This window comes from Chenopodium quinoa, unplaced genomic scaffold (assembly GCF_001683475.1).
Source record: "Chenopodium quinoa cultivar QQ74 unplaced genomic scaffold, ASM168347v1, whole genome shotgun sequence".
Lineage (NCBI taxonomy): Eukaryota > Viridiplantae > Streptophyta > Magnoliopsida > Caryophyllales > Amaranthaceae > Chenopodium > Chenopodium quinoa.
Window position 1 is genome coordinate 172,343 of NW_018742881.1, and position 53,763 is coordinate 226,105.

General features: G+C 36.4%; 3 protein-coding genes, 1 non-coding gene and 1 pseudogene across 4 annotated transcripts; all 5 read left to right on the top strand.

Moving 5' to 3' along the window:
• The first annotated feature begins 5,889 nt into the window (after positions 1-5,889).
• Positions 5,890-14,453, top strand: LOC110726679 (uncharacterized protein C630.12-like). The gene is given in 15 exon segments (XM_021906151.1): positions 5,890-6,294; positions 7,244-7,297; positions 7,371-7,549; positions 9,445-9,535; positions 9,537-9,581; positions 9,916-10,012; positions 10,824-10,883; positions 12,108-12,208; positions 12,355-12,389; positions 12,479-12,536; positions 12,622-12,696; positions 12,781-12,938; positions 13,061-13,187; positions 13,189-13,323; positions 13,739-14,453. Coding segments are annotated over 15 exon segments (1,389 nt in total). The 5' UTR covers positions 5,890-6,147; the 3' UTR covers positions 13,766-14,453.
• Positions 14,454-15,661: 1,208 nt separating this feature from the next.
• Positions 15,662-18,297, top strand: LOC110726680 (annotated as a pseudogene).
• A 4,847-nt stretch (positions 18,298-23,144) lies between these two features.
• TRNAL-CAA lies at positions 23,145-23,228 on the top strand. Its single transcript has one exon. It is a non-coding gene; the product is annotated as a tRNA-Leu (tRNA).
• Positions 23,229-38,416: 15,188 nt separating this feature from the next.
• LOC110726681 (sterol 14-demethylase-like) lies at positions 38,417-42,993 on the top strand. Its single transcript, XM_021906152.1, has 4 exons — positions 38,417-38,663; positions 39,685-40,185; positions 40,595-41,598; positions 41,874-42,993. The coding sequence occupies exons 2-3, from the start codon at positions 39,712-39,714 to the stop codon at positions 41,591-41,593; spliced, it is 1,473 nt and encodes a 490-aa protein (XP_021761844.1). The 5' UTR covers positions 38,417-38,663; positions 39,685-39,711; the 3' UTR covers positions 41,594-41,598; positions 41,874-42,993.
• Positions 42,994-50,323: 7,330 nt separating this feature from the next.
• LOC110726683 (PRA1 family protein F3-like) lies at positions 50,324-51,297 on the top strand. The gene has a single exon (XM_021906154.1). The coding sequence runs from the start codon at positions 50,537-50,539 to the stop codon at positions 51,038-51,040; it is 504 nt and encodes a 167-aa protein (XP_021761846.1). The 5' UTR covers positions 50,324-50,536; the 3' UTR covers positions 51,041-51,297.
• The last annotated feature ends 2,466 nt before the right edge of the window (positions 51,298-53,763 follow it).

The window sequence follows — 53,763 nt, forward strand, 5'->3', positions numbered from 1 at the left end:
TTCTACTCTGATCAAGCTCTTTACAATATTCAACGGCTAATAAATAAAATGCTAGACTGTTATGTTAATGACCTCATTTTTTTAATTTTCTTTTGTCCCCAAGAATTTTATGATTTTAGGGGCGTAATATATTTTTTTTTTCCTAAACTAGTGAAGTTTGACCCTTTTTTTGGATTTAATGGAGGTGGGTCAGCAAAAATATTGATTATGCACAAATCAGATTAATTCCGTTTGGTGGGAAATTTAATAAATTGGAAAATTTGTTAGATATTTAGTTAGTTGGGAAATTATAGGCTTATATGAGGAGATCTAATGATTATATATTTGTTTAGTGTCAATGCCAATTAGCTTAGGTTTGTTTAAGTTGTAGCATTGGATCAAATCCCGTCAGCATCTTAGGTTTGTTTAAGTTGTAGCATTTGATCAAATCCCGTCAGCATCATTATTGTAGAGCACCCTTAAAAACTTGTTTAGTAGAAGTAGTGAATTAGAAGATTAATTTTGGAGTGATAGTGAAAAAAGGCAGAGAAAAAGGGAAGAAAAAGGTGTCAATTTGGTGGGAGTTTTAATTTTAATTAATATAATATACTTTACTTGGTATGATTTTTCTGTTTAATGTTGTCCAAGTATTAATGTTTGTGATTTGGTGCTGTGTAAAATTAATGAGATTAGTAATAGCATATTCCGTAAATTAGGAGCTTAATTTAGGGGTAAGAATTAGGTCAAGGAGATGTGGGTTATTGTCTTATTGATTGATTGATTTTGTATTTTTGTAACGATTAAGGAAAAGAATGTTATTCATTGGTTGAATATTTAATTAATATGATGATTTTGCTGTTAATCAGTTGTTGGGTGGTCTTTGTTATGATACTCCACTGAAGGAAGCTACTGGTGATAGTAATACTTTTACTAGAAAAAACTACAAGTGGGATTAAAATGATACTAATTCGAGTTAATCGCGAATAATAATTAATCATTAGCTTCCATTGCATGCTTATGGTTGATAGTTGTATTTTTTATAAGTTAAGATGGGAATATGAACAATTTGTTGGTCACTCATGTTTGTTTAAAGATAGATCAGTGGGTTATATTGTTTATAGTTGAAAGAAAGTATGATTTCATGCCACTACTAAAGCTGACTTTGCTAAAAAAATTTCACTAATTAAGTTTCTGTGTATGCTGTATGTCTTGCTCTTCTGGGTTTTATATTGGTATTTGACTTGGTACGTTAGGTCTTCGAAAGCTCTTCAAGAAGAAACTTAGGTTTATAGTCTTTTTCAGAAAGAGGGTGAAGAAACGAATGAAAATGATGCCTTGGAATTGATAGAGCCGTCTATATTTGAGAAACACTTGCACAGCATCAGCACAAGTCCAGGGTCTCTAAATGAGGCTCTTGCTTAGGGCGAATAGGCGGGTAGGGGAGAAATGGGGGGATTCATTTGTGCACAACATGGTTTCTGCAATGATAGAGACTGTTTTTGTTAGACCCTTGATCTGAAAATGACAATCTTTATTACTGTACATGAAATAAGAAGTGTAAGACAATACTTTCCTGAATCATTGAACCTTAAGCTCTGTCGAAAATGAAAGGGTTTGAGAAGCTACCGTATCAGAAAATAATGGAGTAAGGGTGTCTGATTTTTAATGTTTTTCTCCAGATAGCTGAATTTCGTCAAGCCAACAAAGTTATCTTAATAAACTTCTGGTTCAATAATCATATAGAACTCAAAGGAGGAGATGCTTATATTTTCTCCTGAATTCTAAGATTGAAAGAATTACTTTTATTGGAGTGGGATTGGTTCATAAGATAATTAAATTGTTTGTATTATGATTTTATTGTGCAAATATCAGACGTTGCTGTGTTTCAGAATCTATGGCTTCACCTTCACAGCTTCACTTTAGTCTCTTTATAATTGTATAGGGATGAGGTTGCATACATCTGATCTCGTTCATCAGTTAATCTTCCTTTAGACCTTTATACATATGCTGAATGAGTCTTATTCTTGTCATAAATCCAATGTTTTCAAGATGAAAAGTATTATACAGGTGCACCAAATTCATCTCAGATTCGTAACATTATGTTGGTAGTGAGGTAAAGAGAGTTCTAGTGGAGACTTGCAGGCTGACGTTAGTTTGTAGTGGAGACTTGCATGTCCCATGTCTTTAGGTTTTTGATGAATCACTTGACCACTCTTGCTGTTGCGAAACTTTATGCTATTGGTCTTTTATGTATAGAAGAGCGAATCTCACACATTCACACTTTAAATAGCAACCAGTTTCGTACAATGTTCATAATCTTACCAATGATTATGCTGAAGACTAACACTACTTCAAAGATTATCCTTCTTTACTTCTGTTACCATCTGTCTTAATCCTCTCCGATTTTGAAAAATTTGAGGTGTGTACATTGTTTTTTTCTATTTTCTTATTCCCTGATTTTTAAGAGAATTGTTTTGAGCAATAACAGAAGAATTTGGAGGAGGGCAGAAACCTTTCTGCCTGAGTAGGTGGAAGCAAGTTTCGTGACAGTTACAGTAGAGTGTGAAAGAAACAGCTAATAAAAAAACATATCATGCAAGTCTTTCTCATTCGCTCACTGTGCAGTGTGCACCTTCACCAAACTCTACTACCAGTATCTATATTAATTGTTTCCGAGCATGGTTTGATGCTAGACAAAGATATAACAGATAAAAAAACGAGAACACACTATTAGTTGTTAACTTAATTGCATTGGTCAATGAGGCGTGCCTACTGCTGTCTTACTCTATGAGTCTATTCCAACCCCAATTCCTCTCTGTTCCTGTAGTTTCTATTTTTGTTAATATTCGATTGTTTGGTTGGTTTTATTGATTATGCCATCATATAGTGCTCGGCATGGCAACAACAGTAACAACTACCTAGATTTTATCCCTCTTTAGGCTGAAATAAAGAAGATCAAGATGTACGGAATCTTCAAAGGTTATGATGGAAGGAAACTACAGTGAAATTACTTTGAATGTGAGACTGAAAGTAATTAAGTAGTAGCAAAAGCACAGTAGCAGTTCTAGCACTAGTTGTAGTCATTATCGCGTTAATAGTAAAAAACATTAGTTGAGAGTGGAATACATGAGAGAGACAAGTGAAGAACACAGAAAAGCTAGACCAAAACAACAACAGCTAGAATTGTTACCAGAATTTTCAAGGGTCAGATATGCTTTCTGGTTACAGTACCTGCCTATGGAAAGAAATAATTTCGCTAAATCGTAGCTCATTACCTTCCTCCTAGGATTTTCCTCTATTCAAATCTCTGATCGTGATCCTTCATAGCTCGTCACTTTGGGAGCTGAGGCGCTTTCTATTGACATATTTAAAGCATCAAACATGAGCCTCACATATATTATCTCAAAGTTATGGATGTAGCGCAAGCCATACTTGAGTTCTACTAAAGTAAATGTGCTTTCATGCTATTATGGCCAATTATTTCCTTGATTCTTCTGGTGGAGATCCCACCTAGCTGAGGTGTGTTTGTCCGTTTGGAGGGGAGGGTTGAGGTTAGGTATGTGCAGCTAACCTGTAAATGTTGCAAAGAGACTATATGATCAGTATCCCTATGATTGTGAAATAGTTGCAACATATAGACTGTCAATTCAATAGGGGATTCACTAAACTTACATTATACTTCAGAAGTTCAGATAAGAAGTAAGGATCTTTCATTGGCGCATTTGATTTAGTTCATGATTTAACGTTAAAGGGTTGTCCACAGAATCTACTAACTTGGTTGAACTGGATGAGAACCATTGCTTTGTAGAAGTATAGGACATACAGAGTGATTTTTTTTTTTAATAGTTACTCTTACATTCTGAAAGTAATTTTATATTTAATCTTTTTTTGGAATCATTGTCTTTAGTTTACACAGGTTGACATTTGTAATAGGCTGATCATGTTGCACATAAAACAGCTTCATCAAAATGGTGAAATTTTTTCATGAGAATGTTTATCTACTTAAAGAAGTTAGGACAGTTGTTGCCTTTCTCGAGACTGTGAGAGTCTGTACTAATGAAATGTCAAACTGAATTACCATGGTTTGTGGTGCTTCGGATTAAACTTGGAGAAATTTTGACAGTATAGTGAGGCTCGATTGTGATTATGGAGGGTGAGATAAATAGCAGGTAAATAGCTAGATTACTTCGTTCTGTACTGCAGCAAAAATTACTGCCAAGTTCTATTAGACTGAGACCTTAACATAGGTGAACTGATGAAATCATATTAACTGTATCATCTGTCTGAGGATGTAAGTATCGGTAAAACAGGCTGCAGAGTGCAGAGTGCAGAGTGAAAAAGAAATCATACAGATTATTTGAATTAAAATTGGAGATTACAGTTTTAGTTAATGTGTGGTTTAGTTATTTGTAGTTGCCTGATCATATTTCCTATCTTTCTATGAGAATTTTTAGTCATTTTCTTCCATCCTGTTTAACCAATTGCGTAGTTGACTGTTTTAACTTTTGAATTCTAGGGAATAGTTTTGTTATACTTCGTATCATATATATATATGATCCTTAAACTACGGTTTTTATACATAATGTGCTTGATGTGCCTTTGCCTGGTTGCATAATGATTATTATCAATAGGTAAAGGCGGTAGTTTTCCATTGTTCAATACTTCAATCCAGATCTCGGTCTCCACTTGTGTGCTCTCTAGAGAGGAAATGTGTGATCCTGAGGTGGTGGATGCTTCAATGGTTTGGCATAAAAGTTGCCAATGAGGCTGGTCTAAGAAGGGTGATTGCGGAAACAGACAACCTCAAACTATACCATCATCTGAATAGAAGCAAGGAGATTATGGTGTTGGTGTGTTGTAGGCTGGCCTTCTTAATCTAGCTATTTCAGTTCTTTTTTTTCTCATGTTAAGAGAGTGTAATAACTAATAAGGTAGTTCATGAACAAGCTATAATTTGAGTCTTCCATTTGGACTTGGGAGTCAATCCTATTGTAAAGTAATCTTTGACCAGGAAAGTTTAATTGAATTCACCTTATAAGAAATGAAAAGGTTTGAGTTTTATTTTATTTTTTATTTTTTATTTATTATTATTTTTTTTTTGGAAAGGAATGAAGATTGAGATTAATATTTGTTGGAGATTCTCATTTTCGTTCCGTTTTTATCTTATGTCTCATTATCTATATAAAGTGTATTACATAATTATTTTGTGAATAAATTAATAAAATGATTCCAATTTGATGTTATATTACGTAATAAAGGGTGAGACACAAGATGAGACATATAATTGACTTGGTTTATATGAGCATATGTATTAAAAGAAGCATATTATGTCATTTTTTTTTGTTTGAGTGTGTTGTACACTTGTTATTATTTACTCGTATACATATATTGCTCAGATCATGCTTGTGTACTACTCTGTATATACGTAGTATAAGTTATTTTGTGAATTTGGTATAAAAATTGTATTAAAGCTAATTGATACAACCCTTTCTTTAAAATTTTGTTAAATATGAGCGTAACCTGGTAAAAATAAGGGCTTCGTTTAGCTTGTTATTGTGTTAAAGTCAATTGATACTAATTTTGAGGAAAAAAAAAAGAAAATATACATTTACTATAAGGATCTTCTAATGAGCGCCCGAAGCGTTAGATAAGGAATAATAATATTGGTTGAAATAATACTGAGTTAAGAATGTATGACAAAATCACACGCCGTTCGATATAATTAATGTTAGTTTTACTATAATATTTCTAGTTTCAATTCTCTTATCCAACGACCCAAGGACGTTTATTACCTTTTGCCATACTATAATAATACAATTAACATAAATTTATGTTTGGTCAAGGAAGAAAAACCTGAAATACAAGCCACAGTATGTTTTTTCATTCATGTTTAATTGCGAGCATTACCCAATAAAATAAGGGTGTTGTTTAATTTGTTATTGTTTATTTGTGTTAAAGTCAATTGATACAAATATTGAAAAAAAAAAACTAAAAAAAACGAGAAAAAAAAAAAGAAAAGAAAAAGGTTAGACTAAAGAGGAAGCAAATCAAAGCCAGCTTGAACGGAAGAAGCACTACAGTAGCAATTGTGAAGGTCAAGTAATGGTGTCTGTAAAGTGTAATCAGTAATATATGTAGTAGTACTGAACAATTTGTAGAGCTTCAAAAATGGCGATGATGAGAGGGAAAACATGGAAGTTGAGCTTATTCTTTTGCATGATCTGGGCAATCACTATACTCTATGGCGAGATGTTTGCTTACTGGGTTCCTTTTCTTTGGTCTTATTCTTGGCCTCATCAATCCTCTTCTTCTTTGGTTACTTCTCATCTTCCTCTTTTCTTCTTTGTATTGGTTATTTTTTAGCTTGTTTATTGTTGATTTTGGTTGCTTAATTATTGGGATTTGGAAGTCATGATTGTTTTTTTTTTTTTTTATTAAATTTTGTTAGTAGCTGGGTGTTTATTGATTAGCTTTTGATGTAAATTTGTGGGTTTTTCTTGTTAAATTCAATTTTGTTTTGGGGTTTGAAGAAGAAAGAGGGGAAAAAGGATTTTATTTGTGGGTCTTTTTTGTTTTGATTTTGTTTTTTGTCGTTTCAATTTTTTTTTGGTTTAATGTGCTGATTTGAGCTATAACTAGATGATTTGGCTGGTTTAATGAAGCTGCAACTTAATTGCAAATGTGATTCACAATCAATACATTACTTCTGGGAAGAATTAAGCTGAAAGAAATTTTAAGTGGGTTTCTCAATTAGCTTCTCAATCTTTGAATGACATTTGTAAATAAACAATGCAAAGATAAATTGATTCAGCACAAGTCACTTTTATAATGGCTTCAGATTTTAATGGATTTACAAGCATAAATGATAGTGTTTTGTTCTTTGAGGGAGAGAGGGGGGGGGGGGGTGACATTATAGGTGGTAGTTTATTCAATACATGAAAATGAATTCTCAAGCTTGTATGACCTAGGTCTTCCTTTAGCCAGTTTCTGTCACCTGAAGAGTTTGTACTTCCTGCCTAACTTTACATGGTATTAATAACACTAATCAATTGATGATGCTAATTGCAAAGTTTCTCAGTTTCTGATATAATAGAACACTACACAAACTAAGAAATAAGAACAATAATTGGCCTTTGATGAAAGGAACACAATGCGAATCATGAAAGGAAGCTGAAGTGGCAAATATTTAAAGCAGTAAATTGTGAAAATGCTTATTTGATGGAATGCTTCTGAATTTTTTTTTTTTTGTCAAATTTATTTATAGGGAAGTGATACATCGAGCGAATACATAAAAGTAGCTGTCATCACTGACCCTCAGGTGACTTTTGTCTACTGCTTGTATTTGTTCCTGGACCTACCCTTAATCCTAATTCATTATTAATGTGTAACAGCTGATGGACAGAACCTCCCATGATTTTGGTCCCAAATCAGTTGCTTTGGAGATTGCTACATTTTATTCTGATCTTTACATGCGCAGAGCATTTCTTTCTTCAATTTTGCCTTTCAAACCTGATGCAATCTTATTCTTGGGTGACTACTTTGATGGAGGTCCACGGCTGTCAAATAAAGAGTAAGGCCTGATTACATGCACTCATTTGTTACTCATATTTTAGCTGTATGTGTTGGGTGGAGTAGGATGTGCTACAAGTACAAAAATTAGCTGTTGTGTGCTTCGTTTCTTGTTGAAGATAAGGATTAAAATATTAATCAATAATATAATTGGTCGATTTTGGACCCTGGACGTAAAAATGGTGTTGGTTGTTGCAGTTATTGTCTTATTGCATGATGGTTTATATATATTCTGCTTATATATCCTTTGTATATATAGATACAGTGGCATAACTAGGAAGATTTATTCTGGTACTGGTGTAATACATGTACCATACAAGATGTCTTTATAGTTTAACTAATCATAGATTGGGTAATCAAAGAGATTTTCAAAACAGCGGAGCACACAGAAGAATTTTTAAAAAATTAACAGTAAAGTCCATTGGTGTTTCCTCAAAAAATACTTTGAGCATGTGATCTGAAATTAGTCACACGAACAGAGTGAATGTTGACGTATATGTATAGATCTTAACCTAGTTCTACTTGTAGAGGAAGTACATTAATGTCTGGATAAATTTTATGAGAAAAAAACATAGCTAGAATCCCATCATTCTAGATATTGTCAACATCTATTTTAAATACACATTATTGATTAAGAACTAAGTCTAAATTTATCTACTAGAGTAATGTCTGGCAAATGTGTCAAAGGCATTGCTCAAATTTAAACACATAAATTTGGATATCTGCTGCGGATGCCATTAGTTTGACACTGTTCCCTTCAAAAATTATACAATTTTTTAGTGGTGCTAGTGCACAGTCCAACCATTTAGTTTTATGCACTCTATTGGGCTTGCTTTCTTTGTTCAATCTTGCTCTCCATATTCCGAATTCTAATTTATTGTTAGGGGAGTTATAGAGAGCCTTTGGTAAAAGTTAGTAAATTTGATCAATCTTATGCTAAAATAGTCATGTCACATTCATCCAAAATTCTCCTACAACCAATATTCAAAATTAGCTTTTCATACGAGCACATAAACTTCTATTCCAACTCCCTCTTAACCAAGCATTCTCATTTGAGGTTTGGAATAGTCGAACCTCTCTCAACCAAACACCCCTTAACTTTCTAAACCTTTTGGATTCCATTCCTCTCTAGTCAGCCCCCTTGCTTTTGCTAATCTCTTGACTTTGCTATGTTGAATCTTCATTGAAAACTTGAAAATGCCTTCATCGTTGCCCTTTTTATTCCTTTTTTATAAGTTCACCCATGGGAGGAAACTGATTGTGGAGCATACCATTAGAAGACAACTAGAGGGAAGACAATTTGACATGGATGTTGATATGTGCTGTTTTATTTTTGGATCTTGAGTCTCATGATAGTGAGGATAGGCTACAGACTTACAGAGTGGCTAAGGGGAGATAATCAAGCAACTGTTCATTTGAGAAAATAATTGGGGAAAGTTGTACTAGATTTATTTTATTTTTGACTGAAAACAATTTTCAGCATTCTAAAGGCTTTTTTAGTCTTGGACTTTTATGATGTCAGTGTTCCATTAATAACGGACTCCTTGTGCAGCCTATGAATTTTGTATTCTGATCGATCACTACGGGATTTTATAAATGATTTACCTATGATCATTGTGGCTGAAACTTCTTTTGTGATACCATATTCTTATATTCTTTGAGAGAAATCTTGCATGGTCCTCAGAAGTTCTACATAAATTTTCATCCCTAGTGAATATCACTCTAATCACAGTCATAAATCATGAGTCATATGTAAATTTTCAACTAAAATGATGACAATTTCTCTATGTCGGACTCTAAGTAGTAGTGTAGATGAATCATCGCATTTAATATGTTGAAGTTTGCTCTACGTATGCATTCATGATCAGGAACCACTTACATTCTTTTAGCCAATAGATGGCAGGAATCTTTGAGCCGGTTCAAGCATATCTTTGATCTGGGTAAACAAGGAAAAACTAAAGATATTCCAGTTTACTACATTCCTGGAAAACCACGACATTGGCTATGCTGGCCATCTTTTCCATAAGCCAGAGGTATATAGTGTTTTTACCTTTTGATCTTGGGTGAATTTTTTCTTGATTAAAGTCTTCAAGGTTTCTAATAAATTTTCTATGTAATTACAACTTAAAAACTTGTTAGCAGAAGTTTTTTATTATTTCAAGTACTTTCAAAATGTATTATTTCACAAAGGGTCCCTTATGCAATACAATTTGATCACTTATTATACAATACCCTAAGAGTTGATTCTGATCATGTTTTATGGATCTTGCAACAAACTGGATAGGGAAACAGGCCTAATGTCTCTATATATGGATGTTCATCATTTCCATTTAACCTGCTGACTGGCCTATAATATCTTTGCTGCAGTTTATAGAGCGTTATGAAGGCACTTTTGGCAAAAGAAATTATAATTTCACTATTGGGAAAGTAGACTTTGTTGCAATTGATGCCCAAACCATTGATGGTATATTAAATTTCAATTATCGCAGTATCTTTGTCGCAAATTTGATCTGCATAATTAACAAGGATTTTTATTTGGTTCAGTGGTGTTAATTCAAAATTTCTTGGAACGTTCATAGTTCTCTAAATATTAAAGTGTACTTTTCAATGCCACATAATTTCTTGTTAGGTTCAGAGTGGCCTTAGGGTATCAGTTGTAAACTGTTTGATTCATTAAATTATTATAAGTGCTTGACTTTTGTTTGAAAACTTTATGGCCCACGTTATTTATGGTTCTTATCTTTGTAAATCATATCAATGAGTACATTGTGCAAAGTAGAACTGTGGAAAGTTGTAAAAAAAAAGTATTACAAATTACTATTTTTTAGCAAATTGTTGTTCAATAATATAAATCATTGGAATATATTTGTAAGAGTTTGACATACATTGCTTTTTCTATTTTTTTTTTATTGCTTGAAATAGCGGAAATAGATGCAAATGCATGTAGTAATTTGAAATTGCTTCCCATTTTAGATTTTTTTTAGTTTTGTACGATCTCCATTATTTCTCTAAATAAATAAACACCTTTTTATTAAATATACTTTTTTAGATTAATGCTTTGTTTTCATTTTTCAATATTAATTTTAATCAAATATCCATATGCATGTTATGTCGGTGAATCGGTGATTCATGGAGTCAGTTTTACTAAGGGAATCATTTTATTTTGGTAGCATGGAGTCAATTTTCCTAAAGGAATCATTTTATATTGGTGGTTATGCTTGTGGTTAATGGTTCACGGAGTCAGTTTCACTAAGGGAATTATTTGTTTCTTACAGGTAACATAAAAGACAATACAACTTCATTTACTTGGTCATTTGTGGATGGCTTATCCACGGGTAAGTCAACTTCATTATCTCTCTAACAGCAGTTTGTTCATTTTAGGTAGCTGAACTTTAGTGCTTCCTCTGCCTCCTAAAAGGCCTTTTATTCAGTTCCATTGTCGTGTGCAAGTGTATGTAGGAGTTTCCTGGTATGAATTGTTAGAAGCTTCAGCAAAGTAACACCAAACCTTGATAAGTTCTTGTCACACTTGTATTAAACAAAGCTCATTGGCAATTCTATTGAACTTGATCTTGTCAGCTGTGACTTGATACTTATAAACACATTGTAATGCATTTCCAAGCATCTTAAAGTGATTGTTTACTTTTTACTTCAAGTAAGCTTGGACACCTGTTTGTTTTCTCATCTAACTCATTTCTCTAAGAGTTCCATAAATTTCATAACATCCCAATAATGTAGTGCAGAAACGCCCAGCATCAGTTTTCTTCCACAAACCAAACTGCATAAGATACCCATCAGAAACAGAAGGCCTAGGCGGCCTTATTCTTTTCCATTCTATTGGAACTCATGAAATCAGCCTTGCATAAATTTTGAGATGCACATCTAATACACGGGCTTGTTTTGTGCCCATAAATGTCAAGAAAAGAACTGTCAGTTGCTTAAAAATTCTCAATTGTCTTGCATCTGCCTCTAGATTTCTAACCTTTCAACTTCACATTAGTCACTGAAACCTTTATCTTTGTTGGACTATAGTTGATAATCACCAGAGGGTATTGAAAGTGGATGGTGTAGAGAGAAAGAAAGCTAAGTGGAGGTGTGGTTTGCACATCTACTGTGGAGATAAAGAGTGAGTTCCCATAAGGTTAGTTGGTCATTATCACACATGTGCGTGTGTTCACACACGGGGGATATTTATTCTGAGTCTCGCTAATATAAGAAAGGGAGGGCTTGCTTTCTGGTCACATAGAAGAGTGAGGATTATTTGATTGATGCTAGTTTAGTGTTTAGCTTTGAGAATGGCTGTCTCGTTTCTACAATTCATACAGAAAGTGTTGAACAACATTAAAACATATTGATTCCTCTAAAATCCATATCCCCATTTCCTTGTTTTTTTGGAGATTATATTTTTGAACTAATTTTGTGTTTACTAACTTTACTTATATCGGATTTCATGCTACATAGAGTCCCATTAAAAATTGAAATACATTTAGATTGAAAGAGGTTATTATTTGGAGAAAGATGTTTAGTGTATGACAACATTAAGTTATCCTCTTCATCAGGTGGAAGAACAAATCCTAGGGTGCTGTTGACCCATATCCCTTTGTACCGTCCGGATTGGACTCCTTGTGGCCCACACCGTTCTTCAGAAATTATCAATCAGGTATTGATGTCTAACCTTTATGAACACCTTATGACTTACTTTCGTTTTACCCCGTTGTGCATTTGTGCAACTTATATTCGCATTACTATCATATATGCCTAACCATTTGGCACTTAACTCACAGGCTTTTTTTCCTTTGTGTTCAGAGGATTTCTCGCTCTGCTTATGATCAGAGGATACTGTAAATTTCATACCTCAAAACTTTTCTGTCAATGTGATATTGCTTTACTCACTCTTTTGTCAATATTGATTATTTTTTGTATGATGCAGATACCAGAATTATGTCACTAAGGAGTCTGCAGAGCATATCTTGGACTCTATTCAACCTGTATGTTCTCTGGCTTTTCCTCTATATGTGAAGCAGAATGAAACTAGTTGCTGCAATAAACAACTTCATTTTTCTGTTTGGTCAGGTACTTGTCCTCTCTGGTCATGATCATGAACAGTGTACAGTCAACCACGAGACAAAACATGGTACTGTCAAGGAGGTAATTAGTCTGATCCAGAATATGTTGCTGATATAGCTGATACGTTGGATACTTAACAAACTAATAACATATTACTACTGCCAGCATACTCTCGGGACGGTAAGTTGGCAACAAGGGAACTTCTATCCATCGTTTATGCTCCTATCTGTAGGCAATTTTACACATGCTAATGGATCTTCTCAAGAACCAGTCATACTTACTCAGCTGTGCTTTCTTCCTACGCAACTGTTCATATATATATGGTAATTGCTTGTAGCTTTACCCGTTTCATTTAAACAATTCGCCTTATCAACTACTCCAAAGTTATTTCAAGTGCTAATGGTTAAATTCGTATGATATTGATTTCCAATTTTAATGATTTCAGGTATATCATACTTTTTGTTGTAACTATTCTTGCTCTGTCAATTTTGCCTACATACGACATAAATCTCCACTTTGGGCATCTGATGACAAAAATAAACAAATTGGTCAGAGAAGATCTTTTTTCAAGTAGTAGAAAAGAGAAAAAACGAAGATGAAAACTGTGAATATGAGATGATGTGGGATGCCGAAGGGAGTTTGCATGTCATCAAGAAGCTTAGTAAAAACCCCTTTGGTTGTGTCAAAGGAGACGAGCTCAACAGAAAGGTTTGTTGGTCTTTTTACCTTCATTTCACTGCTTTGTGGCTTTGCTGTTGATATTTCGTTCCTTTCATGTCTTAGTCGATCTCATGTAGTCATGTCATGTGTCGATAGAATATCATAAAATGAAGCAAATGGCGCACGCCCACACACACACACACTATTACACACTCTTTTTATCCACAAATTATTGGTAGCTGTACTCTCTATAACTTCATGAGTTCATGATATAAATTTCATTGATACAAAGTTAAGAAGAAAAATATTAATAAAATAGTGTTCATTCAATCAAGTGGAGCCTTGGCACACTGTCTTCTCTCAGTTTTTTGGTAATTTGCATACTATTTTTGGAATGGATTGTTTTGCTACTTGATGATAATAGCTCACAACATATTTCAACTAATGGCATGTTTTTGTATAGAGGGAATGCTGTGATGCGTGCTGCTAGGAAACAAATGGTCCTAGAACAAGAGGGTGCAACAAAAGTGGACATTAGTGGAGATCCTGGGTCTGATGTGAAAAACTTGACAAGGTCAAGCAAATCATTACTGAGGATAATGCTGCAACGATTCATTCGTGTACTTGGTATGGTTTTGGTGATCGCTGTGGTGAACGTTCCACTTTACATGATGCTCTTGTTCAAAGATTGGGCTGAACAATGATGCACTCAGGTCACGGTAGGTCTTTTGTAACATCTGTGAATGAAGAACTGGCTAAACAATTTGATTAAAGGTACTTTCCCATTTTACTAGCAGAATTGATAGTTCAAATGATATCCTAGCTGTCGTCGTTCACTGCTTTCATGATGGTGCTTGTTATCAGCTTTCTCTATCTCTGTCTTTTTTCGGGGGCTGGGGAATAGCTTGTTGTAGTATCATGTTACTATTAAGGTTAAAATTGTTGTAAAATCAGAAAAAGGCTTTAATACTTTTAATGTCATGTAACTTTGAAATTTAGTGATGTCTATTAGCTGTTGTAGTGAAGGTCTGGTCGTCTGGAGGAAGTAAGGAGCATATCTGTAGTAATACTTTTACAGTTTTATCCAGTATATTCTTTTGAGTATTTACATGGATTATGATCATGTTGAATAATACGTATGTAAACACCTTTATTTATTTATTTATTTTTTATTTATATGTTCTTATATAAATATTTGACTTTCGCAGGAAATTTACGTATTTGTCATTTTATTATCACTGTTCTTTTCTTTATATTCCATTTTTTTGGAGATGGTTTCTTAAAACGATTCATGATTTTATGCTAGCCATCCAATTATCATTGGGACTATAGAATTTGCTATATACATCCGGGTGTACCGTACATCCGAGTTCATTTGCTAATCTAATCAACAAATGAGCAAGCAATATTTTTACTCATTTGTTGATTAAAGCTCATTTGTTGATTAAATGAGCAAATAACTCCGTGTGTACAGTATACCGGGTGTACATAATAGACTCTCTTGGGACTAAAGCTTTGTTGTTTTTGCCTTTTGGTGTAGTGGAAAGTTTACATTCAACATCACTTGTTCACAAAGTTTAATAAAACAAAGGGTAATTGGTGTGATGAAATTAATGACTCAAAACCTAATTATGATAAGTCACTATAATCAATAAACAAGGTCTCCCCACTTATGAGAGTGAAGTTTTGGATGTCAATTTTACGCGTTCAAGTTGAGTTACCATATTCCCTAAAAAAAAAAATGTTGAGTTACCATATTACTTTAAATTTTGAATATTGAACTTGGGACTGACTATAAACTGCTATTATCTCGTGAAATTCCAGACCAAATGAGCTCAACACGTGAAGTTTCGTTGTCATTTTTAGTATTTTTGCATGCAAAAATTTCAGACCAAACAACACAAGTATACAACCAACAAAACATACCCATGTTTTGATAACATTGATAAGACAAACCTAAGCATTGCAGCAGCCAGCAAATTTGATAATGACTCCTTAAATTTGTTACTCCATACGTCCCTATATTCAAATGTGAACGATTAATTAAGAAGCGTGTTATGAGAATTCATCATTTTCAAACGGAATTAAGATGTACCTACTTTTAGTGTTGCGTGTTTATGTGCTCACGTCATTCTTATTTAAGATTTCTTTTTAACTGGTTGCACCACATATCAATACAATCAATGTATTGGAACGATCGTGTTTTTTTTTTTTTTTTTTTTTTTTTTTTTTTTTTTTTTATTTTTTTTAATGCAAACAAAAGTTACATGTGATTATGTGATGCATGCAAAGTTTCCATGGATAAACATTTGTATGGCATGAACCAATTTATGGTACATGTGGCAACACCGAAAAAACTACGAGCAACCAATTCAAAATATTCACTTTATCACATATGTTGCACTTGCCCAATTCCAAGGGCGGAATTTCATGTTCCATAACATTTTATTGTATTTATTAGAAAATTTCCCAAGATTTTATAAATCCCTACGAATATATAATAAGTATATCTCGTGCATTAATACGGTAAAGCTTAGATATATCTTGTAGAAGGTAAAGTACTTTAAAATTAATTTGTTACAAAGTAACAAGAAACAAGGAGGTGAGGGTGTAAAGGGAGGTAGTTCTATATATCTTTCTCTCAAAACTCGGACAACCTTTTATTTTTCTTATTATCCCTTCATTTTTGCAACAATCACAAAAATATTAAATGAGAGAGCTCCTAGAAAATACCAAAACCAATGGATTTGCTTCATTTGTTGGTTACTTAATACTTATCACATCCATCTTGAGCATTTTTGCTTTCCACTCACCTTTCTCTTTAAACATCACCAAAACATTAGAGCAAATCAATTCAATAAATCATCCTCAAAAGGGTATGAATCTACACTATTTTCCCTAGAGAGAGCGTTGTTGTAATTTACATTATATGTGAATTTTCATTAATGTATGTAGTATTATAGTATTTAAACTAATTATATGTTTTTTTAATGATTTTTTTCAGATAAAAATGGAAAATGTGATTTGTTCAAGGGGAAATGGGTTGAAGATTATTCAAAAGGCCCACTATATACAAATGCAACATGCACAACAATTCCAACGTCAAAAGATTGCTTCTTGCATGGGAGGAATGACAAGGAGTTTTTGTATTGGAGATGGAAGCCACACAAATGTGAGCTCCCAAGGTTCGAACTTGATACCTTTTTTCAAATTATGCGCGATAAGAGGCTAGCATTTATAGGAGATTCTGTTGGTAGAAACCAAATGGAGTCTCTTTTATGCATCTTGTCTCAAGAAGAAGCACCAATTGATGTGTATAAGGATGCAAAAGACCAGTCTCGAACATGGTTCTTCCCTAGGAACAATTTCACCCTAATGGTGTTATGGACTAGGTTTTTGGTTAAGGGTGTTGAAAGAGAAGGTGGAGTTTATGATTTGCACCTTGATCAAGTGGATGAAAAATGGGGTTATAATGTGAGTCAAGGTTTAGTGGATTATGCAATCGTTTCAAGTGCTCAATGGTACTTTAGAAAGAATTATTTATTTGAAGGTGGGAAATTAATTGGATGTCTCTATTGCAATGAAGCCAATTTGACTCAATTTAAAGTGAGTTTTGCTATTGGGAAGGCCTTTCAAACTACACTCAGGTAAGCTTAATTAAGGCTTTTAATTTCGTGTTCTAGATGATTAAGTAACGTGCATAAATGACATGTTATGGTTTATGATTTATGGTGAGGTGTGATTATTAGACCATATTAATTTGTTGGGTTATGTTTATGCACAATTACAACCACCACAACCATCCATCTAGCATGAATAAAGGTTGTTAAACATATTGATTTATTTGCAACTGAACCATAGGAAATGTTAACACGAAATTACTGAATATGTTGTAGGAGGTTTTGGGGGTATCCCTTTGTACTCATAATAAGAAACAATGGTTTTATTATTTATTTATTTATTTTGGGAAAGAAACAATGGTTTTATTAGACTATACAGCTAATATTCTATCTTATATTTTATGATTTTGCCAATAATAGCATGATGACAAAAATACATATTTGGCCAATAAATCCTATTCACTTCACCTTTAAAAAGAATAATATTTAAAGTAAATATTTTTTGTTCGGTAAAAATAAGTTCAATTCAATAAAAATAATTTCATTTAAGTAAAAATAAGTTCAGTTCTTTAAAATTCAGTAACTTTAAAGAGTAAATATAATAGAAATTTAGTAAAAAGTCATTTTATTACAAAAAAAAAAAAAATTAGTAAAATTAATTTCAATTCAGTAAAAATAATTTAATTAAGTCAAATATAAGGTGAAGTGAACTGACGCGGAGCCTAATTTAAAGTATTTCTTTCTTTATTGTTTTTTTTTTGGGTGGATTTATGTTTGGCTAGATTTATTGTTTATGTAGTAAATTATTTAATCCCTTTATTAACTGGAATAATTAGTTGTTATATCCTAGTAATTAAATTAGATTCTAATTACAAAATATACTAAACGTACATGAAATACACATGCAGCTACATTAATGGTTGCAAAAAATTGTAAGGGCATGCTGACCTTGGTGAGAACAATTTCACCAACACATTTCGAAAATGGGACGTGGAACACCGGAGGCCATTGCGAAAGATCAAAACCTTACAACAAAGAAAATATGTTGATATCTAGCAAAAACAATGATGAATGGGAGGTAAGAGACATTCAAATCGAAGAAATCGAAAGAGCAAAGAAAGAAGGCTATTGGAAGGGACAACGAAAATTCCAAGCCTTGGATATCACTAAGGTTATGTTGTTGAGACCGGACGGACACCCGGGTTCACACTGGCGTGACAAGAAGAAGAAAGGGTTCAATGATTGTGTGCATTGGTGCATGCCTGGCCCTATTGATGTGTGGAATGACCTCTTCTTAGCACTACTTAGTTGAGTTCATCCATTGTAGAAATTATGGTTAAATTAGGTTGGATTATAAGTATAATTACAGTATTCTATACATGTATGACAGGGTGGGGGCCGGGGGGGTCTTTATTAATTATTTCAACTCGAGTACTACCAAAATTGTGGTGCTTATGAAAAAAGTTGAAATACGCTTCGTACATATTTTACAAATTTTTAAATAAGACCGTCTTATCATCATAAAATTACATTGTAGAATTGTAGGTGAATTGAGTCAAGGAAAAAGGTGAAACTGTGATAGGAATCATAGGGTCACATACTCACTAGTCGCAATGACTCACAAAAATAATCTAATGATAATAATAAAGCGGTCTTTCACACATATACATTATACAAATAATTGAAAAAACGTACTCCATATTGAAGTCTCATAACCGAATAGAAGCAATTTTGTCACGTTTTTTAAGAGGGCAATTTCTAATTCCTATTACGCACTTATCTGTAGAATAAATATAAATGGACGGTAACAGCTTAAATAATAAATTTGTTGTCCATACTCATGAATGATGAATCAATTTTGTCAGTAAATGATTTGAACAATCATTGCACATGCATGCAATAAGCTATTTACGAGTAGGAATTAATTAAGGAGTACATTTCTTAAATACATTAATTCAGTTTTTCACATGATCAATATTTTATGTCAACGTGATGAGCAACTCAAGACTTCAAGCTTTTCTTATCTTATCCAAAAAGATGAGAAAAAGATCGAGAGACTTCAAGCTACGTCCCCCATCCTTCCCTTTTCACATTACTCTCTCTGTTTTTATGTTGGACTTAGGTCGTCCAACTTTTTGAGCCATACACTCGTAATTGCCTTCAATTCACTTCACATTAGTATGATATATTTTTTTTTTCTTTTTGAAATATGTATGATATTATTATTCACTTTAAACATAATCTACGCATATTTGTTTTAAGAGCTTCTTCTTAAAAAAGTCTTATTTTTTTCATCATGTATATGTATATCCTTCAATACTTGTATGCCTAGTAAGAACAAGTATGTAGTACATGAAAAGTGACATTTTAGTATATATGGGAGGTTGATTGGGGAATTTTAATAGTTTGTAGAAAAAAAAAAATTAGGTAAAAGTGGATTTAAAGAAAAGAAACGATAAAATGATTAATATTGGTCTTCTTGTCAAAAAAAAAAAAAAAAAAAAAAAACTACCTTGCAATTGTTTAAAAATAGTCATATAGCACATAAAATTTGATTAGTTTTAATTTTGAAATTAAGAAACCAGAAAGTTACAAAATTAGTTATACTTGACTTGACCAATACACTTGGCCTTGCCACACACTCTACACTAGAGGTGTCAAAATCACACCCGTTCTTACTTGATCCAAAAAATATCCAATTTAGATTTAGACTAGCATGAACATAATAATTTTTAGTATAATTCAACTTTAAAAGTTGACCCTATCCGAGCTCATTTGATCCGATCCAATCATCCATATTAACACCCTACTTTGCACTCAGAAGACATTATCAACCTCTACTATATGTCTATATTATTAATTACTTGTACAAAAATAGTGCTCATTAGATTAATTGATTTAAAGGTTGGCTTCAAAAAAGAAAAAAAAAATAAAAAAATAAAAGGTTAGCAACCCCATGTGATTGACGACCACTACCATAGTACGATACATAGAAATTTGTTGTATAACCTTCTTTTTCACTAATAAATTAATTATTTATAACGTTTTACAAATGTTTGTTGTTATTTATTTAATTTATAAGGAAGCATCCTACCGAGTAATTCCGAAAAGACTGCATACTAATAATCTAAAATAGGGTGCGCCAACCCTTGATTAGTCAGTAAGGGTGCGTACTACAAGTAGGACTAATGTAGTAATACATTTATATATATCCCTTAAACCAACAATTTTAGTCTCACAAAATCAACTCCAAACATTCCCAACTCCTTTATAAAACCCTCCTTAACTATTTGTCTCAACAATGTCACCACCTAAGGCGGAGGCGCCGCCGTGTGACACCACCACCGCGACACCAACTCTACCGCCATGGCGGGAATTCTTTGACATCCACACACTCTCTATCCCCTTCTCTCAACTCGAGGCCACTACTCGGCTTAAACAAAACCTAGTTCACTTTGAACTCAACTACCTAAACGTTGTCCTTATAATCTTTATGTTACACATAAACTACTTATGTTACACCTTCTTTTCGGACTCTACCATCACCTCCACCCTCTACTTCGCCACTATAGCTACCTTGCTTTTCGCCGCCTTTTACATAAAGACTCGCTCCCCTCTTCTTCTTGCACTACTTGTATTGCTAACTTTTTCAACGTTTGTTCATACACAAGCTTGGTTTCCTCTAGTACTTTTCGTCGTCTTTTCCTCCTCCATTGTTTGTTTGCACGCCGTGCTTAGAGTTGATACCTTTGAATGTGACGGTTTACCTAATGATGCTCAACCTCATCTTCAACATCAATTTGGTGAGGATGTTATTTTTTACTCTCTACGTTCCCAATCGATTGGCCCTAAGGCGTTTTTTACTTTGTTTGACTGAAGTGGTTGATAAAAGACAAAAGTGATGGAGTCAAATATATTTTATGTAACAGTATGTAAAGCGTGTTTTATTCCATAATTAGAAACAAGATGGGATATTTTTTAAGAACGACATTACATACAGTATGTATAGTCCAGGGAAATTAATAAGGGGAAGGATGTACTTCTAATAATGACTAATTATGTAATTTACTCATTACATTAATTCAACATATTAGTAAATATTATGCTGTGGTGACAACTTGAGTGACTTCGAGCTTTGTTAGGCTTTATAGTATTTGAAATTGTCATTATAGTTGGAATATGAAGTATTACATAATTTTGTTTCTTTGATTTTTCTTTGATAAGGATGGAAATGCTTTAAATCCTCTCAAAAGGAGATACTTTATTTATTATACAAATTAATATAACTTATATACTTGTACTATAGTATATAGTTATTGATATAGTACTCGTAATAGATTATTATCCCCTCTATACTAAAAGTCGTCTAATTAATTTGTCGTACACAGTCATGACATAGAAATAGTGCAAAAGGTACTAGGTACCAAGGAAAAGTCTTGACTTCCAAATAAATCTCTCGACCATGTCAATCACAACACAATCGTCGGGCAACAACCTGGCCGCTGGATCACCAATGAAACCACCATGGAGGGAATTCTTCGACATCCATAAATTTTCTCTCCCCGTCTCCCTCCTTGATGCCACGATTCGGCTAAAACAAAACATACCTCACTTCCTAGGTAACTACTTTAATTTCGTCCACATCATTACCTTTATATACCTCGGATACAGCCTCCGTCCATTCCATTTTATTCTATTTATCATCCTCAAGGTTGTAACCTATACGTGTTACTCCCTCTACGTGAAATGCTCCGGTTCTGCCGTCGACTATCGTATCGTTCTTGGGCTGCTCCTCGTAATTATACTTACATCATTTGTGATCGCACACGCTTGGATTGATCTCTTGGTCTTTCATGTGATTTGTGCCACGGCTGTTTGTTTGCACAGCGTGATTAGAGCTCCTATTTATGATCAATATCAAGTATTACTTGATGCTCATCTTCAACCTTAACCTCGACCTCGATCAACTGCTCTATATGATCTATGTGAGTTGTACAATGATTATGGGTCTGTTCTCATACGTTGAAATTCAGTTCAGTACAGTTCAGTTCATTTCAGGTCAGTTCAGTTCAGCTCCTAATTTCTTTCTCTTATAAAATATTCAATTCAGTTCAGCTCAGCTAAGCTCAGCTGAGTTCAGTTCAGTTCAGCTCAGCTGAGTTCAGTCAATGAGAACAGACCCTATGTATGAGATATTATTAGATACATGAAAGTCAAATTTTTATTTTACCAAATTTGTGTTTTTTGTTTCGTAAAAATTACAGCATGTTGACCAAAGAATTCACATTTTTACTCACACTGCTATAATTTTTTTTTTTTTAACGAAGGAAATATGTACATGTAATTTATTTCAAATTTTCATGTCAACAAAAAAAAATTAATTGAAATTTTGAACTATATTCATCTTTTATGCCATTTTTATCTAATTTAATGAAAATTTTCTTTGAATCTAATTTGACAACAAGCAGCCCAAAGAAGATACGATTGTTTTATTTGGTCATTTTAGTGGACCTTTTGTAACATGATAGAATTGACATTCAATTGATCTATTTAGCTAGTCACATCGATCATCAAATTAAAAATTAAGTTTGGATTCACTCAACTTAATCATTGTACTCATATCCTACTTGCATCTTGGCTAGAATTGATGTCATGGTGAAATGAGATTCAATTTCCTTAGAATTGTCCAATTAATCGAAGATTAAACAAGTTGATGTCATGGTTCACATCAATAACTTGATGATCATGTAATTAAGTCATAAAAAAAGTATCCAGTATCAATGGGTTTTAAGTCACCTTGTCGTTCTCTATAAAATTAAAATCTCTATTTCTAGAGTAATAATTATTCTAGTCATTTATGACAAATTGATAATAACAGCTACATACCATTATTATGAAGCTGCTACTCCTCAATAATATTGTATGTAGGTTCAAGTAAAAGAGCCAATAGGCACACGTGACATACATACATTTTTAAGAACACCTTTTAAATAGTTAAATGTATAAATAGTGATCGAGTATCGATTACTTATCACTGTTTTGCTGCAATAAAAAAATAAACAATTAAATTAAATTAAATTAATTATTAAGTAATCTTAAAAAAAATTATCAAAAAAGAAAAATAAATAAAAATAAAAGATTATGAGCTAAAGGCATTCTTAAATACTCCGTAATGATGATTTGATGAATGTTCATGTTTTTTTGAATTGAATGAGGATGTCATTAATGAATATGATTAATGAACAGTAAGTCAGGATGGCCGAGTGGTCTAAGGCGCCAGACTCAAGTTCTGGTCCTCTAACGAGGGCGTGGGTTCAAATCCCACTTCTGACATTTTCGACATTTTTTTTTTTTTTTTTGACTGATCATGAGTGGTTGCCAAATGATTTAATGTGTGTTGTTGTAAGGTGTCACCGACAACTTGCGATGAGGCTGACATTGCCGAGAGTGCAACTAGGAAGAGTGACACCTTATATGGTACACAGTACACTCCTATACTCCGAGTTATGTTCATTATAGTGGACTTTTTGTAACATGCTAAAATTGACATTGAAATATTGAATTGATCAATTTAATTAGCAGGCAAGTGATTATGAATCGAATTATCAAAATATAATAAGTTTGGAATCAATCAACGTATTGTACATGTCTTTGTGAAAAATAAAAGACATTATTTAATGTTGTTTTTAACAATGTTCTGAACCTATAGACTATAGTATCGTGATTATGATCATGCATTTGGTTGGTCATATTCGATATGACCTAATAATTGGTTGCCATATTTGATATGACCAAATACAACAATTGTAGGCAATTGATCGGGTATTAGATAAATTCGTATATTTATTTCATTACATTTTTTTAAAAATGTTTTGTTACAATGTTGCATAAAAAGAATACGAATTTTTTGTCATCTGTTTTTTAGTCATTAGTTCATCTCTTTACCTCTTACGAATCTAATTCATCGATATTTGCTCATCTCATTTTTATAAAAAAATAAAATAAAATTATAAATACATACATTTAACACGATATTATACGGAGTATTAAATAAGCAAAATGAAATGAATTCAATAAGGATAAAGTTTTCTTCAAAACTCTGAAACATATATTGAAATGGTCATGAAAATATAGCCAAACCACTTACATAATAGTTTGACCAAATTTAATTTAGGCAATCAAAATTTCAAATGTACTACAAGTCTTCTAATTTATACTCGTAATAATATAGTCTAACATGGTGTGCTCAAGGTAGGCTCAAGCAGAGCTCATGATTGACAATGACAACATTAGTGAAGCGGACCAAAAGCAGTTGACGTACACATACACTACAATGCACTTCCTAAACACCGGAAAATCTCTAATGCATCTCTGAGATTATACACCATCTCCCTTAAAAAAAAAAAAAAACAATCTCATTTCAATTTCATTCAAAAATGACACCGTTAACACCAAAGACATCGAGTGACAATAATTCCAACGGCGTCCTATCAGCGATAAAACAACGTTTATCAGTATACCCATAAGATGTGCATTCATTCGGACTGTTCGGATATTGATGAGCCCCCTCACTTCATTTTTGTGAGCCCTAAATCCCATTGTATTTTAGTTGTTTTGGATATCATGATATTCACTATTTTACAATTCTGTTATGGGCTTCAATGGACTTTTTCGATGTGCTTGCTTGTGATTTTGGCCGCGGTTGTTTGCTTGCACGGTATGCTTAGAGCTCCCATTTATGATCAATATCAAGGTTGGCTTGATGCTCAACCTCAACCTCAGGTTGATGTTTAGTCTTTTGGTAAATAGAAATTGTTTCGGGTGAAAACAATGGGACCTTGCCGAAGGTCCGCTGAAACGGAGAAGACTGGATTCGGTCCAAGTTATGCTGGGCCGAAGGTTTCCTGCACAGTAAACACACGTAAACTAGCCTCGGGGGTGTTGCCGAGGAAGGCCCCTCCGATGCTAAAGTCAGTACAATGTGTAGAAAGAGAACACTATGCAAGAGAATTTGTTGCTTGAGGCTTTTCTTTAATATATGAGAATATATGAGAATCTATGAATGTATCAATGTATGTGAATGTGTGAATGAATCTGAATCAATGAATATTGATGGCTTTTATACCTCTTCATACATGGAGAGGTTGGGCCTTAGCCCAATTGGCTTGCTTTGTGGGCTGACCTTTGACTTTAGCACAATTGGAGAGTTGAACCTTGACCTTGGGCTTTTAATTGGATCATTTAATGCCTAGGCCCAATTGGACTAAATTGGACCCAAACAACTTGCCCCCCAGACCCGATTTGGAAGGATGACGGGTCGGGTTTGATTTAATTCAGAAAAGGAGGGAAGTAAATGATTTAATTAATCCAAAAATTTGAATTTAAACCGTAATTAATGAGATAACAACGGTTAAGGCGGATGATTGTGGAAGTTGGACGGATAATGGGCAGTTTAATCACAAGATCATGTGTTTAACGGTTACTTAAGTGGGGTATTTAAGAGAAATTGAAACGCGGACTCCTCGTATCCCATTCCTGGAGATATAAACAGAGGCGCGTCATCTCTCCTCACTTATTCACCAACACAAACCCAGAATTCTCGAGAGAAACCAAGAACCCGCATCAAAACTTCGCAAATTCCCCGAGCATTAAGCTTATAAACTGAGACTTGCCACTACGAACTCGTAAATCGGCAACTTTCGCTTCAGATTAAGGTAAATTCCTTTGATTTCAGTTTATTTTTCTTCGAATTCGAACTCCTTCCCCTTTTTTTTTCGACTTTTTTCTTCGAAATAATCAATGGCAAGAGGAGTTAGAGGTAGAGCCCGTGCTCCAAGAAGAGCAAGGTCGATTCCCGATCCTAGGAACAGGATTGGGACCTGGAATGGACAAAGGCCAGAGTCTGACCCTGCTGAAGGGATTAGGGCGACTCCCATTTCCTCGGCTCCTCCTCAGAGAACGGAGGGGCCGAGCGCTTCTGGACGGGACGATGAAGTTCCCGCTGTCCTTTGCGATATCCTCCCCGGGTTTTCAGAGTGGGAGAATGCCGAAGTAGCTTCGGCCATGATAAAGAACCGCCCCTACTCATGGTGGGTGGAGAATGCCGAACAATATCGGTTTGCCGAGCAAATTGAGTTGCATTACGGCATTTTTGAAGCTGATGGGTATTGGTGCCGAATGCCCGCGGCATCCGATATAATCCATCGTCCACCCCCGGGGTATGTGGGGGTGTACACAAGACAGCTTCAGTACGGGCTGAGGTTCCCTTTGGACGTATTCGTCCGAGACTTGCTGATCCATTACAATATCTCTCTATGTCAGTTAACTCCCACCAGCATCCGAAGGGTGATGACATACTTATGGGTCTGCAAGTTCTTCAAGTATGTGTCGAACCTGCACTGCTTCAAAAAGCTTCATCGGCTAGTGCCAAATATTCAAAGTGGGCACGGAAGCCATGGTTCTGGGTGGTACCGGATTGAGTCCCGGCCCCAATACCTAACCATGTGGCCGAACGAATCTTCAGACAAAGACTGGAGAGGTCAATGGATTTGGGTTAGGGCACCCACAGATCCGGGCCACCCTTGCGTCTTCAGCGCTCCCCGGTACCTTGCTGAGCCTGATCCCGAAATGGGAAGTCTAGGTCCCCCCGCAGATAACGGGGCGGATCCGAACCTTGATCAACAACATATCTTCGGCAAGCTGCCGAACCGGGGGGGGCAGTGGCCGAATGCAGCATATCCCGGAGACTTGGCTCCCCGATACGCATTATGTTTTCCAAGAGAACATGCTAGCAGCTGTTGGCCTCAGCCGAAAGTTTAAGGATGGTAAGCTTCTTCGGTTGGGGTCGAGGCTTTTTAATTATCTCTTTTTCTTCTCTTACTTCGCTTTTTTATGCTGTGCCACCCTATCTGAACTGACCTTTCCCCTTTTCTTTTTCAGAGCGGGACGAGACCAACGTTGGCATTAACTACGCTCGTCTTGGTGTCAACCGAGAGCGAGTTGTAACTGAACGGGCCCCGTCTATCACTGAACCGAGGCATAGGGAAGTTCATCTAGACTCTTCCCACTTCCAAATTGAGGCTGTTGCTCTGTATCAGAGGCAGAAGCCTTGGTGGAAGAAGAGAGACCCCTGGTTTCAGCTGCTGGACGAAGAAGCTGAAGCTGCCCGTACAGCCTAAGAGGTTGCACGGGTTCTCGAAGCTTGCGAAGGAGGAGAAGGGTCCTCCAGAGCTGCTGAAGAAGAAGTTGCAGCTAGGGCAGCTGAAGAAGACGAGGCTTTGCTGAAGACCTCGGTGAGCTTTCAGACTTAACTGTCTTTCTTTTTTTTTTTTTTTTTTTTTTTTTTTTTTTTTTTTTTACTCACATTCTTCCACCCCCCTGTCTGTTACAGTCTGAAGAGAGTAACAGACACAGAGAAGGGAAAGCCCCTGTTCGTCCCGAAGACCAAATACAAGAAGAGTCTTCAGACTCAGATATGGACGAGCAGCCCCTTCAGAAAAGGCGCCGAAGGATGGCCATCATCGGGCCGCATGACTTTCAGCGGAGGCCGATGACCATCGGCGTTGCAATAAAGGAACCCGAGGAAGGCAATGGATCGCCGAGGGTTCCCCGGCCACCACCCCAATCACCTCCAAAGACCCCTCCGCCACCTCCTGAGATGGAGGTGGATCAGAGAACTCCCGAATCTAAGGGAGGGGTCCAAGAAGCAATTAAGGAGAGTGCTGCTGAGCACAAAAATAAGGATGCCGTGATGCCCAGTGCTGAGGGTTTCACGAAAGACATCGCAAGAGAGGTTGAGGCTTTCGTCCTCACCCCTGAAGAAGAGGAGGTCATAGTAATTGACTCCTCTGAGAAGGATGATGCTGAGCCATCCAAAGCTAAACAAGCTCCATCGTCATCCTTTCCCTCCTTCCAGACTCTGCAATCTGGAGAAATGGGTTTCTCGGCCCCCCGAATTCCAATCCCAGACCACATTTGGGACCTCATATGGGGTCAGAACCGAGAAGGAGCTGCAGCCTACTTCGGCGATTTTGCTGGCATGTCCGAAGTAGATAGGGCAAGGATCTGGTCGCTGAAGGCCACTGCTGGGATGGGCAAATCCAGCAGATCAGTTCCTGACCCAGCCAGGTTTAACCAACTGCTGATGATGCAGGTGATTTTCCTTGCCTTTATTTCCTCTAAAATTCAGCTCTATTTTTATTATTATTTTTTATTATTATTTTTTTTTTAATTTGTGCTCCTGTTTTCAGTTCGTGCACAATCAGACTCTCACTGTAGAGCTGATAGATACCCTACAAGATAGGGTAGATGCTGCTGAGCACGACAAGAAGGTAGCTGAAGAGGAATTGAAGCTTGCTAAGCTAAAGCAAGCAGCAGGTGAAGAGAAGCAGCAGAAGGGTGAGGAGTATGAGAAAAAAGCTGCTGAAGCCCTCAAAACCTTCTGCGACGCTATGGAGAAGGAAGTTTTTCCCCCACTGATGGAAGGGGAAAAATTCCTTCAGGAGCACATGGGAGTGGACGTCTCCAAATTCAAGGCTGCCGTTGAGAGCCGTATTCAGGATGGAGCTGCTGCACAAGCTGAAGTGCAGCAACGACTAGAAGCTCTTGAAGCCAGCCGAATGGCTGCTGAAGAGCTGCTCCAGGCCGGGGACGTCCAACTCTTAGAGGCTGCTGCTGCTGCTGAAGCTCAGAGAGCTAAACTCCATGAGACTGAGGATCAACTGATGGCCAAAAAAGTTGAAGTGGCCCAGGCTCAGACAAAGGCTTCCCAAGTTCAGCAGGAGCTGAATGAGCTGAAAGGTTCCTCCTCCAAGCTCGCAGATGAGCTGAAGAAATCCAAGGAAGACTTGGAGGAGACCCAGAAGAAGCTGGCTGATGCTGAGGCTCTACTCAAAGTCCGTGTCTATACCCAGGAAGAATATGAAATGGGTTTCAGAAACGGGTTCAGAGTATGCCGAAGAGTCTGCCTTCATGCTGAGCCGAAGCTGGACTGGTCCAAATGTGCTGAATGGGTCCAGAATCCCGAAGACCCTCATATGAAGTATGCAACTCCAGTCGAAGCTGAAATTCTTAAGGCTGAGGAAGCCGAAGAGGAAGCTGAGAGAATGGAGTTGGAGGCTGAACAGAGGGAAAGGGAGGCTCGGCAGAGTGCAAAGCCTGCTTCTTCTGCTGCTGGGGCTGAGGCCACCATGGGGCTCAACGCTGATCAGTCTGATCCTCAGGCTGAAGCATAGGAACTCGGGCAGTCGTCTTCAGAATCTTGCGGTTCATCATGCGCTTAACTTTAGACTTGCCGCTTTCTGAATTTTTTGCCTTGTTTTTTGCTTCAGCTTGCCTTGTCGTACAACAGTATATTTTTTTGCTTATGTACGTATTTCGGCAGCTGTTATTTTCCGCTTGTGGGCGGCTGCCGATACAGTTTAATTGAACTTGTAGCTCAATTTCTGAGCATGAATTATTAATTTGATGCTCTTTTCTTCAGCTGCTTTGTTTTTGAATGCTTTACTGTTTCTTTCATTTCTGCCGAACATACTTGCACTGATAGTGCTTCTTGCCCCCCAGAAATTGAAGTTTGACTTCAGCTGAATAAACAATTTCTTCACTTCTTCAAAATGGGTATCCGAAACACAGGGCCAACTGAAGGCAATGCTTCTGGGATACAAGTCTTACTGAAGATTGACTTCAGCTGAAAGACTAGAGTTATTTAAAAAATGGATATCCGAAACACAGGGCCAACTGAAGGCAATGCTTCGGATAATAGCTTTCTGGGATACAAGGCTCAGTTAAGGCAATACCCCAGAATTGTCCATGGACTCATGTCTTTGGAGAACAAATCTTACTGAAGTTGGACTTCAGCTGAAAGACCAGTGTTCTTTAAAAGACGCATATCCGAAACACATGGCCAACTGAAGGCAATGTTTCGGATAATGGCTTTCTGGGATACAAGGCTCAGTTAAGGCAATATCCCAGAATTGTCCATGGACTTATGTCTTTGGAGAACAAGTCTTACTGAAGTTTGACTTCAGCTGAAAGACCAATGTTCTTTAAAAAGACGAGTTTTGTCAGCAATCTGAAACCCAGTTACCCGAAGGCGAAGGTTTCAGACGAGGCTGACTAAACAATTTTCAACTGTTGCTGTTATCCTTGATTTTCTGTCTATCTTTGAAAAATGTATACCCGAAACACAGGGCCAACTTAAGGCAATGCTTCGGATAATGGCTCTCTGGGATACAAGGCTCAGTTAAGGCAATATCCCAGAATTGTCCATGGACTCATGTCTTTGGAGAACAAGTCTCAGTTTGACTTCAGCTGAAAGACCAGTGTTCTTTAAAAAGACGAGTTTTGTCAGCAATCTGAAACCCAGTTACCCGAAGGCGAAGGTTTCAGACGAGGCTGAATAAAAAACCCTTAAAGAGTAGATAGAACAAAGAAAATTTTGAAAGGATAAAAAGTTGTAAACATTTATATAAATGGCGGCTCCAAGGCCTTTCATTAATTCAAAATGTACTTACAAAGATTGTTCTGCCCCGAAGGGTTTACACATGGTATTTTTTCAGTACATCAGCGTTCCAGTGATTTTTCAACTCAGTTCCATCCAACTGCCGAAGTCGGTATGTCCCTGGCTGAAGCTCATCATAGATTTCATAAGGTCCTTCCCATGCAGCTGAGAGTTTCCCATGGATTCTCATTCCGAAGGACAAGGTCTCCAATTTTGAGAGGCCTTGCATGGACCCTTCGGTTATAAAATTTGCTGATTCTCTGCTTATAGGCGGCCATTCTGTCTCGGGCTGAGTCTCTTACTTCGTCGAGGAAATCGAGAGATTCCCTCATCAGTCGCTCATTCTCAGCCGAGAAGTGGTGCACTCGAAGGCTCTCAGAGCCAATTTCCACTGGAAGGACGGCTTCGGCACCATACACCAGTTCAAAAGGTGAGTGGCCCGTTGCCTCTTTTTCAGTTGTCCGAAGGGACCAAAGGATCCGAACCTTGATAACGGGGATGGTCATCGGCCTCCGCTGAAAGTGTCCTTCAGTTGGATACACTCCTCAGTGTTGTGTCCCGAAGACTCGTGGAACTCGCACCACTGATTTTTATTTTTTCGCTGATACCACTCTGGGAGTGGTCTCGGCTTTCGGTAACTCTGCTCCTCCTTCGTCACGCTGTAAATTTTGGCGCGTGGAAGAGAGAGCGGAGTGTAGGACTCGTATCTGCCTGTGTATGAGGCAGATCTTTCCTTCTTTGGGTCGCTGGCCAAAGATTGCTCCGAGGCCTTTGACTTTCCCTTTGCCTTATGGCCTTGGCCTTCAGACAAGGGTATTTGCCTTTGTTTCCCTCCCCCAAATTGAGGTTGGGTTTTCGCTTTGTTCCATTCTTCGGCTCGGATGAACTTATCCGAAGCATTCAGAGCTTCCTCCAAGGTCTGCGGGGTATGCATGACCATGAAGTCTAGGAACTTTCCGGGATGAAGGCCATTCTGCATTGCAAAAACGGCTAGCCCCTGGTCCAGCTGAGAGACGCTGGATGACTCGTTACTGAAACGGGTCAGATAGTCTCGGAGGCTTTCGGTTTCCCCCTGTTCTAGACTCATGAGCTCTGCAGTAGTCTTCTCTCGGCGGTTTTCCGTGGAAAACTTGCTCCTGAACTTGGAGGACAGATCATCCCACCCTGTTATGGAGCCTTGCCTTACTCCCTTGGAGATCCACGCTTGCGCGACCCCCTTGAGAGTGGTTGGGAAATATTTGCACCAAGTCGCTTCGGATCTGGGGCAAAGATGCATATGAGTCTCATACGAGGCCACGTGATCCTTCGGATCCGAGGTCCCGTCATATGTGATGTGCGACGGTATTTTAACCGTGGGTATGCGCTCTTCCAGTATCCATTGCTCGAATGGTGAACTGGCGGGTAGCATAACGGCCTTGCCCTTGTTCCTGGCCGAAGGGACCGCGCTCCGCCCTCTTAGAGAGGTAGGAGTGGTTTTCGTCCCTGGCTGGGAAGTCTGGGCCTCGGCTGCAGGGAACGAGAGGCGACTGCGCACGCTCGGTTCCTTGCCGCCGAGTCGGTCAAGGACGCTTCGGCGAACAGTCTCAGGTTCTCAGTGAGTAGATTCTGGCCGAGAAGCTGAGCTGCTGCTCTTATGCGCTTCTGGTCTTGAGGATGAGGATCCTTTTAAAAATTGAGGGTTCTTTTTCCTCTCTTTTTCATTTTTCCAGGAATCCTCTTCCCACTCTTCCAGTTCCCGGAAGGAAGGAAGCTTCCCACCATCATGGTCTAACTTCCTCCGCTGATGCCGGGTATGCGGAGGAGTTCGATCACGAGGTGGTGGCATATTTTGTGCCCTCATCGCCTCCATGAGCACTGCCAGCGCTCTTGCCACCTCTTCCGAGCTGGGCCCCGTCAAAGGGGTCCTCGGCCGAGTATGGGAATGAGGGCGCGCAGCCGATGGTTGGCTTTGGGGCACTGAATGTGTCCTATGATCGGACTCACCCCTGCTAGACCGAGAGTGACTCGGCCTATAATGAGAGACATGAATTACGGGAGAAAGGGAATCCTCCTTGTATGATCCTCCCCCCGGGCTGGCATCCTTGGGAGAGTCCCGGTCCGGCGAGGGTGATGGTGTAGGGGTTTTAGGCTTTTCGCCCGCTCCTTGACGGAGGCTTTTGCTCTTGCGGTTCTTAGCCATTGCTACTAAGATAATTGCAAGATGATCTTGGCTAGAAATTCGGCTTAAAGATTTTTGAAAGTCTTCCCCACAGACGGCGCCAATTTGTTTCGGGTGAAAACAATGGGACCTTGCCGAAGGTCCGCTGAAACGGAGAAGACTGGATTCGGTCCAAGTTATGCTGGGCCGAAGGTTTCCTGCACAGTAAACACACGTAAACTAGCCTCGGGGGTGTTGCCGAGGAAGGCCCCTCCGATGCTAAAGTCAGTACAATGTGTAGAAAGAGAACACTATGCAAGAGAATTTGTTGCTTGAGGCTTTTCTTTAATATATGAGAATATATGAGAATCTATGAATGTATCAATGTATGTGAATGTGTGAATGAATCTGAATCAATGAATATTGATGGCTTTTATACCTCTTCATACATGGAGAGGTTGGGCCTTAGCCCAATTGGCTTGCTTTGTGGGCTGACCTTTGACTTTAGCACAATTGGAGAGTTGAACCTTGACCTTGGGCTTTTAATTGGATCATTTAATGCCTAGGCCCAATTGGACTAAATTGGACCCAAACAACTTGCCCCCCAGACCCGATTTGGAAGGATGACGGGTCGGGTTTGATTTAATTCAGAAAAGGAGGGAAGTAAATGATTTAATTAATCCAAAAATTTGAATTTAAACCGTAATTAATGAGATAACAACGGTTAAGGCGGATGATTGTGGAAGTTGGACGGATAATGGGCAGTTTAATCACAAGATCATGTGTTTAACGGTTACTTAAGTGGGGTATTTAAGAGAAATTGAAACGCGGACTCCTCGTATCCCATTCCTGGAGATATAAACAGAGGCGCGTCATCTCTCCTCACTTATTCACCAACACAAACCCAGAATTCTCGAGAGAAACCAAGAACCCGCATCAAAACTTCGCAAATTCCCCGAGCATTAAGCTTATAAACTGAGACTTGCCACTACGAACTCGTAAATCGGCAACTTTCGCTTCAGATTAAGGTAAATTCCTTTGATTTCATTATATTAGTCAAGAGAACCCACAATATAATTGTACATATACAAAACAATACACTTCCTAAACACCAATAAGAAATTTCTAAAGTATATCTAAGATCATACCGTCCCTAAAAAAAAGTCTCATTTTCACTCATCAATGTCACCGTCGAAAGCACCAGAGGCGTCGAGTGACAAAACTAAAGTCGCGGTAGCACCAGTTTATCCATCATGGCGGGAATTTCGGGACCTCCGTTCATTCGCTCTTCCAGCTTCTCCCTCGACGCCACATATCGGCTTCAACAAAACTTAACTCACTTCCATGTCAACTACTTACACCTCATTTTCAAGATCACCTTCTTCTACGTAGGTTTCCTCGTAACCCCAATCGTGTATATCGTATTGGCCGCTGTTTTAGCGTCCTGTTTCTTCTACAAGAGGTGCTTTCATCCAGAAATTTCCAATCTTGAGCGGCCTCAATTCAAAACTTTGAACCCTATATCCTATAGTATTTTACTTGTTGTATATATTGTAATGGCCACTATTTTATCATTGTTTCTTGGGCTTCCATTGATTTATCCGGTGTGCTTGGTTGTGACTTTCGCCACGGTTGTTTGTTTGCACGGTATGCTTAGAGTTCCCATTTATGATCAATATCAAGGTTTACTTGATCCACAACTTCAATCCCAACCTCCAGCTCCTCAGGTTGATGTTTAATGTTTTGGGATAAAGAAATTAAGTCGGTCCTTGTAAGATGAACAACTATATATTGTATTGGATATTTTTCTAGCAAGGTTAGTACTTCCAAAATGGTGGTTTGTGCTTGGTTTCATTACTACGGAGTATGATTTGGGTTAAATCATCTGGATGTTTGGGTGTGCTTGTGGTACAAAGTATATGAAGCCGTATTAATTAATTACTCTTGGGTTAATTTAAAGTTCATGTAATAATAACCAAACTAGTGTGTCCTCTGAGCGTTGCCTCGGGATATCACTTTGAGTAATTTCTTCTTTTTTTAATAAAGTGATTAAAGTATTAATTTTTTTTTAGTTTGGATGCAATTTTATATTCTACAATTAATTCTTTTATGTGGAACAATAGAGTATAAATTATTGGTTGTTAAGATGAAAAGACATGTGATATTCATTCTATGAGGTTAGAAGTTCACCTTACAAAAATAATATTCAGTAAAAATAAATTCAATTAAGTAAAAATAATTTCAATTCAGTAAAAATCAGTAACTCTAATGTAAAAATATAATAGAGAGTCGGTAAAAATATTTTTAGTTTAATAATTTCAGTTCGATCAATTCTGTAAAAATTATTTCAATTAAGCAAAAATAAGGTGAATATTATCTAGTTTGAGTGTTTGACCAAATTTTGACCTTTAAATTTCAAATCAACTATTAGCAATTAATAATAGACATAATATATATGGTGTTCTTAAGCACAACTCATCAATGAATAATGAATGGTACCCTTCATATTAGAGTATTGAGTGTAATAAGGAGAATGGTAATAACATGTGCAAGTTTGATAAAATTATTAGGACTTCAAATGTACTACTAGTAAGAGTCTAGCTACTAACTAATAAGAATAATCATAGTCTAATATAGCTGCTGAACTAGGTCATTGTTGACAGAGAATTAGTCAAGAGAATTACTCGTTTTGGTTTACAAATGTATAAATGCACTTCCTAAATATTAGGGAATGATGTTCTATCCAAAAATCCTATCCGCAACCGATCTGAATTTTTTATATCCGATCTAAGTTTTCATTTCGAATCCGATATTCAATATGAAAAAGCGCATATCGAATATCCAAAATATAAAAGCTGAAATAGTGAAATAAAACGCATATCGAATATCCAAAATATAAAGGCTGAAATAGTGAAATATATACTTCGTATATAATTTTTAAGTTGTTCATATAAAACCGACTCTGTATTATTAACTTCTTATAATATTGGATAATGGATATAAAATTTTTATTTATTTTGTATCGCGAGCCTAAATCTAGTTAATAGTAATAATAATAGTCTAACCTTGTGTGTTAAAGGCTCAAGAAGCTCATTCTTGAAACTTGAAAGGGATAGATATTATAGTAGGATAATATTTGTTAGGATATACTTCATATATATATTTCTGTTCACGGATCGGATATCCTATTCGAAATGTGATTTTGAATCGGATATCCGAATACTCCGATATCATAAATTGATATCTAAATCCGATTTGAAAATTTTGGATATATGATATTCAGATATCCAAAATTTTCGAATCGAATGCTTCGGATATTCATTATCCAATAATAAGTAAAATTGATTAGGATTACTTTCTAAATTTCACTAATTTTATCGTTTTTTTTATCGCTTAAGTTGTACAACATATTTTAACAAAATAGTACTCCTTCTACAATAAATATTATCCTCAAATATATTAAGAATATTATTAATAATTTTATATGAACAATTTAGAAATTTTATATATATTTCATTATTTTAGCCTTTATATTTTGGATATCGAATATCTATCGAAATTTCGAAAATCAATATTCAAATCTTTATCGGTCGCAGATCGGATTATCAGATTTTCAAATTCCCGGATACTTTTGTATAGACCTAATCCTTATCGTTCTAGGTTTCCTAAATAGGGCTAATCTACTCTCCCTATAAAAAAAAATTAAAAAAAAAAAAAAAAAAAAAAAAAAAAAAAAAAAAACTATATATATATATATATATATATGTTTTACTTTCTCTCAAATTTCAACAATGTCGCCGTCGTCAACACCAGAGGCATCGAGTGACAACTCCAATGTCGTGGTAGCACCAGTATATCCATCATGGCGAGAATTTTGGGACATCCATTCATTCTCTCTTCCAGCCTCTCCCTTGGACGCCACAAGTCGGCTGCAACAAAACTTAACTCACTTCTATGCCAACTACTTAAACCTCATTTTCTACATCACCGTCTTCTACATAATCTTCACCGAAACCCCGCTCGCGGTTATCATAGCTGCCGCTATTATTACAGCGTGCTATCTCTTCTGCAGGTTGTGCATTGATTCGGACCGTTCTGATCTTGAGCGCCCTTACCTGTATTTTACTTGCTGTATATGTTGCATTTGCCTTTATTTCATCATTATGTGTTGTTGGGTTTCAATGGATTTATCTGGTGTGCTTGGTTGTGACTTTTGCCACGGTTGTTTGCTTGCACGGTGTGCTTAGAGTTCCCATTTATGATCAATATCAAGGTTTGCTTGATGCGCAACTTCAATCTCAACCTCCTCGGGTGGATGTTTAGTGTTTTGGGAAATAGAAATTAATTCACTCCTTGCAAGATATAATGGATGTAACAGCCATTGCTAGGTTTTCTTCAATATTCCTATTGTTTTTATTGAGTACAGGTAATATGGATGTAACAATCATTGCTAGGTTTTCTTCAATCAATTTTTTTTTGAAAGTTTTCCATGTCTCTTTTCTCTCCATTTTTTTTTTCTTGGTTTCAATTATGAAAATTTATAAGGGATTCTATAAGAATCCGAAGGACCACCTCATTGTTATTTAGTTTTAAGGTGTTATATACTTGTGTTGGAATTCTTGCTGTCTTTTGACTATATTTTATTAATGAAATCCCTTTTCTTTTTGTCAAAATATAATAGTCAATCAACTTGTAACTTTTTTGTTATCATTGTTTTATAATCTCATTTTCTCTTAAATTCTCAATCCCTTTGTGCAATCTGTCGGTTTGCAACACACATACTTTGACAGTGTGTGGTTCTTACAATGTTTAGAAGATATTATACAAATATAAAGAACATATAGCTATAATGAAATGTACATACTTTGATTGTGAGTATAATGTACTTTTATTTGTGATATAATGTTCATTGCTTATTGCAAAATGTTCTTTCAACTTTGTCTTTAAATTATGATGGGTACATATTAATAATGTTCATTACATTATCATGTTCTCTATTAATATTGCAGATGTTCTTTAAATATAAAAATAAAAAATAAAAAATAAACATAAAATTAGATGTTATCTATAAAACAATTATATGTTCGTTACAAAATAATTGTATGTTCTTTAGACAATAGCTACATGTTCTTTCTTTTTGTCAAAAAAAAAAAAAAACTACATGTTCTTTCTGCCTTTTTTGTCTGTACCAAGCATGGTACCATCGCCTATACCTTAAAATTTTCAATACTTTAATACTCCGTTTTTGAATAACAAACTAAGGGAGCGTTTGGTTCACATAACTAAGGTATGGGTTTAGAATGGTTTAAACCCATACCTTATGTTTGTTTTATGATTTTAAGAGTTTTAAACCCATACCTCAATCCCCCAAGGTATGGGGTTTAGAAACCTTGGGGAGGATGTGGGTTTACCTTATTCCCATGCTTTTAGGTATCAAATAAAAATAAAAATAAAAAAATTACATTCCATAAGCATACCAAACATATGGTATTAAGAATCAAGTTTCAAACTCATACCACTATGATTTCATTCTTGATTCCAACCTCATACCAGTTTGCGAACCAAACACCCCGTAACACATCAAAATTTTGAAAGACATGACTTTAGAAAAAAAAAAAGTTTGGTATTTGGGCTTTGATTGGGCCGAATTTCAAGCATTATTTAATTTATACCGTCATACAACCACGTCAACAATAAAATGGGTCTTTGTCAAAAAAAAAACACAAAGTGGGTTTGTTTATGATTACGTGTTCTCAATCACGACGGATTTAACCCATCAATTCGATAAAAACTCAACCACTGCCCACTAGAGTCAAATGGACGGATGTGAGAATCGATCCCAAAATTTCCTGAAATAGAGCTATCCAGAGCTAGATTAGTTTATTAATTGTAAAAGTTTTTTAACCGGGGATTGTAATTGCTAACGGGTCTAATCTGAATTAGATCCTATTAATCCCATCCGTTTTCAACATGTGGATCCTATTTTTTTTTTTTTTTTCCTATTCATCGAAGCTTACACTGATATTGATTGAATAATTGATTATTGATTAGATCTGACAGCTGCACCACTCTCTCTCCTACTTGATTGAAGTGGCTTCTGAGCTTTCTCTCCTGCATTCAAGGAGCTTCTCAGGTATGATTATTGTTCCTTTTTATTAATCATCCAATATTTATTTCACAATTTAGGGTTTAATTTTACCCTTTCGTTAATTCAATTGCTAGTACTAGTATATTCAATTTTGAGTTGTTGTTGGTTATGATTTCTGAAGTAATTTTTATGAATCTTCCATTTTATTAACATCCAAATATTTATATTCAACTCGAATCATCAAACAATTGGTTATGATTTCTGAAGTTATAAAAGCTTGCAATAATCGATTTTGTTGTTGCTACATTTATGTTGTTACTATTAATTGACAGGAATTTTATGTGATTTTGGGACCCTAATTTAATAATTGAGCCAAATTTTGCTGATGTATTGCAATTTTTGATTCTAATTCCGCCCACGAGCTAAACTGCAATTTCATTAGATTTCATTGAATTTAATGGTTTCGCATCCAAGTATATGAATGATTTTTGTTTGGGAGAAGGGTGTGTAGCTTTGGTTTCATCTAAGTATCTTTGGTGTAGATAGAGCCACAAGTGGCATTGATGTAGACGAGGCTTGATTATGATTAACACCCTCGAGTATTTAACTAAGCTAACGGGCATCCACATTTTTTCTTGTGTAAGCAAATGGCTAAGAACTTAGAACTATTATTACATGGTTGGTGTTTGGGGGGGGGGTTGACTTTGAGTTTTTACAGAAATTTGTATACAAATTGGTTTAGTGACACCATTCACCTCATAGTCATATTTGCAAAGGAGTAGCCTTTGCGTGATTTGTGTAACTAAGCGTGTAGTATATGATACGCTTGCCTTATTCAAGACCATTGGACACTGCCGTGTTTGTATGTTGGAGAAGTAGCAGGGGTTGAGAACGGCGTATGGGATTTTGAGATATTTAGTTGAGGAGATTCAGAACTTTCTGGACTTTTTATTTTTTCTAGTCCTTTGAAGCTAAAATATTCTGTGCAAGTGTTGCTTCTGTGTATTTATACCTGAAACGAGTAGTTGATATTTGTTTAAATTAGTCATTTCACTTGATTCTTCAGGTTGTAGTGGATTGAGCTAGCACAAGCATGGAGATGGAGGTCCTGGACAATAAGTTCTTAAATGTGGGGCTACTCATTGTGGCAACCCTTGTTGCTGCTAAATTGATATCAGCACTCATTATGCCAAAGTCTGGAAAACGCCTTCCTCCTGTGATTAAGGCCTTCCCTCCAGTTATTGGTGGCCTTCTACGCTTCCTTAAGGGCCCCATTATCATGCTGAGGGAGGAGTACCCAAAGCTTGGAAGTGTATTCACCTTAAATCTGGTCAATAAGAATATTACCTTCTTGATTGGTCCTGAAGAGTCTGCTCATTTCTTCAAGGCACCTGAAACTGATCTCAGTCAGCAGGAGGTCTATCGCTTTAATGTCCCTACTTTTGGACCTGGTGTTGTCTTTGATGTAGACTATTCCATCCGCCAGGAGCAGTTCCGCTTCTTCACTGAAGCTCTTCGAGCCAATAAGCTCAAGAGTTATGTTGACCATATGGTTATGGAAGCTGAGGTCTTGCTCTCTCTCTCTCTGTCGTCTATATCTTATTAGCTGAATGAATATTTATTGGTGGAAGATGAAATTTTACTTGTCCTTGGGAAGTTGCATTGTGTCTGATTTAATACAGCCTTGCACAATTCAGGTTTTTTTTTTGGGGTGTGTGTGTGTGGGGGGGGGGGGGGGGGGTCTTTGCTGCCATCCTTTACCAGGGAAATTCATAACCCTCTCCTAATGTGTTTGATATTGTGGACTTGTGGTATGATCATCCTTATAAAATACTAAAATTTTACTTGTTATCCAATATACATGGTGTATTATGAAGCTGAAAATGAGCAGTCATCTAATTTGCTAGTCATTTCTCTGACCTTAACTCTAGTATACTGGTTCTATGCAGATTATTAATTTTTGTTTGAATATGCAGGAATACTTTTCCAAGTGGGGAGATTCTGGAGAGGTTGATTTGAAATATGAGCTGGAGCATCTTATTATCTTGACTGCCAGTAGATGTCTCCTGGGTCAGGAAGTCCGTGACAAGCTCTTTGATGATGTGTCTGCTCTATTTCACGATCTTGATAATGGGATGCTACCCATTAGTGTTATTTTTCCGTATCTGCCCATCCCAGCTCATCGACGCCGTGATAGAGCCCGTAAGAAGCTCGCAGAAATATTTTCACGCATCATTTGCTCCCGTAAATCCTCTGGAAAGTGTGAGAATGACATGTTGCAGTGCTTTATTGAATCGAAGTACAAAGATGGCCGGCCTACTACAGAGGAAGAAGTCACAGGTCTGTTGATTGCTGCACTATTTGCTGGCCAACATACCAGCTCCATTACATCTACGTGGACTGGAGCATATCTTCTTCGTTATAAAGAATTCTTTTCAGCTGTGGTTGAAGAACAGAGAACTGTGATGAAGAAGCATGGAGAAAATGTAGACCATGATGTTTTATCTGAGATGGATGTCTTGCATCGCTGCATCAAGGAAGCACTTCGACTTCATCCTCCGCTGATTATGTTGTTGCGCCAATCACACAGTGATTTCAGTGTGACTACACGAGATGGTAAGGAATATGATGTCCCAAAGGGTCATATTGTTGCCACCTCACCAGCATTCGCCAACCGTCTCCCACATATATACAAAGATCCAGACAGTTATGATCCTGAGCGTTTTGCTCCTGGAAGGGATGAAGATAAGTTAGCAGGGCAATTCTCATACATCTCTTTTGGAGGGGGCAGGCATGGCTGCCTTGGAGAGCCTTTTGCTTATTTGCAAATAAAGGCAATTTGGAGCCATTTGTTGAGAAATTTTGAATTTGAGCTAATATCTCCATTCCCAGAGATTGACTGGAATGCCATGGTGGTGGGCGTAAAGGGGAAGGTGATGGTTAGATACAAGCGAAGAAAACTTGTGGTTGACTAATTGTGGTATGTAATCGCCTATTTGGTGAATCATCCTTTTAATTTACTTTTTAATTGATATGTTTTGTGCCGCCAAGGCCCTGCTTGATGTTCATGCTCTCGGTAGAGTTAGCATTTTGGTTGTAAAGCTGCACATTATTTTATAAATCTCATGAATACTGAATATTTTAGATGTGTAAACTCTTGTAGTAGAGTGTAACACCTTTCAATCTGCTTCTCCATTTGAGCTGAAAGTATCTGCATGTTTCTGAAGTCTTTTGATGAATTTTATTCCGTTTCAGCATCTGGTTATCGATAAATTAGTATCTGAAACAAGGATCTTGGCAATCCATCCTCATGTTGATTTCTGAAGCTCTAGACAAGTTGAAGTTCGAAGCACATCAGCAAGCCAGCAACAGCACAACCCAGTAATAGTAAAGAAGCAAACAACTGCAGATCCCCACAGCATACGTCTAATAAATTATATATTTGGGCCACAGGTAATCAACTCTTTGAATATGTCATATTTGAATATTGAAATGAAAGCAGCACTGACATAGTCAAAAGAGTTCAGTATATAAGTACACCAAATGGAGTACTACTTTTCATCGTCTCCAAAACCAGCCCAACACCCTTCATTGATCCTGCCTCCGGAATCAGATTTCTTAATGACACCTTTGTCACAAACAGCCAACGATAACTCTGTCGCCTCACCTGCTAAAATAGCACCATGGCTGGAATTCTTTGACATCCACGCATTCTCCCTTCCCGTCTCTTTCCATGAAGCCACAGCTCGACTAATCCAAAACATAACTCACTTCGATGTCAACTACATAAACTTGGTCTTCCCAATCTTCTACCTCTTTCTAAGCTTCACCCCTCACCGTCTCCCTTTCAATATCTTCTTCTTTTATCTAGTGATTACTTACGCATGTGTGTACCTATACGTGACCCCACGTTACCCTCTCCAAGTACGTGTCTTCGGGTGCATTGTCTTCGTCTTCAATATTTGGATCATCATTGGAGTGCTTGTTTTTTTTTTTTTTTTTTTTTTTTTTTGAGGAAAAGAAGTGCTTGTTGGTATTACTGCTCTAGCCTTCGGCATTGGGCATGCCTGGATTAATCTACTGCTGTCTGTTGTAATTTCCATTGTCATTGTTTGCTTGCACGCCTTTCTTAGAGCTCCTACTTATGATGGCTTACTTGATGCCCTACCTCAACTTGGGCCAGATTTCACTGATGTCTGAATTTTTGGTTTCTTCTATAATAAGAAGGGTGTGGACGTTGTATTTTAAAAAAATTGTATTGTGTAATTAATTTAAGGTGTAATTTGCAAAATATTAAGCAAAATGAAATCTTTCAGGATATTGGGCTTTGTTTAATTATTATTTTATTCATTTAGAAATAGTTGCAAGTTTGTGAGTTGTGATGTTTCCACTTTCACGCTTGTTACTTATACTACTATTTTTATTTTTATTTTTTTGACGAGTTGTTACTTATACTTTTATACTTTCATTAAGTTAGAACTTATATAAAACTTTCGTACAAAAAAAATAAGTAAATTTAAAATTTTATATTTTCATCAAAATTATGATACAGTACAATTTATTGTTAACCAATACATTTCAACGTAGGAGGTCATTTATTAGTATACCATTTAAAATTATTTTATTTTACTAAGATAAATTGATAGGTTTTAGTTATAATGTGACAACTTTTTATATTTAAATTTTAAAAATGTTAAATATAAAAGCTAAAAAAAAAAAAAAAAACCTTTTTATTTAAAGAGCGACATGTAGGCAATGGGGGTTAGAGTCGTCAAAAGTTGACTCGACTCGAAATACCGTCTCAAACCCGATTATTAACCGACTCATCTTAACCCGAAAAAATGGTGACCCAAACTCAACCTGACCCGACCTTAAACCAACCCTAGACCCGAGTATGTGAGACCCGAATCCGAACATGAACTGACCTGGAGATGACCCGACCCGAATGTAACCCGTAAATTATTGACCTGAACCGAACCCGACTTGAACCGAAATTGACCCAAACCTGTTTTAACCCGTCAAAACCCGAATTTAACCCGACTTGTTACTAACCTCACCTGAATTCAACCCGATCCATTCCTTACCCAACCCGAATTTAACCCAACCTGTTACAAACCCGACCCGAAATCAACCCGACTTGTTATTGACCTGACCCAAATTCAACCCGACTTGTTACTGACCCGACCTGAATTTTACCAGACCGATTACTAACCCGACCCAAAAACTCAACCCGATTTATAACTAACCCGACTCGAAATCAACACGACTTGTTATTGGCCTGACCTAAATTCAACCGAAATTGTTCTCGACCCGATTATTGACTTGAACATAACCCGATTTCATTAACTCAAGCTTACCACAAACATTTATGACAAAATATAATGATCATATATGGATCCAAAACGCATTATATGACCCAAATATGTATCCCCTAAAATCTCAATGCCTTTTGACACCAGGCCCCGAAACATTCGAAATTACTCAAAAGCATGGATAATTAGCCTTCAATTTTGGAATTTTTTTTGACTTTTTTTCACCCGGATATAAAAATTGTCGAAATGTTTACCATGGTCCCAAATACCCTCCTGGAGTCCAATTGGGTTGGTGGAACCATCCAATTTGTCTTTAAACGACCAATTTACCGGTTTTCAACTTCCATCGATTTCATTAATTCAAGCCTATCACGAACATTTATGACAACAAATAATGATCATACATGGTTCCAAACAACATTATATGACCCCGAAATGTATTCCCTAGAATTTTAAAGCTTTTCGACACCAGGCCCCGAAGACTTTAAAAATTCTCAAAAAGCGTGGATATAGCCTTCAATTATTGAATATTTTGATTTTTTTTTCGCCCAAAAATAAAAATTGCCGAAATGTTTACCATGGTCCCTAATACCCTCCGCGAGTCCAATTGGGTGGTTGGAATCATCCAATTTGGCTTTAAATGGCCAGTTTACACTTTTCGACACCGAGACACGAAACCTTCCAAATTTAGCAAAATGCGTGGATATTAGTCTTCAATTTTGGAATTTTTTGAATTTTTTCTCTTGGAAATAAAAATTGCTAAAATGTTTACCATGGACCCTAGCTAATAACCTCCGGGAGTCCAATTGGCTGGGTGGAACCATCTAATTGGCTTTAAACAACATATTTACCGGTTTACAACTTGCACCGATTTCATTAGCTCAAGCCTACCACGAACATTTATGACAATATATAATCATCATATATGGTTCCAAATGGAATTATATGACCCAAAGATGTATCCCATAAAATCTCGAGGATTTTCGACACCAAATCTCGAAACCTCCAAAATTTCTCAAAAAGCGTAGATTTTAGCCTTAAATTTTGGAATTTTTGACTTTTTTTTCGCCTCTAAATAAAAATTGCCGAAATATTTAACATGGTCCCTAAGTACCCTCCGAGAATCCAATTAGATGGGTGGAACTGTACAATTTGCCCTTTAAATGGTGAATTTATCGATTTACAAGCTCCACCGATTTCATTAACACAAGCCTACCACGAACATTTATGACAACATATAATGATCATTCATGGCTTAAAACTGTATTATATGACCCTGATATCTATCCCCTAAAATATTAAAACTTTTCGACACCGGGCCCCGAAACCTCAAAAATTTCTCAAAAAGCGTGAATATTAGCCTTCAATTTTGGAATTTTTTTTTTTTTGCTCGAAAATAAAAATTGCCAAAATATTTTCCATGTTTCCTAATACCTTCCGATAGTCCAATTCGGTACGTGGAACCATTCAATTTGCATTTCAACGGCCAATTTACCGGTTTACAACTTGCACTTATTTCATTAACTCTAGCCTACCACGAAGATTTATGACAACATATAATGGTCATTTATGGTTTCAAACGTCATTATATGACCCCAAGATGTATCTAATAAAATCTCATTTCTTTTCGATACCTGGCCCCGAAACTTTCGAAATTTCTCAAAAAGAATGGATATTAACCTTCAATTTAAGAATTTTTTGACTTTTTTTCTACCGGAAATAAAAATTTCCGAAATGCTTACCATGGTTCCTAATACCCTCTGGGAATCCAATTGGGTGGGTGGAACAATCTAATTTGTCTTTAAACGACCAATTTACCAGTTTACAACTTGCACCGATTTCATTAACTCAAACCTACAACGAACATTTATGGCAGCAAATAATGATCACATATGGTTCCAAACGACGTTATATGACCCTGATATATATTCTCAAGAATTTCAAGACTTTTAGCCACCGAGCCCCCAAGACACCAAAATTTCTCAAAAAACGTGGATATTAACCTTCAATTTTTTAATTTTTTGACTTTTTTTCTCCTGTAAATAAAAATTGACAAAATGTTTACCATGGTCCCTAATATCCTCCGAGAGTTCAATTGTGTGGGTGGAACCATCCAATTTGCCTTTAAAAGGCCTATTTACCGGTTTACAACTTGCACCGATTTCATTAACTCAAACCTACCATGAACATTTATGACAACATATAATGATCAAACGACATTATATGACCCCGAAATGTAATCCTAAAATTTCAAGAATTTTCGACATCGGACCTCAAAACTTCCAAAATTTCTTAAAAAGCATGGATCTTAGCCTTCAATTTCGGAATTTTTTGATTTTTTTTCGCTCGAAGATAAAAAAAAAATCTAGAAATAATTACCATGGTCCCTAATACCCTCCGGGAGTCCAATGGAGTGGGTGGAACCATCCAATTTGCCTTTAAACGGCCAATTTACCGGTTTACAACTTGCACTGATTTCATTAACTCAAGCCTAACAATAACATCTATGACAATTTATGGTTCTAAACAGCATTATATGACCCCCAGATGTATTCCCTAAATTCTCAAGACTTTGCGACATCGGGCCCCGAAACCTAAAAAAATTTTCAAAAAGCGTTGACATTAGCTTTCAATTTTGGAAAATTTTGACTTTTTTCGCCAGAAAATAAAAATTGTCGAAATACTTACCATGGTCCCTAATATCCTCCGGTAGTCCAATTGGGTGGGTGGAACCATCTAATTTTCCTTTAAATGGCGAATTTACCGTTTTACAACTTGCACCAATTTCATTAACTCAAGCCTACCACGAACATTTATGACAACAAATGGCGATCAAATATGGTTCCAAACGACATTATATGACCCTGAGATGTATTCCCTAGAATCTCAAGACTTTTTGATACCGGGCCCCAAAACCTACAAAATTTCTCAAAAAGCGTGAATATTAGCCTTTAATATTGGAATTTTTAGACTTTTTTCGCCCGGAAATAATAATTGCCGAAATGTTTATCATGGTCCTTAATACCCTTTGGGAGTCCAATTGGGTGGGTGGAACCATCCAATTTGACTTTAAACAACCTATCTACCGGTTTATAATATGCACCGATTTCATTAACTCAAGACTACCACGAACATTTATGACAACAAATGGCGATCATATAAGGTTCCAAACGACATTAAATGACTCCGAGATGTATCCCCTAGAATTTCAAGACTTTTCAACACTAGGCCCTGAATTCTCCAAAACTTCTCAAAAAGCGTGGATATTAGCCTTCAATTTTGAAAATTTTGACTTTTTTTTTCTCCCGGAAATAAAAATTGCCGAAATGTACCATGGTCCCTAATATCGTTCGGGAGTCCAATTAGGTGGGTGGAACCATCCGATTTTCCTTTATACGACCAATTTACCAGTTTACAAATTGCACCGATTTCATTAAGGGCCTGTTCTCTTACGTTGAAATTCAGTTCAGTTCAGTTCAGTTCAGTCCGGCTCAGCTCAGTTTAGTTCAGTTCAGTTCAATTCAATTCAGCTTAGTTCAGTTCAGTTCAGTTCAGCTCAGCTCCTAATTTCCTTCTCTTATAAAATATTCATTTCAGTTCAGTTCAGTTCAGCTCATTTCAGTTCAATTCAGTTCAGTTCAGTTCAGTTCAGCTCAATTCAGTTCAGTTCAGTTCAGTTCAGTTCAGTGTACCTGAGTTCAGTCAATGAGAACAGGCCCTAACTCAAGCCTACCACGAACATTTATGACAACAAATAATGATCATATATGGTTCCAAACGGCATTAAATGAATCCAAGATGTATCCCCTAGAATTGCATGACTTTTCGACAGTGGGTCCCGAATTCTCCAAAATTTCTCAAAAAACGTGGATATTAGCCTTCAATTTTGAAAATTTTGACTTTATTTTTCGCCCGAAAAAAAAATTTCCGAAATGTTTACCATGGTCCCTAATACCGTTTGGGAGTTCCATTAGGTGGGTGGAACCATCCGATTTTCCTTTAAACGAACAAATTACCGGTTTACAACTTGCACCGATTTCATTAATTCAAGCCTACCACGAACATTTATGACAACAAATGATGATCATATATGGTTCTAAACGGCATTATATGAACACGAGATATATCTCATAGAATTTCAAGACTTTTCGACACCGTGCCACGAAACCTCCAAATTTTCTTAAAAAGCGTGGATATTAGCCTTCAATTTTGGAATTTTTGACTTTTTTTCGCCCGGGAATTAAAATTGCCGAAATTTTTACCATGGTCCCTACTAACCTCTGGGAGTCCACTTGGGTGTGTGGAACCATTCAATTTGCTTTTAAACGACCAATTTATCTGTTTACAATAGCTAATTTAATTAACTTGCACCGAACCCAACTTGAACCGAAATTGACCTAAACCTATTTTAACCCGTCAAAATCCGAATTTAACCCGACTTGTTACGAGATTGACCCGTTCCTAACTCGACCCAAATTTAACCCAACCTGTTACAAACCCGACCAGAAATCAACCCGATTTGTTAATTACCTGACCCAAATTCAACCCGACTTGTTATTGACCCGACCCAAATTTTACCATACCTATTACTTACCCAACCCAAAAATTCAACCTAATCTGTTACTAACCCGACTCGAAATTGACACGACTTGTTATTGACCTGCTCTAAATTCAACTCAAATTGAACCTGACCTGATTTCAAATCACCTTAAATGCAATTTAGACCACCTTATTATTATTGATCAAAGCATTTTGTCTTGCGAGACCAAGTCGTTCTAGGCCAGCAAAAGAAAGGAGCATCATCCTCAAATTTAAGAGTTAAATATAATATATATTTGTTGTACGGTCAAAGGAGATAATTATCTTCCTAAATTATAAGCTATAGTTCCCTAGTATATTTCCATATATATTATGGTCAAAGGAAATAATTAGTTTGATTAAAATGATAATTATCTATTTATAGTTAGTTGAACCCAAATATGACCCGACTTGGAAATGACCCGACCTGATTGTAACCTGCAAATTATTGACTTGAACATAACCCGATTTAAATCCGAGAATTACCCGACTTGAAAATGACCCAACCTTATTATAACCCGCAAATTATTTACTTGAACCGAACACGACTTGAACCCGAAAATGACCCGACTTGAAAATGACTCGACCTGATTATAATCCGCAGATTATTGATTTGAACCGAGCCCGACTCAAACACGAGAATGACCCGACGCTATTCTAATTAACTCGCAAATTATTGACTTGAACTGAACCCTGATCTGTTTTAACCCTTGAAAACCCGAATTAAACCCGACCTATTGCTCACTCGACCCGAATGTATCCCGATCTGTTATTAACCCGACCTAAACCCGACCCAAACCCGATAATTAGTATGACCCGACATGATTCGACTCAAGCATGACCCAACCCAAACCCGACCCGCATAGGTTATGGAATTAATCTGAATTGATCCGACCCGAGTTGACCTGACCCACTCTTACCCGACTCGTTTACCCGAATTAACAACTCTAATAGGGATGTCAGCATTTTACATGGTAAGGTTAATCGGGCCCAGACAAAGGCTCCTATCACAGAATAATCTTGTTTGGAATGCACTAGAGGGTTAAGGGGTGGGATCTATTGTTGACGAGGATCCAACCTCGCACCTCGAGGATGCGAGGTGACCTCTTATGCCACTGCACCAAGAGGTCTCCCTCAAGCTTTTTAATTCATGACTTCAAATCTTCAACCACTAACATTTAGAATTAGAGGTGTTAATTTGGGTGTTAGGGTTGGGTTAGTTTAATTTCAATCATGCTGAATTAGTATACTAATCTAGTAGTTGTTACTCTTGTTAGTATTAGTACTCTAAGTTCAACCTTAAATAAATGAATTCCATGAAACTTTATACCTAAATCTCAGAGATATAAAGTGAAAAATGTCACTATTCCATCACCTTAACCTTATAAGCCTATAAGGTACCTCAATTTTTACGAGGCATTTGGCAGCAAAGATATGGATAGTGAGAATAAGAAGGTAGGATAAGGATAAGGATAGAGAATTAATAAGTGAGATAGGGATAAAAATTATGTTATCCATTGTTTGGTATGATTTGTGAATTAAATTGGGTAAAGTAATAAAATTACTTAACTATCCTTATTAACATTTCTCCTCTCTTCTCTTCCTTCTCTTTCATTAAGGGTCAATATTAATTCCTATACCTTATATTTGTCCCCTTGATATAAAAATAGAGGGATGACTCCCATTAAACAAACAAAGGATACCACACTAACCCTAATCCTGATTCCAAAATTATAAATCATTCTGCAAACCAAACGTCCCCTAGCCCCCCTTAATTCTTGATCTGAGAAATGAATTATTTTTTTTTTTTTTTTTTTTTTTTTTTTTTTTTTTTTTTTGGGACTACAACCATGTACCATACTAGAAACACTTATTCCAAATAAAGACTATTCCAAGTTTTTTTTACGAAAGGTACTACAGTACATTTGTACTAATTCATTTTTTTTTTTTTTGGGTAAACAAAACTAAACATAGCCGGTCCACGATCCAAATTCTTCTGAACCCTGTCTCATCCCACATTCCCCAACAATGTCCTCCCAACCCTCCGGCGACTACGCCGCCGCAGCAACCACCCAACCATGGCCGTCATTCTTCGACATCCACTCTCTCTCCATCCCAGTCTCCCTCTCCGACGCCACAACTCGCCTCAACTCAAACCTCGCCCACTTCAAACTCAACTACCTCAACATCTTCCTCATCATCCTCTTCCTCACTCTCGCTCTTCGCCCTCTCTCTCTCCTCCTCGTCTTCCTCTCCGCCGTCGCCTGGTACTACTTCTTCTTCTCCTCCTCCCGCACTTCTCCGCTCGAAATTTTAGGGTTCGTCGTTGACGATCGAATCATCGTTGCTGTGCTTTCTGTGATTACGATCATCGCTTTTGTTGTTGCTCATGCTTGGATGAATTTGCTGCTTTCGATTGTGATTTCTGCGGTTCTTGTTTGTTTGCACGGTGTTCTTAGGGTTCCGGTTGGTGATTCTGATCCTTATGGTGGTCTTCTTGATGCTGAATCTGGAAGTTATAGTGAGTTTTAATTCATTTAGGGCTTTCTGATTGTTAATTTTAGTTTGTAATTGTTGTTGATTTCTGATTGAAACTGGAATTGAATCCTATGCTTGATTTATTTGAGCATTAATTTTGTTTGTAGTTGATTGTAATGAAATTGATCGCGTTGTTGCTAATTTGGAAAAATTTTGTGTAATTTTTCTGTCAAATTGGTTTAATTGTCAGATTTGAGCTCAAGAAATTAATATTATTACTATTATTGTAATTGAAATTGATTTTCTTTGAATTGATCTTTAGGACAATTTTTGAATTGATTCTGCAAAGAAAATATACATTGTTTTTGGTCAATGGAGATGTATTTGAGTTCAAAATTTGGCTAAAATTGCAGTTTGTCTGAACAAAAACCTGTCTTAATTTGGGCACCATTACTGATCAATACTTCAAGCTAATCGCCGTAACAATAATGCTCAATTCTAATTCGAATGAGACTACGAAAATATGGATGTAGCTAACCTAGCTATGCAAATAATAGCACAACTAATTAGGATATAGCCTTGAACCTGTCTGTATCGCCTAGTAGCAACAGGCGACAAGCACCATTACGGACAAGAATCAAATGGTGCACTCCGGTACATGAAATTATTTGCGATTGGTGTGTGCCTAGTTGCCTACTCTTCATTGTCATTTGTAGTCTTATTATATGCAATGTGCTTGTATCTGCTCTCACCTTATTGAACAAATTAAGGTTTTAGCTTTAATTACCAACATTGGTTATTTTATGCAATTGTATCGTGTCATTGTGTGTGTATTAGGAAAACCTGTAACATTCTATCCAGAAATTAACGTAAGAGCAACAAACAATATTGTTAAAGAACAGATATTCTTGACATGAAATATAACTTTATTATAAGTTTTATTATTATTTGTGATGGAATGTTGAAGTACTACAAGTACATACAACATTCTTGATTATTTTCATTACTTCGTATATCATAACTTCATAAGGTATCAGAAACATAGAACCAAACTTTGATCAAAATACATAATATATTTATAATTAGTCCCCTGGATAAAACTCTTTCAAGTTACATCCAACATAAGTGTGAGTATAGGTATCCCCTTTTCAGCTACCTCAAATCCGATTCTCCGAGCAATGCCGAGGTTATGTTTGGAAGCCTCATCAGCATTCTGTATGCTGGTTCGCCAAAAAAAGCAGTAGTGCACCCATAAATTCTCTGAAACAACAACATCCAAAACAAAAAAGTAAAAACCCAACAATATATTTGCCAATTGGGTCAAAAATTTTGGATGTCATAAGAGATGGTGATAAAAAAGAAGCTGCACTACTGCTTGACCAATCAAGCTCGACCCGCCAGGAGAAAATCGGAGGAGATTGCCAAAAAAAGGGAGAGTAAAGGAACCACTAGCCACTTAGCCAGCCATATCCTAGAAAAAGGTGTAGTTATGTATTCGTATATATTAGCTAGTACTGATATGCACTGGATCACATCAGAACAGAGAACCTCGGATGAAGGATCTCTATTCATCACCTTGAATATACCAGCATAGAAGCATTGTAGCACATCTTCTTAGGATATAGATTCGAGCACGCTGTTCTTTAACCAAAGAAGCACACTTCCTTGATATTCCACTTCCCTTTCTCTTTGAAGAAACATATGAAACACTCTTGTATCGTTGGATTTCAGCCATGACTTAATGAGATTTTTTTTTTAAAAAAAAAATTTGTTTTTTTTTTTTTTTTTTCTCAAGTGATTAGGAAAAGAATGTGAAGAAAGAAAATGAAAAAGAAGAAACTTAACTATGTGATGAGGAGGAAGAATACTTCTTCACTGACTATGAAAGAATGATACACAATGTGGTGTATGTATATCACATGCCAACGAGTTGACAATAAATATATTAAGGGATAATTTAAGAGGAGGTGAACATGACTAGTATCGAAAAAAGTAGGGTATGTGTTAAAAAAAATAAAACGACGTAGTTTTAAAGATGGGGAGGTGAACGTGGACATAAACTTAAAATATAATTTACTACTATGAAATTTGTGAGTAGTTTTCGAGAAGAGGTTAATATTTATAATTTTAAAGAGAAAATTTTAATAGAAAGATTAGAAAGTTGGCAAAGGAGGCATTAGAAAAATGAAGGATGTTTATACAAAACAAAGCAAAGGTAGAGTTGTAAGGGAACAATTACCCGGCAATGAGATGATAATTCATAATTTAGAGGGCTTAAGGGCTTGTTTGGTTGGATTTGCACAAAATTTTATAAGGTCCCACCTCCCAACACACGTCATAGACACCATGGTTATAGCTAAATTATACAAAAATAATTGAATTACACGCCCAAACAAACAATGGGCTGTGTTAATTTTTTATGGTTTAGACATTAATTAGATGGAAGATAGGCAATTAGGGGTATATTATATGTTAAGCTACTTTTAGTTGATAGGATTTGAGGAATCATATCCGGTTTATATGGAACCTACCTCATCTCGTTATGGAATCAATTCAAGTTTTATGTTTTATTGAGTGTGTCTTAGAGCGTATTAGACTCTTATTTTTACGGTGAAGTTTAAATTGGTTAAGTCATCAATTGATCTTGTTTAGGAAGGATGACGACAAATAAGAATAAGACAATAGTATCATATACAAAACCTAACATCTTAAATCAGTCTTTTTGCCAATTCAAGTAAAAATCATCTTCTTCTTTTTTTCCATCTAATTAGTCTATT

Coding starts and splice junctions, on each gene's coding strand:
- LOC110726681 (XM_021906152.1), top strand. CDS start 39,712: ATGGAGATGGAGGTCCTGGACAATAAGTTCTTAAATGTGGGGCTACTC. Junction 40,186..40,594: donor ATATGGTTATGGAAGCTGAG/GTCTTGCTCTCT, acceptor TTGAATATGCAG/GAATACTTTTCCAAGTGGGG.
- LOC110726683 (XM_021906154.1), top strand. CDS start 50,537: ATGTCCTCCCAACCCTCCGGCGACTACGCCGCCGCAGCAACCACCCAA.